At 45.8% G+C, this 69,156-nt stretch overlaps 1 protein-coding gene across 4 annotated transcripts; it reads left to right on the forward strand.

Annotated features, from left to right (window-relative positions):
• The first annotated feature begins 31,424 nt into the window (after positions 1-31,424).
• Positions 31,425-60,587, forward strand: CASP2 (caspase 2). Of its 4 annotated transcripts, none has more exons than XM_038404524.2 (11): positions 31,425-31,582; positions 32,277-32,427; positions 35,191-35,358; positions 36,270-36,351; positions 41,543-41,637; positions 42,337-42,513; positions 44,547-44,675; positions 44,942-45,032; positions 58,767-58,916; positions 59,099-59,208; positions 59,877-60,587. In XM_038404524.2, the coding sequence occupies exons 1-11, from the start codon at positions 31,425-31,427 to the stop codon at positions 60,009-60,011; spliced, it is 1,446 nt and encodes a 481-aa protein (XP_038260452.1). In that variant the 3' UTR covers positions 60,012-60,587. The 4 variants fall into 4 exon arrangements, with proteins under 4 accessions (XP_038260452.1, XP_038260477.1, XP_038260458.1 ...); XM_038404530.2 differs by having other exon boundaries at positions 31,448-31,671; XM_043513300.1 differs by lacking the exon at positions 31,425-31,582 and adding an exon at positions 31,747-32,161 and having other exon boundaries at positions 59,877-60,482.
• Positions 60,588-69,156: the final 8,569 nt, after the last annotated feature.

The raw sequence follows: 69,156 nt of genomic DNA on the forward strand, positions 1-69,156 counted from the left end.
GGCATGCAGCGGAGGCTTCTGAGAACTCGGCCAGAGTGAGAGGCAGCTCTAGCTGGTCTCAGTCACCCGCGCTGACCGTAGGGAGTTCGTCCCAGAGCACTCTGCAAGCGTTAGGATCGGTCGGATCCGGGGAGAAAAGGCTTGCGTAGAAGGCCCTGGCCCTCCCGCACATCTCCACCGAACAAGTGAGGGGGGTGCCGTTCTCTGCCATAAGAAAAGTGACGTACTTCTTTGCCCCCCTCCTTTTCTCCAGGGCATAGAAGAAGTGGGAGCCACGATCCATCTCCCGAAGGAGATGGATGTGGGATCGAACAAAGGTGCCTGGGGCCCAATGGTCTTTGAGGGCCCGGAGCTCCTCCCACTTCTCCCGGCACACTCTGCAGAGGGATGGATCCTCGGAGCTGGCGGTCAGATGCCTCTCTAGCTCTAAGACCTCCTGTTCCAACTGCTCTATCGCCGCATCCCTCCATCAGCTGGCGGCCCGGGTGTAGTTATGGCAGAAGAGCCGGGCTCGCACCTTCCCCAGGTCCCACCACCGCCGTGCCAGGGGAAAGGCACGCTGCTGCCCTTGCCAAGCCAGCCAGAACTCCTGGAAGGACACCATGAAGCCCACATCCTCCAACAAGCTATTGCTGAAATGCCAATAGGCCGGCCCCGGCCTCTCTGCACACTGAGAGGCCGTCACGGTGGCTAAATGATGATCAGAGAATGGGGCCGGCTGGATGGTGGAGGAGTGGGCCTGTGAAAGGTGAAAATGTGATAAATAGATGCGGTCCGACTGGGAATGGTGCGACCAATGGGCCTTCACCCGGACAAAGGTGAACGTTGAGATGTCATCCAGGTGGTGGTCGTGCCAGACATCCACCAGGGAGTCAAATTTGAGTATCTCCCAGAGGACGTCTGCGGTGGTTGGGCACTGCTCGGTCCCCGAGCAGTCTCACTCCTCGAGGGTGATGTTAAAGCCCCCACCCTGGATGAGGCACTCATGAGGATCCAAGGTGCCGAGGAAGGCAGACACCTGCTGATAGAAACGCAGCTGCTCCGGGCCCGATGTCAGGGCATAGACATTGACGAGATTGATCACGAGCCCCTCCATACAGACCCAGAGGTGCAGGAAACCCAGCGCAGCCTTGGCAACCCCCAGCACCTTGGGCTGTAGGTCGGGGGAGAACAGGGTCGCCACTCCAGCCAAACGAACTGTGAGATGGCTAAAGTACACCCTGTCCCCCCATTCCAGCTGCCAGCTGTCTTCAGCGGCCGAATCCATATGGGTCTTCTGCAGAAAAACCACAGAGTACCCCAACTCCCGAAGGAAGGAGCTCCTGCGGAAACCCATCCTACAGCCCCGGGTGTTCAATGTTACAAAGATGATAGGTGCCATGAGGAGGGCTCGGGGGGATCCTCACCAGCAGAATCACTCACGGCCCCTGTCGGGCTGCGTATCAAACCGTGACCTACCCCATAGGTGAGTAAGGAGTCATGGAAGAGGCGGACCCGCTGGTAGGCCGCGGCGGCCTGCTTCCCGGTCCTTTTACCCTCCCCTATGAGGGCCTTTGCGGCTCGGAGGATTTGATGAATCCTGGGGGCCGGGGGAGGGGCATCCGCAGAGCTGGTGGAGGGAGCAGAGGGGAGGGCAGCTGTGGGGCAGTCACTGCCATGGAGGGACTGGTCTTTTTGGTGGATGCTGGAGGAGTGAGCCTGTGAAAGGTGAAAATGTGATAAATAGATGCGGTCCAACTGGGAATGGCGCGACCGATGGACCTTCACCCGGACAAAGGTGAACGTCGAGATGTCATCCAGGTGGTGGTCGCGCCAGACATCCACCAGGGAGTGAAGTTTGATTATCTCCCAGAGGACATCTGCGGTGGCTGGGCACTTCTTTCCCCTTCTTCTTACCTTGGCCCTTCGTGCTGGCTGGGGGAGCTCTCCCAGAATCTGAGGGGGCAAGGGACGTGGCAGCAGCAGTGGTCACCCTGTTGCCTGCCGACGCCCCAGCAGGGGAAGTAGCACGTGGTTTGGCAGCGGCGGTTGAGGTAGAGGCTTGGGGGGTTGACGGAGGGGCAGGTGGGTGAGAAGCAGCTGGGTCTGCTGGAGGGGTCCCACCCATCAGACGAAGGTTTTTAACCATCAGAGGAGTGAAGTTTTGGAATAGCCTTCCAAGGGAAGCAGTGGGGGCAAAAGATCTATCTGGCTTTAAGGTTCTACTCGATAAGTTTATGGAGGAGATGGTATGATGGGATAATGGGATTTTGGTAAGTAATTGATCTTTAAATATTCAGGGTAAATAGGCCAAATCCCCTGAGATGGGATATTAGATGGATGGGATCCGAGTTACCCAGGAAAGACTTTTCTGTAGTATCTGGCTGGTGAATTTTGCCTATATGCTCAGGGTTTAGCTGATTGCCATATTTGGGGTCGGGAAGGAATTTTCCTCCAGGGCAGATTGGAGAGGCCCTGGAGGTTTTTCGCCTTCCTCTGTAGCATGGGGCATGGTTGACTTGAGGGAGGCTTCTCTGCTCCTTGAAGTCTTTGAACCATGATTTAAGGACTTCAATAGCTCAGACATGGGTGAGGTTTTTCATAGGAGTGGGTGGGTGAGATTCTGTGGCCTGCGCTGTGCAGGAGGTCGGACTAGATGATCAGAATGGTCCCTTCTGACCTTAGTATCTATGAATCTTGTTCTCTGCAATAATGAGCAGGGCGGGAGGGGAAACACACCAGAGAAAGGAGGGGAAAGGGGAAGGCAATCAACCACTCCTCCCTGCTAAGCTGCAGGCAGGGGAGGAGGGCGCCAAAACGGGTGGGTTGGACGGGGGGGGGGGCAATCAAGGACTAGGGGTCAGTTACTGACACAGGGTGGGATTCTGGCTCCTCTAGCTGCACTAGGGGAGGGGGGAATACAACAGCATTGGGGGATGTAGTGAAAGGGTTCAAACTCCTTCCTGAAGTCCTTAGTCCTGTCCAAGTAGAATGCTAATGTCCTTCTAATATCTAGCATATGCACAATTGTCTCCCAGTTGTCACAATGTGGTTTTGGGAAAAAACAAGGAGATGGATCTGTTGATTCATATGGAAAGCGTAGAGAAAGTAGGGAGAAACTTGGGATATGGCCTTAGAGTTACTTTGTCTTTAAAAAGGGGCCGTGAACGGTGGGTATGCCAACAGGGCTGCTATTTCTCCTATGTGCCTAGCTGCGGTAATGGCAATTAGAAATGCTGTCTTCATGGATAGGTGTAAGAGAGAACAAGTTGCCCAGGACTTGGAGGGAGATCTAGTCAAAGCTCTGAGAACTAGGTTAAAGTCCCAGGCTGGAGAGGGTGGTGTCACATGCGGGAAGAGATTCCCAATGCTCTTAAAGAATCTACGCCTTAGTGGGTGAGGAAACACCAAGTGGGAAGCTATTTTTGCTGCGAGATGTAAGGTTGCTGAGTGAGAGTTTAAAATGTAGTGCAAAATCAGAGGGAGGAAAGATGAGATTGGGTCTGTGTGTTTGGAATGACACAAATTTGGAGTCGTTTCCATTTTGTAGGTAAGTATGTCGAGTGGTCAACTTTTGGTTGTGTTGCAACACATCTTTCAGCTTGTGAGAGCATTCTGCCTCTAAGCCTTGGAACTAAGAAGGAGCCAAGACTGGAGGCAGAGGACCCACAGGTTGGAGTAAAGGGTCAGCCCACTGTCTTGAGAAAGCGGATGAAGAATAGGTTGAAGAGAAACAGGAGGGCATATTGCCATCTGTGTCAGGTAAGAGAGCCAGACTTGTCATGGTCAAGAGGGGCAATCAGAATAACTCTTGCTTCGTCTCGTTGAATTTTCAATAGAATCTTGGATAGAGTAGGAAACTGGGAAAAGACATACAAGTGGGCCCTGTCCATGGGAAGATGAGGGTAACTGCCAGTGAATGTTTTCCCAGGCCGGCATGGAGCAGTAACAAAGGCCTTTCTTGTTCCCTTAAGTAGCGAAGAGATCCATAGTCAGGGTTCCCCAAAGAGCGGATATATCTTGAAGCACCTCTGAATTCAGTACACACTCATTGTCGTGAGAAAATTCCAAATGAGACTGTCGGCTGTCACATTCTGTATCCCTGGTAGATAGCTGAGATGGGCACATTGGAATTGATGAACACATCACAAAGTTTGAGTGCTGTCTTGTAGAGGGAGAGAGAGCTGGCAGCCTCTTGGCGGTTTATACAAACGATACAGGTCACATTATGTCCATCATGACCTTTGTGTGTTGCTGAAAGTGTGCACAGGCACTCCTGACAGCCCTTAGCCCCAAAAGAGTGATATGGAAGATCATTTCTGTGGAAGGCCATTTGTCCTGAACCTTGTGGTTGTGTAGGTGAGCTCCCCAGTGTATGAGGGAGATGTGTCCCAGGGTGGTGAATGTGGGTAGCGAGAGGAACGCTGTCACTTATACTTCATCAAGGTTGGTGCTGATAAAGTCCAGTCACTGTACCGGGGTTAGTATGCTGCTACAATGAAGAGAACCTTGGAGAATACCCTGTGTGGAGCAGTCTGTACTAATAATGATCCTGTCCCAAAGGTAAGCAGTAGGAAATCTCCTGTACGATGGTTGTATTGAGATATGGAAGTAGGCACTGTCAAGGTTCCTTCTCCACTCTGAACTCTAGGGTACAGATGTGGGGACCCGCATGAAAGGCCCCCTAAGCTTATTCTTACCAGCTTAGGTTAAAAACTTCCCCAAGGTACAAACTTTGCCTTGTCCTTGAACAGTATGCTGCCACCACCAAGCGTTTTAAACAAAAAACAGGGAGAGAGACCATTGGAGACGTCTTCCCCCAAAATATCCCCCCAAGCCCTACACACCCCCTTTCCTGGGGAGGCTTGAGAATAATATCCTAACCAATTTGTTACAAAATCATCAAAGACCCAAACCCCTGGATCTTGGAACAATGGAAAAATCAGTCAGGTTCCTAAAAGAAGGATTTTATTAAAAAAAAGAAAGGTAAAAATCATCTCTGTAAAATCAGGATGGAAAATACTTTACAGGGTATTCAGATTCAAAACACAGAGGATCCCCCTCTGGGCAAAACCTTAAAGTTACAGAAAACCGGAATAAACCTCTCTCATAACACAGGGAAAAATCACATAAAACAAAAGATAAACTAATCTGCCTTGCCTGGCTTACCTATACTGGTTGCAATATTGGAGACTTGGATTAGGATGGGTTGGAGAAGATGGATTTCTGTCTGACCTCTCTCAGTCCCAAAAGAGAACCACCACGTAAACAAAGAGCACAACAAAAGCATCCCCCCACCCATGCAAAATTTGAAAATATCGTGTCCCCTTATTGGTCCTTTGGGTCAGGTGCCAGCCAGGTTAGTGGAGCTTCTTAACCCTTTACAGGTGACAGGATGTTGCCTCTGGCCAGGAGGGACTTTATAGCACTTTATAAAGGTGGTTACCCTTCCCTTTATATTTATGACAGGCACCCTGTAGGTTCAGGGCTAGAAATCAATCTCCTTGCTCTAGAGCTGGTCTTAACTGCTGTGAAGTAGGGCAAGGTGATTTCTGAGTGGCGTGACAGGTGTATAGATGGCAGCTGATGTTGTAAGGTATCATTGTTCAGGCCCTTGACCAGCTCATCAAATGTGCTTATAAGAGGCAGTTTGAGAGGACATGGACTGGGGTGCAGACTGTTCCCACTTTTGAACCCTGTTCCTCTTACACTGTGGCTCATAACAGCACTGAGATGGTGGGTATTGAGAAGATTGTGACCTGTGGTGTGGCTGAGAAGTATATCTTCTCTTCTGTCCCACAATGTAGATTCCTAAGGAGTGTAATGTGGTCCGAGAATCCTTCAGGATCTGGAAAGAAAACCTGTCTTCTACGCAAAGAGTTTGGCCCTTCAAACTGGAATTCTGTAGCTCTTTGGGCAATCTAGAGAGGTGTAGCCAAAAAAACCCCAACAAAAAACAAAAACACAACCTGCCTCAGTACCACTGTCTTGAAGACTGGGCAGGCAGCTGTAACAGCTACATCCAGTGCTGTCTCTAGGACCAGTGTGGCTATTAACTGACCGTCTCTAAGAATGGTCTGAATCTGTTCTTTTGTGTTTCCAGTAATGTTCCAGAAACACACTGGGTTTCCCATAATTAGTAAAATTGTATTTGGCCATGAGAGTTTGGTAATTCATGACTCTAAACAGTAATTTTGTTGATGAATATGCCATCTTGCCAAGTCTGATCGTATGGAGTTGTGTTGGCATTATATTGCTTGCTTCGTGCATTAACCACATCCATTATGATGGAGTTGGGGTGCAGATGTTGAAAACAAGATCTGCCTCTTTGAGTAGTGATGTAGGGTGGATTTTTTTTAACCACTCAGTTGTTGGTGGTGCTATGGAGGTTGGTGTCTGCCAGATGACTTTGGGAGGATCTAGAATCGCCTCATTAATCTGAAGGACAATTCTAGAGGAGAAGGTGGTGTGCAGAATTTCCACCAACTTGTGATGTGTATCTGCCACCTCCTGTAGGGGAATCTGCAGCTCGTCTGCCACCCTCTTGGTAAAATCAAGAAAGTTCTTAAAATCTTCATCTAGTTATGAGGGTTGGGCAGCACAGCTTTATCTGGTAGAGATTAGGAGAAGTGTGCTGTAGGGGTAGCTTCCTCTTCAGGTCCTTTTTTCCAGTTCTGAAAAAGCTCTCTTGCCCTGGCTCAGGTGCTCTGGACAGCCAGGTTGTAGCAAACCATCTGGTGAACTCTTCCTGAGAGACACCAGGGATGGTCACGACATGAGTGTGTAAGTCACCCAAGAGTTACAATATGGTCTTGGGGGGGAGGAGAGGGAGGAAGGCGGGCATGGGAGGTGGGCTTACCTCAGGGGGCCTGCACTGCGGTTGTAGGTTGGCTTGATGGAATTGGGGAGGACCCTTGTAGTGTGACGGTGGGCCACGATGAGGGGCCAGGGAAATGATCTCCTCCTGGCCAGTGTCAGATTCTTCAGTGGGTAAGAGTGGCACTGACTGGGGTATTGGCAGCATACAGCCCAGTGCTAAGAGCGATTCTGGATGCTGGAATGTGCTCGATGCTGGGGTCCTGGTGTCAGTAATGGGAATTGCGGTTCTTCCCCAACCATCAGGTCTCCAGGGTACTAGAGCTCATGCAGTACCATGGGCTCATTTGGTACCACAGTGGAGTGTCCGTGGTACATTGTCAGTACCAATAGTTGGGCAGAGAACTCCCTAAATGAGAGTTTTGTTGTGCCCAGTACAGAAAGTTTGTTGGTACCACTATTTTAGAGATGGTACGGTAATTGTCTTTCCCTGGGTAATCATAGAATCATAGAATATCAGGGTTGGAAGGGACCCCAGAAGGTCATCTAGTCCAACCCCCTGCTCAAAGCAGGACCAAGTCCCAGTTAAATCATCCCAGCTAGGGCTTTGTCAAGCCTGACCTTAAAAACCTCTAAGGAAGGAGATTCTACCACCTCCCTAGGTAACGCATTCCAGTGTTTCACCACCCTCTTAGTGAAAAAGTTTTTCCTAATATCCAATCTAAACCTCCCCCATTGCAACTTGAGACCATTACTCCTCGTTCTGTCATCTGCTACCATTGAGAACAGTCTAGAGCCATCCTCTTTGAAACCCCCTTTCAGGTAGTTGAAAGCAGCTATCAAATCCCCCCTCATTCTTCTCTTCTGCAGACTAAACAATCCCAGCTCCCTCAGCCTCTCCTCATAAGTCATGTGCTCTAGACCCCTAATCATTTTTGTTGCCCTTCGTTGTACTCTTTCCAATTTATCCACATCCTTCCTGTAGTGTGGGGCCCAAAACTGGACACAGTACTCCAGATGAGGCCTCACCAGTGTCGAATAGAGGGGAACGATCACGTCCCTCGATCTGCTCGCTATGCCCCTACTTATACAACCCAAAATGCCATTGGCCTTCTTGGCAACAAGGGCACACTGCTGACTCATATCCAGCTTCTCGTCCACTGTCACCCCTAGGTCCTTTTCCGCAGAACTGCTGCCGAGCCATTCGGTCCCTAGTCTGTAGCGGTGCATTGGATTCTTCCATCCTAAGTGCAGGACCCTGCATTTATCCTTATTGAACCTCATTAGATTTCTTTTGGCCCAATCCTCCAATTTGTCTAGGTCCTTCTGTATCCTATCCCTCCCCTCCAGCGTATCTACCACTCCTCCCAGTTTAGTATCATCCGCAAATTTGCTGAGAGTGCAATCCACACCATCCTCCAGATCATTTATGAAGATATTGAACAAAACGGGCCCCAGGACCGACCCCTGGGGCACTCCACTTGACACCGGCTGCCAACTAGACATGGAGCCATTGATCACTACCCGTTGAGCCCGACAATCTAGCCAGCTTTCTACCCACCTTATAGTGCATTCATCCAGCCCATACTTCCTTAACTTGCTGACAAGAATGCTGTGGGAGACCGTGTCAAAAGCTTTGCTAAAGTCAAGAAACAATACATCCACTGCTTTCCCTTCATCCACAGAACCAGTAATCTCATCATAAAAGGCGATTAGATTAGTCAGGCATGACCTTCCCTTGGTGAATCCATGCTGACTGTTCCTGATCACTTTCCTCTCCTCTAAGTGCTTCAGGATTGATTCTTTGAGGACCTGCTCCATGATTTTTCCAGGGACTGAGGTTAGGCTGACCGGCCTGTAGTTCCCAGGATCCTCCTTCTTCCCTTTTTTAAAGATGGGCACTACATTAGCCTTTTTCCAGTCATCCGGGACTTCCCCCGTTCGCCACGAGTTTTCAAAGATAATGGCCAAGGGCTCTGCAATCACAGCCGCCAATTCCTTCAGCACTCTCGGATGCAATTCGTCCGGCCCCATGGACTTGTGCACGTCCAGCTTTTCTAAATAGTCCCTAACCACCTCTATCTCTACAGAGGGCTGGCCATCTCTTCCCCATTTTGTGTTGCCCAGCACAGCAGTCTGGGAGCTGACCTTGTTAGTGAAAACAGAGGCAAAAAAAGCATTGAGTACATTAGCTTTTTCCACATCCTCTGTCACTAGCTTGCCTCCCTCATTCAGTAAGGGGCCCACACTTTCCTTGGCTTTCTTCTTGTTGCCAACATACCTGAAGAAACCCTTCTTGTTACTCTTGACATCTCTTGCTAGCTGCAGCTCCAGGTGCGATTTGGCCCTCCTGATATCTTTCCTACATGCCCGAGCAATATTTTTATACTCTTCCCTGGTCATATGTCCAAGCTTCCACTTCTTGTAAGCTTCTTTTTTATGTTTAAGATCCGCTAGGATTTCACCATTAAGCCAAGCTGGTCGCCTGCCATATTTACTATTCTTTCGACTCAATGAGTCCACAGGTCTCCAGAGTACCAGAGCACATGTGTTACCATGGGCTCACATGGTACCACAGAGCAGTGTCTGTAGTATGTTGTCAGTATCAATGGTTGGGAAGGTGAAGAACGCTTCCTAGATGGGAGTTTTGTTGCACTTGGTACCAAAGGGTTTTTCTGTGCTGCTCTTTCAGAGATGGTACGGTAACTGTCCCCTCTCCTTAGGGGGCGGTACTGTTGCCTCAGAGCCTGACTGCAGAAGGCTTCTCGGTGGGGGAGGGTGCCGCAAAGCAGAGCTCACAGCAGGGGGCCTCCTCTGGGTGCCCGTGATGCAGAGCTTGGAGGCCCCTTCTCGGTGCCGTGCTTCAGAGCTGCTGGTGTTGTCCGACGGAGGTGGCTGCTCTGGGGAGCCCCACTGGCTGGCCAGCTACTCGGAAAAGATAGTTACTCACCTTTGTAACTGTTGTTCTTCGAGATGTGTTGCTCATATCCATTCCAATTAGGTGTGCGCGTGCTGCGTGCACAGCCATCGGAGAATTTTTACCCAAGCAACACCCGGTGGGTTGGCTGTGGAGCCCCCTGGAGTGGCGCCTTCATGGCATTGGATATATACCCCAGCCAACACAGCGCCCCTCAGTTCCTTCTTGCTGGCTACTCCGACAGAGGGGAAGGAGGGCAGGTTTGAAATGGATATGAGCAACACATCTCGAAGAACAACTGCTACAAAGGTGAGTAACCACCTTTTCTTCTTCTTTTCTTCATATCGATTCCAATTAGGTGACTCCCAAGCCTTACGTAGGCGGTGGGGTTGGAGTGAAGTACTGTAGATTGTAGGACTGCTCTACCAAATGCTGCATCATCTCTGGCTTGCTGGACAATGGCATAGTGAGAGGCAAAAGTATGTACTAAAGACCAAGTAGCAGCACTACAGATCTCCTGGATTGGAACCTGGGCCAGGAAAGCTGCCGAGGAGGCCTAAGCCCTTGTAGAGTGAGCGGTGGGGTTGGAACACCAGCAGATCATAGCAAGCATGGATACAGGATGTGATCCAAGAGGAGATCCGCTGGGAGGAGACTGGGAGGTCCTTCATCCGGTCTGCCACCGTGACGAAGAGCTGGGTCGTTTTCCTGAACGGCTTCATATGCTCAATGTAGACGGCAAGGGCCCTACGAACATCGAGGGAGTATAGCTGTTGTTCCTGACAAGTAGCATGCGGTTTTAGATAAAAAACCATGAGGAAAATGTCCTGGTTGATATGAAAGGTTGATACTACCTTGGGAAGAAAGGCCGGGTGAGATCGTAGCTGCATCTTGTACTAACGGAAGATCGTGTATGGTGGTTCCGAGATAAGAGCTTTGAGCTCGGATACATGCCTCACCAACATGATAGTGACGAATGCTGTTTTCCAAGAAAGGTATAGGAGGGAACAAGTGGCCAACAGCTTGAACGGGGCCCCCATATGCCTGGAGAGGACCAGATTAAGGTCCCACGTGGGGACTGGCTGCCATACCTGCGAGTAGAGACGGTCCAAGCCCTTAAAGAACCTACCAACCATGGGGTTGGCGAAGACAGACCAGCCATTCGCTCCCGGGTGGAAAGCTGAAATGGCCACTTGGTGGACCCTGATGGATGATATGGCTAGGCCCTGCTGTTTCAGGCTCAGGAAATAGTCCAAAATGAGAGGCATGGATGCTTGGAGGCGGGGCATGCCATGGTGAGTGTACCAGCATGAGAATCGCTTCCATTTAGCCATATATGTGGCCCGAGTGGAAGCTTTCCTGCTACCCAACAAAACCTGATGCACCAAGTGAGAACAGAGGAGCTCTGAGTGGCTCAGCCATGCAGCATCCATGCCGTGAAGTGGAGGGATTGTAGGTCGGGATGACAGAGGCAACTGTGATCCTGAGTGATCAGGTCCGGAAAGAGGCCGTGGAACTGGGGCATCCACCGAGATCTCCAACAGTGTGGTGTACCAATGTTGCCTGGGCCACGCCAGGGTGACCAGAATCAGCCATGTTCTATCTCTGTGCACCTTGATCAGGACCTTGTGTACAAGGGGAAAATGGCGGGAAGGCGTAAAACAATCGGCTCATCCATGGGAGTAGGAAGGTGTCTGTGAGAGAGCCTGGGGAGCGGCCTCGAAAGGAGCAAAACGCCAGGCACTTCTGACTGCTGCATGAGGCAAACAGGTCAACCTGAGGAACCCCCCCACTTTAGGAAGATGGAGTGGATGACATTGGGATGGAGAGACTGCTCGTGGGATTGGAAGGACCTGCTGAGGTGGTCCGCCAACGTGTTCTGGATCACTGGGAGAAAAGATGCTACCAGGTGAATGGAGTGGGCTATGCAGAACTCCCACAGTCGAGTGGCCTCCTGACAAAGGAGGGAGGAACAGGCCCCCCCTTGCTTGTTGATGTGGAACATGGCCGTGCTGTTGTCTGTGAGGATCGCCACACAGTGACCATGCAACCATTCCTGAAAGGCTTGACACACAAGACGCATCACCATCAGCTCCCGCACGTTGATATGGAGAGAGAGCTCAGACGGGGCCCATAGACCCTGCATCTGGATGTCCCCAAGATGTGCACCCCATCCCAGGACTGACGCATCTGTGACGAGGGACAAGGAGGACTGAGGGGTGGGGTCTAGCCACCAGCAGAGAGAGACCAGGACCTTTTCCAGGTCTGTGACCACCAGGTTCAGGCTGTCTCAACCTGGACGATAGACTGATGCCAGCCAGGCTTGAAGCGGGCAGAACTGTAATCTGGTATGCCTGGTCACGTATGTGCAGGAAGCCGTGTGCCCTACAAAACTCAAGCACGTTCTTGCCGTCGAGGTTGGGAAGCTTTGAAAGCTCTGGTTGAGGCCCGACAAAGCTTGGAAACAAGTGTCTGGCAGGAGAGCTCCATGAAGATGTCAATCCAGCGGGCTCCACAGCCAACCCACCTAGTGTTGCTAGGGTAAAAAGTCTCTGACGGCTGTGCACGCAGCGCACACGCACCTAATTGGAATCGATATGAGCAAGCACTCGAAGAAAGACCCATGTGTTTGGATAGGTGCCGAGATGGCCGCACTGGGGAAGCCCTCTGGCTAGCCAGTGGCTCGGAGGAGCCTCGGAGGACAGTCTGCTGGTGGCTTGTTTGTTTATTTTTCTTCTCCTCTCCTCTTCACGACTCGACCCCTTTTGAAGTGAAGACTCTGGAGCTGATCCAGGGTCAGCACCCACCAGAGTCCCCTGCAGACTGAAGTGTTTTTTTTCACAGGGAGGAGTTTTAACTTCAGCTCCCAGCTTCTGTGAGGCTGCGGTTTTAGCTGTGGCAGGTAAAGCACTTCTGTGAGGTTCTCCCAGGCACAGTGAGAGTGTCTAGCCATTACAGGAACTAACTCCTGGCAGGAGAGGCACTGCTTGGAGCAGAGGGAGCCAGGCATGCACCTAGGCAGCGGGTTGTCATCATCTAGCAGTGAAGAATGCAGAAGAATGGTCTTCTTTACTTTTTTTTTTTGTTTGTTAAAAAAAAAAAGTATGAGTCTAGCTGATGCCTGGGAATGCTCCCAGACACGGGAGGAAAATTGAAATTCTGTTCCTTTCTCTCTCTTTCTCTCTCCTTTTTTTTTTAACCCCAAGGAATAGAATAGACTAGACTGGAATAAAATAAAATAAAGAAGCACTAGCCTAACTACTTTTAAGGAGAACAAAGGTAACAAAACAAACACTAATTATACTAATGCAGGGCTGTCCCACAACATTTTGGCACCTGAGGTGGGGAGCTCAAATAGCACCCCCGTGCACCCTCGTTTGGGCCAAAATTTGGAAAGGCTCAATTCTGCCTTATTCCTGTTCTACTCCTCTCATGGTACTGCTCTGCTACCTACCCCAATAAAATGCCTTGTTAAAAAATTTTAAGTAACTCTTAACTTTCAAAAGCCTGAACAGCAAATGTAACTTTTCTTGTCTGTGTAGCAAACACTGGCATTTTTATCTGTTTGAATAATCAAAGTGGTGCTTTCCATGCCTTCTTGGTTGCAAAGAGCTGAACAGCTTCCTACCGAAAGTCCACAGTCTGGGCCAGCTCATGCTCTATTGAGATGGTTGCAAGGCTGACCAGCCTCTTCTGTGTCATTGTGGAGCGTAGATGTGTTTTTATTAACTTCAGCTTGGAGAAGCTGCGTTCTCCAGTGGCAACTGTTACAGGAAGTGTTAGAAGTATGTGCAGAGCAACAAAAGCATTGGAAAGAGGGTGGTCATCTTATTTGTGCACATATATTCCAGAACAGCTTTGGAGTTGATCCTGCTGAAATGTATCTTGAAAGGGCTTTCAAGTTCATCACCTAAATCACTCACACCAACATCGTGCATGTCATCATGAGTCAACACTGTCTCTAGTGCCCTGCATTGCTGGTGTAGGTCTTCTTTAGGTATAGTGAGGAGTTTTGGAATATCATACAACATCCCAAATATACTGCTGTGTTCCTTGGGCTGCATAAAACGTTCAACTGACTGTATTGCACAATCTAGCACTTGGTTAAAGAATTCAATTTAGAATTATTGTTTGGGGTCTGTTGTGGGATTATTCCGTTCCTCATAATCACAATGTCTTCTTCTTTGGTGACTCTTGTATTCTTGAATGGATGGGAAAATAGCTTCAGTGTGAAGTTCCTCTGCCAACTTTTGTGCACTCTTCAAAACATATTGAAATCCCTCATCTGACCAGTAAGACTGTAGATATGACTTTGCTTTGTCCAGTTGTTCCATTGCTCCAGATATATCAAGGTCAACACCTTGGAGTCTCTTGCTTACAACATTTATTTCAAACAGTATGTCATGCCAAAACACTAAGCCATAGAGAAATTTGAAGTTATGTATGTTTCTGGTGATTCCATTTCCCTCTGCCACTGTTCTCCCACGAACAGTTCCTGTCATGGCATTATCCTCCATAATGGCAACTATGGCATCATCTATCTTCACAATTTGGTGTTTGATAAGCTTTATCGCCTCCACTCAACTTTCCCATCGTGTGGCACTCAGTGGTTTCAGTGTCAGAGAGGATATTCCCAGATGGTTGCTTCAAAATTTGCCATTGATGAGTTGATGCAAAGAAAAATACATAGATGCTTTGAATTACATTAAAAAAATTCAGCAGCCTCACTAGAAGCTGATGCTGCATCACCAAGTTCAATGAATGAGAACTGCATGAATGGGACAAAAAAAGAAACACATTTATCATACCAGCTCGCGTAATATCATCAATGTCAATAAATTCTAGAAAATGCTCTCTGACAGTCACCATTGCAGGGACATTTTCACTAGGTTCTATTGTTACAAAACACACCATTAAAGTCATTTGTTCCGTATGGCTGACGTTAGGTGTGCAGTCCAGATTAACAGAGTAATATCTTGCTGACTTCAGATTTGCCACAATCTTCTGTTTGACTTTTGTTGCCAGTAACTGTATCATCTCATTTTGAATTGTTTTCCCAAGGCCGGGGTGTGTGTACATTTCTTGGGTGGTGACGCTTCTTAGTTGCTCCTGAAGTACAGCATCAAACTCAGCCATCAGCGCCACATTTTTCAGGAAGTTTCCATTGTTTGGCACATGCAGCTGATCTGAAGTGCCACGCAGTGCTAGGTTTTGGGTAGCAAGCATTCTCACAATGGCAATGAGTCTTTTCAGAACATTTTGCCAGTAAAGAGACTCTGATGCAATCTTCTCTTGATGCTGATCATCTATGGTGGCCTTTAACCTTAGTCTCACCTCAAACTCTTTCCACCTATGGAATGCTCTCTGGTGATTTGCTGCCTTCTCATGGCATGCCAGATTTCTAGCCAGATTTTTCCAGTCCTTTGTTCACCTAGAACCCAATGTGGCTGGAACATTAGACTGGAAGAGTTTGCAACAAAAACAGAATGCAGCATTCTGGGTTTTTGAGTACATAAGCCATGGCCTCTCCACTTTGTCACCATTGGGGATTTCACGCCAGTAACGTGTTGGAGGAAAACTTCTATTTTCAGTGTCTTTGGGGAACATGAAGCTTTTCACTTGCTGTGGCGCATGCAGTACAAGGAAGTCCCTCAGGCTACTGCTCAAGTGGGTCCACAGTCCTGGATCATCTAGACTTAAGGAACCAAACTCAGCAGCAGCTGTTTCTTATGCCTCTACCACACTCTTCTCTGATCTACACTTTTCTTCAGGAATGTGCATGGTTACATCCATTTGAGATGGAGATATGGATGCTGCAGTAACTGCCAAGTCACCTGCACTCTGACTAACTGGAAGATCAGGCATCTCCTCACCACTCACATCCTCAGTGGGGCCGGAAGGCTCAGCATGAACATTTGTTTCTATGTATCTCAGGAGAGCTCCTTCCTGCTTAGCTAGAAAAGCTTCCTTTGCTTTCTTTCTTTTCCTGAATGCTGCCCCAGAGGGGCGTTTTCTTCTTTCACTCACAACTGCTGTTCTGTGCCAGCTATAGTGGCTCTCAACACTCAGTTGAAGGGGAAAAACAAGCAGGCTGGTAGCAGGGCCTGAGTGAGGGAAGATATCAGCGTCTTAAGGTCCTAACTGGCTCCTACTACTTCATTTGTCTGCCTGTTCTTCTCAAGTGGGTTCAGGGAAGCAACGGGAAGCTCCCTGAGAAGCTGTTAATCAGTCCAGGCTCCTGGGGATGCTAGAGAGGTACATAAGAGGCTCCTCCTCCTCACTCTCCTTGCAGCTCCTGCTGCTTTCTGTTATTCCCTCTCACCTTTTCTCCTGCCTGCCTGTAATGTTTCTTGTGCCCTCCTTCCTCCAGCACAGCACTCCACCATCTCTGTGCATCTAAAGCAGAGAAAATACATATACACCAGCAGCAGACACAATTTTCTACACTCTGGGTCCTAGTGGCACCCCCCACAGTCTGGCACCTGAGGCAGCCGCCTGAGTTCGCCTCATGGTAAGGCCAGCCCTGTGCTAATGACACAGATAAGGAAGGGATGACTGCTCAAGGCGGTACAGAAGGAAGTGAGGGGTGTTCATCCGTGCAGTGCTAAATAGCCTCGAGGCAGACCATGAGGGAGGGAGGGCACATGCGTGGGCTCAACGGCTACTGCTATCAAAAATCTCTGATTAGAGGCACAGGGGCGCACATACACCTACAGTGGAGCACCCATAGGGATACTACTTGAAGAACATGGAATTCATAAGATGGCAAAATGAAAAACCAGATTGACCACATATGATGGGGTTCCTGAGGTGCAACCTGGACTGTGGGATCACTGAGCCCTCTGTCCCACCAATCTAGGATATCCCTCTTGCACTGTGATGTTATTTTTAAGCCACAAGCCTTGGGCAGGTACTGCACTTACAGACATTCACAGGCAGGGACACACCCAACTGAGTTATATGAATGGTTGGCCAGCCACTCATGAATCAACAATAGAGAGGCTCCAGCCAATTCCCCAGCCTTGCACTCCACAACTGTACCATCTTGCCCTGGTTAGAAGCCTGAACAATGTAACTTCATTACCCAGTCCGCCCCTCCCTCGATGTGGAGAGGACAAGTATTAGCCTTTGTAAACTGAGCAGAGATTTCCCAAACACTTCAACCAAAACACTGTTTTAGGTAAAACATAAAAAAAGTTATTAAGTAGAGAAAGGTAGATTGTAAGTGATTATAAGTAGCATATATAGAAATCAGAGTTGGTTACTTAAGAAACAAAAATAATTCAGTCTCAGTTTGACAAACTAAGCAGTATTTGAATCAAGCAGTGTCTCAACCCGACAAATGGTACAAGCATGTTACAGATCCTCACTACACGGGGACTCTTTTCCAGCCTGAGACCACCCTTCCTAGTTCAAAATCTTTGTCCTCCATGTTTCTTCCAGGTGTTGAGTTGGGTGGGGAGAGAGGCTAAGTGATGATGTCACTTCCCCTCTTTTATAGTTTCTTCCAGCTTGCTGGAAAGATCTATGTTTGTGACATGGGGGTCCACCACCATTGGTCAAGCAGTCTCTATTGTCTGTGTTTTCTCTCTGAGACGTCTCCATTGTATACAGTTCCTGGAATAGTGGATTCTCTCCTTGATAGGTGTTGATGAGCCATTAACCACTATCTGGCTACTCCATTATTGTACCTGAAAGGCTGATTGTAGGTGTTCCCAACCTCACAACATATTGCAGTAACACACATATAGCACAAGTTCATAACTCCACATACAATCCAACAGACTATTAATGTTCAACAGATCAAGACTTTTAAAATGCCTCACAAGGCATACTTTGTACAAAACATATCATAATTATATGACAGCGGTGAATATGAGAATTCCAGGGTGGTGCAGACTGCTATGCATTTGTGGTGGAGGGTCCACGTGGGGGGCTGCTGGGCATAGGAGTTCTGGGGGACGCTGGGCATAGGGAGTCGGGGGCCGTATGGCATGGCATGGGCCCACCCCCGAGGGGAAGGGGCACGCTGGCAGCACAGGGCTGGGCAGGCCAGTGTGCATCTGGAAATTGTCAGTTTGTATACACTGCCCTTGCACTGGGCTGAGTGGAGTGGGGCTGGTCGCACCATGTTATGCCCCATTGCCCCTGGCTGGCCCCTTGCTCTGGGGACCGACCTCCCCATGCCATGCTCCTTTGCCCCCATGGGGGCTAACAAATATGTTTGGCACCAGGCCCACAAAAGATTAATCTGGCCCTGCAGAGACATTTTTCCATTTTGATCACACACCTCTATATGACTATATGCATTGCCATACACAGCTCCCTCAGCCCCCAGTTTTTCTCATTGAGCAGTACATCCTTGTGGGTTTACCAGTGTCCACAGTGAGTACAACTTTCATAGTGATCAGGGAAACTCCCCACAGATTTATCTCCTTCCTCATTCAGACCTTCTATAGCCATGTCTCCAGTACCACCCCATTTCACCAGTCACAGTGTGTGGTCCTAGTTTCAGCTCAAAGTTCTAAAGCCAGCAGATACTCGATCAATTCTGACAAATACCTCCCTCAGCACCCTTCCTGCCATTTGAGCAAGCCACTTGCAAACACCATTTCCCTAAGTGAGGACTTAGCCCTTGGGAATCGGAAGACACCAGTCTTTCTCCCTCTGCCCCATCTACATGCTAGTCTACTAACTGATCACCATCACCTCTCCCCATGCTTGTTTCCTTTCTACTTTGGACAGGCTCCCCAACCAGCTGGAGCTATTGTCCCGCTGCAAGACTGACCTGCTTCCCCTTGATCTGCTTCCCTTGACATTCCTTTTCTACTGGTGACCTCTGTTCCTTGAGGTTAATTCCAGTTTCTTTATCTGCTCTAGCTTATTGGCCCCCAGTAGTCACAGAGCCATCCTGCAGCTTCTCTCACTATAGCCATGGGGCCAATTGTCAGAGGCTGGCCTTTGACAACTGCAACTACTAGTCAAGGGAGGGGTGGCTAAGCATGCTTGACCCTTGCAACAGCAGCACTAGGGACTTTAAATCCTCAGCACTGGCCCTAGGCAGTTGCAGACTGCAGTTAAGCGCTTTCCTCCTCTAGGCTGTGTCTTTAAGTACCTGAGATGCCCATCACCTACAGCAGAGGCCACCAATTCCCATGCACCCCTCAGCTAGCACAGAGTCGTGCAGAAAGTGCAGCCTGAATGATTTTGGAGGCTGGGGTGCCAGGAGGTTCCCATTCCCGAGCAGCAGCTCTGCAACAAGCTCACATGGCCCCCCCTCTGCTGTGGGACCAGGACCCTGTGAAGACAGTGGAGTTACCCTGTGTAGACCAGTTCTGTCCAAAGCCTCTTGAAGTCAGTGGAAGTCTTTTCATTATCTCTAATGGGCTGTATATACAAGCAAAGGAGCCCATTCTAGACTTTAGGAACAAAGTGCATTCTATTCTGCAAAGGTTTACTATTGTAACAGGAAGGTCTCACATTACCTAGTGAATAAGCAACAGCTCCCACAGCACCTAACTTTTTCTGAGAGGCTTCCCACCCAATTACTAAATGTAAACCTGCTTCTCGTACAAGGGCTGAAAATATCAGGTAGTATGGTCACAAAAGCAAGGCACTTCTGAATTCAGTAGGAATTTTGGATGTGCACAGAACACAGACAGGACTGGTTCCCGCATGGTTACAGAACTGCAGTAAAGTGGAACAATTTTCAGCTTGTGTGACCGGAGGATATTTGGATCCATATTATAAGACTGTCCTACATAAATGAGGAAAAGCTGAGTTGCCTTTATTATTCTTTTGTTCCACTCTTCGTTTCTATGGGGAATTTGCCAATACAATATTACTGTCTTCCTTTAAAACAAACAAAACTAAAAAAATGGTAATGGCTGTTGAAAATAGCAATTCCAGTCCTAGTGAGCGCTGCGGAGATGCCACCATTTGTTGCTCAATTTTATCCTACTTTTTCTAGAGCAAGTTACAGTGGATCAGCATATTTGATTTGGGAGAAATGAAGTAACAGCAGCCTAAATTGAGCTTGAACACTCCTGAATTTTGGGAGTGTTCAAATCTGGAAGGCAGGTGCTAAGATTCCCTTTCTGAATATTAGATAAATCTGGAAAGGAAAAACCAATTTCTGCTTCCATGGCTCAAATGTGGAAATCCTCCTACGTGCCTGGTACTGTATCTAAAGCTGCCCAGGTCCTCTAGTAGAGCTTTCCCTCCCTTACTTATCATTTTAACTTATGGTGGGATCCACATACCTCCCTTGCTAGGCTTCAGATAGAGAGGTGCACTGTCCATTTAGTCCACCCAATTCCTTCTTTGGGGGCTGCCAGGCGAGGTCACACCAGCATCCCTAATCCAGTCTGCTGAAGTCTTCTGAGGGTGATATCTGGGTCAAAGCCTTCTATTCCTTGTTTATACTTGTTCCCCCTTCTAACTGCCAGCTCTCCATTCACAGCAAGCTGCAGTGCCTGGGAATGCTGGGAAATGTAGTTCCTTCCCTGCTCCAGGGACTCTATAGGCAGGGAGCTGGACAAGCCCCTTGCGTTCTCAGCTCCCATACTGGATCCCTGCTGCTCCGAGGCTCATGCTTAGGTCCTCCGCATCGGCAGTGCTGGGAGAGGGGAGGAAGTGAGCGTTATGGGCCCCCTTCTGAGCTTGGGCCTGATGCTATGGAGCCATTCGTGCCATGGTATATCCAGTACTGTGTGAAGGCTGTCAAATGCCTTTTGAACATCAATGAAATTGATGAGAGAGCCTGCCATTCTATACATTCTTCTATAATGGTCCTTAATATGACTATCTGATCTATACAGGATCTCTTGGGCCTGAATCCAGCCTGTTCTTGTCTAAACTTTGCATCCACTGCCTAGATTCATAGATTTCAAGACCAGAAGGGATCCTGTGATCATCTAATCTAATCTGACCTCCTGTATAAAACAGGCCATAGAACTTTACTCCTGGGGGAATTCTGCACCAAAAAATTAAGAAGTCTACACACAATATTTTATAATTCTGCAAATTTTATTTGTCAAAAATAACACAAAATAACACCCAGTTTCCATTATTTTGGTAATTTATTTCAAAGTACCTGTCAGCAAGTATGTCGGTCACAATATAGATATATACAAAAATTCCTACAGGAGTAGAGAGTTAAACCCCTATGACAACCCAGTTCCTGTTTCTCTGCCCCCTACGCACACACCCGAGGGCTCAGCCGGGAGGCCAGACACTCATGCTCACTACCCCCCCAGAGGCACGCTGCAACTCCCCACAGCTGAGACACTCACCCCCCCCCAGAGGTCAGCCTTGAGGACCCCCGGCCCAGACACTCACATCCCCTACCACCAAAAGGAGCCTGCCTGGCCCAGATACTTACACCCAGTCTCTCCCAGAGCCCAGCCGCACCCTCCCAGCCCAGACAGTCACACCCTCTACTCCCCAGAGCCCAAGGATCTGGAGGGAGAAATAGCCTGATGCTGGTTCCCAGGGTTGCAGAGTTTTCTGTGCACCGCAGCCTCCTTCCCAGTGGCGCAGCCAGGTGGAAAAAACAGGGGGAGCGGAGATAAAAAAAAAGGCGCCACCCCCTGGTATTCACCCGATGGCGCTCCGGTCTTTGGCACTGAAGGACCCCCCCCGCCCCCCCAATGCCACTGAAGACCAGAGCGAGGGAAAGACCCGAAGCAGAAGTGCTGCTGAAGACCCGGAGCGCTGCTGGGTGAGTACCAGGGGATGGCACCTTTTTTTTATCTCCACTCCCCCTGACCCGCCGCCAAAGACCCAGAGCACCGCTGGGTGAGTAAAAATTTAAAAGGCGTCAAGTAATTAAAAAGGCGCCACTTCTGCTCAGTGAGGGAGCAGCAGCTGCCCCGCTCCCCTCATAGCTATGCTACTGCTTCTTCCTTCAGGGCCTGCTGGGAACCCTTCAGTTCCTTTCCCCTGCCCCTGGCCTTGTCTTCTATTTGTGAGCTGGGCTCTGCTGGGTCTAGCGGCCTCTAGTGGTGGCCAATATTTCTGCAGCCCAGTTCGGAGGGGGAGGGAGGAGGAGGAAAGGAAGTTCTGCACACACATTAATTTCTGCAAAATTCTGCGTTGCACAGTGATGCAGAATTACCCCAGGAGTAGAACTTGCCCAAAATAATTCCTAGAGCATATTTTTTAGAAAAACATTTGATCTTCATGTAAAAATTTCAGCTGGATAATCCGCCATGACCCAGGTAAACTGTGCCAATGGTAATTACCTTCACTGTTAAAAATAAAAGGAGTACTTGTGGCACCTTAGAGACTAACAAATTTATTAGAGCATAAGCTTTCGTGAGCTACAGCTCACTTCATCGGATGCATTTGGTGGAAAAAACCAAATTTTCCACCAAATGCATCCGATGAAGTGAGCTGTAGCTCACGAAAGCTTATGCTCTAATAAATTTGTTAGTCTCTAAGGTGTCACAAGTTCTCCTTTTCTTTTTGCGAATACAGACTAACACGGCTGCTACTCTGAAAACTGTTAAAAATATACACCTTATTTTCAGTCTGAATTTATCTAGCTTCAACTTTCAGCCATTGGATCATGTTATACATTTCTGTGCTAGATTGAACAGTCCATTATTAAATATATGTTCATCATGTAGGTACTTATAGACTGTAATCAAGTCACCTCTTAATCTTCTGTTTGTTAAACTAAATAGACAGAGTAAAGTAACACTATAAGACATGTTTACCAATCCTACCTCTTTCATTCTGTGTAGTACCAGACTGCAGAAGGCTTTCCCCATAACAAAGTAGAGTTAACTTCTTTCCAGTCAATAAGATCACTCATTTGTATTCTCACAATGATTCCATGTTACTACTGGTCGGGGTGTCTCTTTTTCCTCAGACTTTAGGGTTATGGAAAGTGATTTTAGCATTTCTGCTGTGATTTGATCACCTCCTGCCATTTTGTTGTTTTTCAGCTTCTTAATTACAGCCTGTACTCCTGACATCTCTATTGGACCAATGCTAATGTCAAGTTGATCAAGTTTGCCTGTTTCATTGAAATCTGCTGCTGAGGTGGGGCTGGCTCTGTTGAGGACTTCTTTGAAATGCTCTGCCAATGTGGTTTTCTGTTCTACCTCAGTTGATATGGAGGCACATAATGTGTTTGGTGTCCTCTATGCTGCCAGACAGTTTAAGAACTAACTCAGTTGTAAACATTTTTCCATCTTTGCTTTTTAAATTTTTGAAATTTCCACACTGAATTTTAGTTACATGGTAAATGGCTGTGTGTACTCTTTTGTTTCCAGTTTTGTATTATTGATTTCTTTACAACTTTCTGTTTAAAGCTGATCTTTTTCTATTTTAATTTCAGTTTAGCAATGCAAAGATTGTGGTGACTACCGACATCTCGTGCTTGATAAGTCTTTGCCTATCGAACAGATGACCTGAAGCTTGAGCTGACATAGATGTGGTGTAACACTCTACCACCCCTGCCCAGCACCCCCCCGCCACAGTCACACTGCCCAATGCACTTCCCCACAGTGCACCACCACAACTACACATCACCTCACTCAGACCCGCCACTGCCCAGCATCCCAACACACAGACCTCCCCCACTGCCCCCCAACAGACCCCCACTGGCCAGCAGCCCCCCCACACCTCCAGAGACCCTCCCCCTCACACCCTGCCCCCTGGCCACACTCACTGGCCCTACTGGAAGGTGACAGCATCTGCCAGGCTGAGCTGGCAGCGCGGCTGGGGCCGGCCCAGTGCCAAGGTGGGGAATCACTCCAGCCTTTTGGGAGTGGCGCGATTAGCCAGGCCAGGGTCTGCTCCTGCCCTGGCCAGACTCACTCAGGACCCACTTGCCTGGTAGGATGACCATACGTCCCCGTTTGGCCAGGACAGTTCCCTTTTTAAGTTTTGTCCCGGCCATCCTGACTTTTTTTTGACAAAAACAGGCATTTATCCTGTTTGCTCTTGCCAACTGATCAGTTGGCAAGAGCAAATGAACAAATGCCCAGTTTACAAAAAAAAGTCCGGTGTGTCCCCCAGCGGTGTGTGGAGGAATGTGTGTGTGTGGGGTGGGTGACGTGAGGTGTCAGGCAGCAGGGCTTGGGGGGGTCAGCCCCAACCCCAGATAGAATGGAGCTTGCGGGGGCGGGGGTGGTTAGGAGCCAGCCCCAGCCTCTGGCAGCGATGTGGGGAAGGTGTCAGCCTCAGTTCCTAACAGTGGTGCAGGGAACTGGGGCGAGGGAGGGATCAGCCCCTGTCCTGGAAGCGGCATGTGGAGCTTGGCGGGAGGGTGGGGGTGGTCAGCCCCTGGCTGCGGCATGGGGAGCTGTGGCGGATTTAGAGTTAGTGGGACTCTGTGCTCAGCTTCATTTTTGGGGCCTTCTCCTTAGGACCCAGCCAAGAAAAAGAACATTCTCTCTTATCTCCCTCCCGTCCCCGTTTTTCATTCTTTTTTTCTTCATCCTCCTCCCATAATAGCAAGTAAATGAAAATAAAGTGAAGTACCTTGATTGTTTTTGTAGTCTAACTTATTATTCCACAGACCACTTGAAAATCGCTGGGAGTCTCGGCGGACCACTTAATGATCTTTTCAAATATTGTTTGTACTGTTAGCTAACTATTGTAAAGCGCTTTGGGTAACAGTGCTTTATAAAAAAAATGTAAAAAAAAACATTGAGGTGCGGGGTCCGGTCAGGACTTAGGGTGTGGGAGGGGGCTCAGGGCTGGGAGGGAGTTAGGGTGCAGGAGCAAGCTGGGGGTTGGGATGCAGGGTCTGGCCAGGAGTTATGGTGAGGGAGGGGGCTCAGGGTTGGGGTAGGAGGTTGAGGTACAGAGCACCTACCTGGGGCAGCTCCCATTTGGTGTCAGGGGTGCAGGTGGGGATGGGGAGAGGGTGCAGGAGTCAGGGAGAGCAGGGGGCCAGGAGTGTGGGGGGTAGGGGATGTGGGGAGGTCAGGTGGCTGGAGGTGTGTGAAGGAGGTGCAGGAGTCGGGACTGGGTGTGTGTGGGGGGTGCAGGAGTCAGGGAGGGCTGGGTATGTGTGAGGGGGGTACAAGATTCAGGGATGGGGGTGCAGGGTCTGGTCAGGAGTTAGGATTCAGGAGGGAGCTCAGGGTTGGGGCAGGAGGTTTGGGTGTGGAGCACTTACCTGGGGCAGCTCCTGTTTGGTGCGAGGGGTGCAGGAGCTCCCATTTGGTGCTCAGGGTGGGGATGTGGAGGGGGCGGTGCAGGAGTCAGGGCATGGGGTGTGAGGGGGCTGGGTATGTGTGGGGGTGCAGGAGTCAGGGCTGGAGTCGTGACAGTGTGCGAGGGGGATGCAGGAGTCAGGGCAGGGTGCTGGGGTCGTGGGGGGGCTCTGTGCTCCCAGCCCCCTTCCCCTGCCCCCTGCCCTGAGGGGTATGTGTAGGGGGAATGCGGGGCTCCACCTTTGCTCTGCCCTACCCTGATTCCACCCCCTTCCCTAAGGCCCCTGCCTCTTCTCCGCCTCCTCCTCCAAGCCCACTGTAGCCCTGCTCCTCCCGCTCCCTCCAGGGGCGCCAGCAAACAGCTGTTCAGCAGCGGGGGAAGCGTTGGGAGGGAGGAGAGGGAACACGGCATGCTAGGTAGGAGGCGGAGGGGGGAGCTTGGCGGCTGGTGGGTACAGGACAGAGGCGGGGGGCGGAGAAGACCTGGCGGGGCTGCAGCCCAAGCAGAGCAGGCTGGCCCGGGCCGTGGCCCCTTTGGAGCCTGGGCCCAGCGCCATGGCACCATTGTAAACCTGGTACTGTGTCTCAGAGATTTAGTACCAGGTATACTATGGCGCCAATGGCACTGCCACACCAGGCCCACACTTGGAGCCCACAAATATGTTTGGCGCCAGGGCCCACAAAAGGTTAATCAGGCCCTGCGGACACAGACAAACATTATGGAATATTCTCATCTTATGGAACCCCAGCTAAAGCTGACATCATCATCAAGGCCAGGCATAAAGATGCACTCTGCTCTGTAAAAGCGAACAAACAGACAACGCAGTGATTCAATATGGACACTGGCGTAAAACACGGCTGCACTTTATAGAATCACAGAACTGGAAGGGACCTTGAGAGGTCATCTAGTCCAGTCCCTTGCACTCATGACAGGACTAAGTATCTAGACCTTCCCTGACAGGTGTTTGTCTAACCTGCTCTTAAAAATCTCCAATGATGGAGATTCCACAATCTCCCTGGGCAATTTATTCCAGTGCTTAACCACCATGACAGCTAGGAAGTTTTTCCTAATATCCAACCTAAACCTCCCTTGCTGCAATTTAAGCCCTTTGCTTCTTGTCCCATCCTCAGAGGTTTACAAGAACAATTTTTCTCCCTTCTTCTTGTAACAACCTTTTATGTACTTGAAAAGTATTATCATGTCCCCTCCCAGTCTTCTCTTTTCCAAACTAAACAAACCCAATTTTTTCAATCTTCCTTCATAAGGCATGTTTTCTGGTCCAGTGGTTCTTAAACGTTTTTTTTCGCGGATCACTTGAAAACTGCTAAGGGTCTTTCCAAATGTTGTTTGTACTGTTAGCTAACTATTGTAAAGAGTTTTGCATAGAAGCGCTATATAATAAAAACTTAATAATAATTAACTTTTTTTGTTCTACAAATAAAAGCACACAACTCATATTTTAATATCAGTAGTCTTACCTTTCTAATGAGATGGATGTGCCCTCTCTCCCCTGCTGAGGCTGGGAAGGAGGGGAGTTTCTTCCCCGCTACAGCAGTCGCAGAGCTGAGACTGGGAAGGAGAGCCATGTCTCCCGGCAGCCACAGACCTGGAGCTGGTGAAAGTCACCTCTTTCTCTGGCCACTGCAACCCTGCACATCCCAAATTCCTCCCACCCCTTCTTCTCACCCCACTTCCCCCTCCCACCTACCCCTTATTCCCCCAAGGCCACCACCTCACCTTACATGTGGGTCTTCTCCAGGGTCCAGGCACTTAATTAGTGGAGCTATGCCTGCACGGCTCCACTAATTAGGTGTATGGTCCTTCATTCTTCTGTATGCGGCCGCCCAGGCATGCACCTTAGAGGGAACTAGCCTCTGTTCTAGACCTTTAATAATTTTTGTTGCTCTTCTCTGGACTTTCTCCAATTTGTCCACATCTTTCCTGAAATGTGGTGCCCAGAACTGGACACAATACTCCAAATTAAGGCCTAATCAGCATGAAGTACAGTGGAAGAACTACTTCTCATGTCTTGCTTACAACATTCTTGCTAGTACATCCCAGACTGATGTTAGCTTTTTTTCAACACTATTACACTATTGACTCATATTTAACTTGTGGTCCACTATGACCCCCCCCCCCGATCTCTCCCCGCAGTACTCCTTCCTAGGTAGTCATTTCCCATTTTGTACATATGCAACTCATTGTTCCTTTCTAAGTGGAGTACTTTGCATTTATCCTTATTGAATTTCATCCTCTTTACTTCAGTTCATTTCTCCAGTTTGTCCAGATCATTTTGAATTATAATCCTATCCTCCAAAGCACTTGCAAGCCCTCCAAGCTTGGTATCATCCACAAACTTTATAAATGTACTCTCTATGCCATTATCTAAATAATTGATATATCTACTGTTGTTTGGCATTGCCATAGACTGGAGAGTGAAGAAGTGTACGAGCAACACAAACTCTGGTATGGCATGGATATATGGCAAATGCCTAGAACTTTGCTGACAATATTGTGCTACTGAGTGATATACCTTCCAAAAAGCTACAAATTAAGACAACTTGGTAAAAACAGGAGGCCAAACAGAGCTCAGAATCAGTTATGCTAAAAGAAACTCCTTGAAACCCTGACATCAGGCAACATCATCATATTAGAAGGCAAAAATATCAAAAAAGTATAACAGTTCACATACCCTATAAGTCAATGGCCATCTCAAGAAGAAAGGGACACCAAAGATAGAAGAAGCATCCACAGCATTTGCTAAACTTAACAAAGCATGGAAATCAAAAAGATACACAATACCAGAACAAAACTGAGAACTGTCAACTTGAACATAATCTCAGTGCTAACCTATGGCTATGAGAGCTGGAGATTCACCAAAACAATAGACAGAAAACTAGACACGTTAAAAAATAAGTGTCTGTGAAAGATTTTGGGCATTGGTTGGAGAGACTTTCACCAACAAACAGATCTGAAAAATCTTCACCAGAATCAGAAGAAAGTGCTGGACACATTTAGAGCAAGTACACAGGGACTCCCACATGAAGCCATCAAGTGGGAACCAACTGGTGTGAGGAAATGAGTATGTCCAAGATAAACCTTAAGAAAAACTCGTAGCAGGGAGGACAGAACAGTTAACGTCAGCACCACAGAGCAGACAGAAGCAGCAGTAAATGTCAGAGTGGAGCAGAAGAGAGTACTTTCCATCCTAAGCACCAACACTGGCACAAGAGTAATATTATATATATATATATACACACACACACTAAAAAAATTGCCAACCACAAGTATCAAAAATCATGAGTCAGGCTCCAAAAAATAAAATAAATAAAAAAATAAAAATCATGATTGGCTTAAAAATGAGCTATTTTTAAAATGACTTTGGGTTCTTTCTAATTTGTCTTCTGGTGTCATAGTCTTTGTGGGACACAATTTCAAGTTTTTCTTTGCAATCAGGAAGGCTGAAACCTTTTTTTTCCCCACACATAATCCCAGGACTCCAGGAACTGAGGCTTTCAGAAAAGCAACAACTATCCCAAGACTGCTGATAAAATCATGCAAATTGGCAGCTCTGCCCCAACTATGGGAGCAAAGCAGAGTGGAGGGAGTGGCAGGGGTGGGGATCCCGTCTGCCTGGGTGCATTTTAGGGTTGCTAGGTGCCTTGTTTTCAACTGGAAAGCCTGGACAAAAACGGACTGGTACCATGTCTGGTTACCATGAATGGGAGAGGAGGGAGAAGGTGTCAGCATCTCATGGGCCGACAGGCTCCGCATCAAGGTTGTGAGCTGTAGTTCACGAAAGCTTATGCCCAAATAAATTTGTTAGTCTCTAAGATGCCACAAGTACTCCTTTTCTTTTTGCATCAGGGGCTGTAGCTCGCATCCCAGCCCCAGAACAGAGGGCCCCCAGCTGGTGGTGGAGTGGGGGGAAACGGAGAAGATCAAAAAGAAAAGGAGTACTTGTGGCACCTTAGAGACTAACAAATTTATTAGAGCATAAGCTTTCGTGAGCTACAGCTCACTTCATCGGATGCATTTGGTGGAAAAAACAGAGGAGAGATTTATATACACACACACAGAGAACATGAAACAATGGGTTTATCATACACACTGTAAGGAGAGTGATCACTTAAGATAAGTCATCACCAGCAGCAGGGGGGGGAAAGGAGGAAAACCTTTCATGGTGACAAGCAAGGTAGGCTAATTTCAGCAGTTAACAAGAATATCAGAGGAACAGTGGGGAGTGGGGTGGGGGGGGGGAGAAATACCATGGGGAAATAATGACAGGTTTCAGAGTAGCAGCCGTGTTAGTCTGTATTCGCAAAAAGAAAAGGAGTACTTGTGGCACCTTAGAGACTAACAAATTTATTAGAGCATAAGCTTTTGTGAGCTACATGAAAGGTTTATAAATCTCTCCTCTGTTTTTTCCACCAAATGCATCCGATGAAGTGAGCTGTAGCTCACGAAAGCTTATGCTCTAATAAATTTGTTAGTCTCTAAGGTGCCACAAGTACTCCTTTTCTTCATGGGGAAATAGTTTTACTTTGTGTAATGACTCATCCATTCCCAGTCTCTATTCAAGCCTAAGTTAATTGTATCCAGTTTGCAAATTAATTCCAATTCAGCAGTCTCTCGTTGGAGTCTGTTTTTGAAGCTTTTTTGTTGAAGGATAGCCACTCTTAGGTCTGTGATCAAGTGACCAGAGAGATTGAAGTGTTCTCCAACTGGTTTTTGAATGTTATAATTCTTGACGTCTGATTTGTGTCCATTCATTCTTTTACGTAGAGACCGTCCAGTTTGGCCAATGTACATGGCAGAGGGGCATTGCTGGCACATGATGGCATATATCACATTGGTAGATGCGCAGGTGAACGAGCCTCTGATAGCGTGGCTGATGTGATTAGGCCCTATGATGGTGTCCCCTGAATAGATATGTGGACAGAGTTGGCAATGGGCTTTGTTGCAAGGATAGGTTCCTGGGTTAGTGGTTCTGTTGTGTGGTTGCTGGTGAGTATTTGCTTCAGATTGGGGGGCTGTCTGTAAGCAAGGACTGGCCTGTCTCCCAAGATCTGTGAGAGTGATGGGTCATCCTTCAGGATAGGTTGTAGATCCTTGATGATGCGTTGGAGAGGTTTTAGTTGGGGGCTGAAGGTGATGGCTAGTGGCGTTCTGTTATTTTCTTTGTTGGGCCTGTCCTGTAGTAGGTGACTTCTGGGTACTCTTCTGGCTCTGTCAATCTGTTTCTTTACTTCAGTAGGTGGGTATTGTAGTTGTAGGAATGCATGATAGAGATCTTGTAGGTGTTTGTCTCTGTCTGAGGGGTTGGAGCAAATGCGGTTATATCGTAGCGCTTGGCTGTAGACAATGGATCGAGTGGTATGATCTGGATGAAAGCTAGAGGCATATAGGTAGGAATAGCGGTCAGTAGGTTTCCGATATAGGGTGGTGTTTATGTGACCATCGCTTATTAGCACCGTAGTGTCCAGGAAGTGGATCTCTTGTGTGGACTGGTCCAGGCTGAGGTTGATGGTGGGCTGGAAATTGTTGAAATCATGGTGGAATTCCTCAAGAGCTTCTTTTCCATGGGTCCAGATGATGAAGATGTCATCAATGTAGCGCAAGTAGAGTAGGGGCATTAGGGGACGAGAGCTGAGGAAGCGTTGTTCTAAGTCAGCCATAAAAATGTTGGCATACTGGAGAAGATCCAGTAACCTGGAAGGGGGAAGGACAGAAGCGCAGTGAGCAAGGAGCCACAGGGGATGGGAGGAGAGAGAGGAGCAAGCAGGGAGAGGAACCCTGAGAGAACAGATAGGGTGCGAAGCTGGGATCTAGGGGAGAGCCGGGGCAGGGGATCCAATTAGAAATTTGGCTAACGTAGTCCCACGCGGCCCCCGCCCCCAAGGGCAGGGTGGAGGAAGAGGAGCCCTCAGCCAGCGAGTAGGCCAGCCCGAGAGCAAGGGTCAACAACATGTCCCTAGATGGACACAAGTATCCATGGTAAAAATGTTGAGGTCTGTGGTAATTTTTCAAAAAAACTGAGTGACATACCCCCGCCCCCCACAACGTCCGTCACGAAGTTCGTTAATTTTGTCAGGCACGCACCGGGCAATATGGTGGTCCCGACCACTGCCCGAGAGGAGCGACCAGGGGGCGGGGAGCGGCCGGGGAGCGTGGTCATGGGGTGGAGAGAAGCCAGCGACGCAGGGCCCGCAGCGGCAGCGTAAGTCTAGCAGGCCCGGCGCCATGGCGCCACTGTAAACCCGGTACTGCCCGGAATAGGGGTCCGGCTGCCCTGCCACGTGGGCAGTAAACACCAAGGGGGCTCGCGGGGCCACGGCAAAGCTGTCACCGAGACCCCCGGCTCTCCCGAGACCGGCACACGCGCACAGCCCCCTTGCCTGCCCAGGCCACGCCCCTCTCCTGTCCGTGAAGGAACCTAAGCGCATGTGCGGAAACTCCACAAGGCTGAACGTCCCTCGGCCGCAGGCCCCACTTGCACATCCGCTGGAGGGAGAGGGAGGTGACGGCGCGGCGCATGCGCATATGGGTAGTGCCCAATTTTGTTCAGGTGCTCGGGGCCGTTGAGGCTATCCCGGAGGGAGGGGTTTCCGCACAGGAGCTCGGCTCATGTGATCCAGAGGCGCGGGTGCCTTATTTGAAGCGGGCGCGCGCTGTGGCGCGCGGGAGGAGCCGGTGAGTGATCCGTGCAACGGACCCAGCGCGAGGGGACGGAAGTGGAGCAGCCTCAGCGCCTCTTGCGCGGGGAGGGGGGAGAACAGTCAGTAAGTCACCCCTGGCGGTTTCCCGCCGCGAACAGCCTAGGAGCGCGGGGGCCTGGGCCTCGGCCTGGGCCACGGCCACCCGTGCAGCAGGTCTGGGGAGCGGAGGCAGCCTGGCTAGTAGCGGGTGCGTCGGGGCCAATGTGCCCTGGGAGAGCAGGGGCCATGCCCCACCCTGGCTGCCAGTGCCCCATAGCCCCGCCTAGGGAGAGTGATGCCAACCCACGTAGGGGAGCAGAGCCCCCTGCGGATGGGCAGGGGAGGCGAGTGGCAGCCTGTCACGATGCCCCATGGGGCAGGGAGGAGACATCCTGGGGACATGGAGGTAGAATGCCAAGCGTTAGCTGGGGTATACCAGCGCCTGGGCGGAAACGCTCAGGAGGTGAAATCGCACTCAGCCAGTTGTCCCTGCCCAGTGATGGCCTATGGTGGGGTGGGACTGCTGGCTGGGCTGTCTCGGTGCCAGCTGGATGGGCGAGGGTGTTCTTTATAGGTTTGTTATTAACGCTCTCTTTCCACCCCCCCCACCCCTGCCTGCTGTGTGGGGAGAACTGGTGACCCTCATGCTGGGACTTGTGTGTTTTCTTTCCCCTTTTCTCCTCTGACAGGATGCTGGGTACATGTGGCATGCAACGATGTCACCAAGAGGTGCTAAAGAAGAACCGGGTGTCACTGGCAAAGCAGCTGGTGTTGATGGAATTGCTGGAGCATCTGATAGAGAAGGATGTTATCACCATAGAAATGATGGAAGCTATACAGGTGTTCCTCACACTCCTGTTTGGCCTAAGCAGTTTATATAATTTTGTCTTCTGTGAAATAGTGACATCACCAAACCTGTGTTCATATTAATTTCAGGTTTGCAGTCTGAGCTGGTCTGTGTCCTCCCCTCCCCCCAGTACTTTGAAAACTCTGGCTATGTTTTCTCTTAAGGAAAAGCATTGTGTCCTAAAATAGTTTAACTAATAGGTTAAACTTGAGTTAGCATGTAGCATAGGCAAGAACAAGTCATATTTTAATAGGTGTTAGTTGGTTGAGGTCACCTGTAGGACCCTGTCAGTGATGAGAGGCAGCTGTGTAGAAGCTTAACCAAACAAATGTATATAAGGAGAGAGAGAACAGAATGCTATTTGCAGCTGCTTGCCATGTAAATAGCACTAATGTCAGCAGTGGGTGGAGCATAAGTCCTCTTAGGTTTTTCTGTGAGGGCATGGGGTCAGAGCCTCTATTTTTAATAGGTTCTGATGAAAGCAGTGGTTTTGACAAAAATAAGTAAAACAAAAGTAGATCTTCATGGAGCATGAATCTCATAAATTGAAAAGGTAACTCAAGAAAGGTTTGCAGGTTATTTTTAAAACACAGGTCTGATAGTCATTGGTGTGATATCATTGTAATCATATCTCTGTTATAGATGTACAGTGTTATCTTTGCAAGTAACTTACCCTAGGGAAACTGAGTTGAGGTGAACATCTGCCTTCAAAAGGGTGCTATAATGCTGAAATACATTCATGTCTTTAATTATACGTTATGTGCTTGTACAGTGGGGCCAATCCTGATTGTGGCCATTAATTGCTTCTCCAATAAAATTATTTAAAAAAAAAAAAAAACAAACCCCAACAATGTTGTGTAAACTGCTTTAAGAAGGTTGGATAGCAAGTGGTCTAATGATTGCAGATAGGTACTAAGAAGAGCAAGGTGCTATTATTATCCTAGCTAGAGCAGTAGGGACTGATCAGTTGGGACAATCATCTCTTATAAGTAGGGCTGTCAAGCGATTAAAAAAATTAATTGTGATTAATCACACTGGTAAACAGTAACAGAATACCATTTAAATATTGGATGTTTTCTAAATTTTCAAATATATTGATTTCAATCATAACACAGAATACAAATTATACAGTGCTCCCTTTATTTTTGATTACAAATACTTGCACTGTGAAAAAACAGAAGAAATAGTATTTTTCAATTCACCTAATACATATACTGTAGTGCAATCTCTTTATCATGAAAGTGGAACTTACAAATATAGAATAATGTACAAAAAATAACTGCATTTAAAAATAAAGCAATGTAAAACTTTAGAGCCTACAAGTGCACTCAGTTCTATTTCTTGTTCAGCCAATTGCTCAGACAAACAAATTCATTTACATTTGCAAGAGATAATGCTGCCCGCTTCTTGTTTACAATGTCACCTGAAAGTGAGAAAAGGCATTCTCATGTCACTATTGCAGCCAGAGTTGCAAGATATTTACGTGCCAGATGTGCTAAAGATTCATATGTCCTTTAATGCTTCAGCCACTATTCAAGAAGATATGCTTCCATGCTGATGATGGGTTCTGCTTGATATCAGTCCAAAGCAGTGCGGACCGATGCATGTTCATTTTCATCATCCGAGTCAGGTGCCACTAGCAGACGATTGATTTTCTTTTTTGGTGATTCGGATTCTGTAGTTTCTGCATCAGAGTGTTGCTCTTTTAAGACTTATGAAACCATGCTCCATACCTCTCAGATTTTGGAAGACACTTCAGATTCTTAAACCTTTGGTCAAATACCATAGCTATCTTTAGAAATTTCACATTTGTACCGTCTTTGCATTTTGTCAAGTCTGCAGTGAAAGTGTTCTTAAAATGAACATGTGCTGTGTCATCATCTGAGACTACTATAACATGAAATATGTCAGAATGCAGGTAAAATAGAGACGGAGACATAAAATTCTCCCCAAAAGGAGGTCAGTCACAAATTTAATTAATGCATTTTTTTTTTTAACGAGCATCTTCAGCATGTTCTCTAGAATGGTGGCCGAAGCATGAAGGGACATATGAATGTTGAGGCTGAGGTGCACATATGTGTATAGCTAATTTACCTGAACGGTGTAAAAAAATGTAGTGAAGTGCACAGAGTCCTTTGGGTATCATTCATAAGGTATGTGGCATAGACATTCTCCATGACATGAAAGTCTTTCTTTCTTAAACCCTAAGAAATTTCATCCAAAAAACTGTTAATGCTCATACAAATGTTTAATGTTCCTTATTACATTTGTCTTTAATTATGCAATCTTGTATTAGTTCTTCTTTTCCTACCAGTTTAGATACTTATATATAGCATCTTGTAAGATTTTTCGTATTTAACAAGGAAACATTATGCTTATACTAACACATTTTCTGATGGATTTGTATATAAATATATGGGACCTGGAACTGAGTGGTTGGGATATGATGGAAATTGTGTTAGAATGCAGAGTGTGGAATAAAGGAGGAACAGGATAGATACTGTACAGGGAAGTGGTGGTAAGAATCATGTAGAGGAAAAATATGAAAGATACACAACCTAGAGGGCATGATGATGGAGCATATGAGCAGGGGGTTGGACTAGATGACCTCCTGAGGTCCCTTCCAACCCTGATATTCTATGATTCTGTGATCTCAGATGAGGGAACAGGATTTGAAACTCATTTTGAGGTGTAATTAAAATTAATTCTAGAGGGGTTTTTTGTTCTGGTTTTAATTTTCTTATCTGTGGATCCAGGCTAAGGCTGGGAGCTTCAGCCAAAATGTAGAGTTACTCAATCTGCTGCCCAAGAGGGGCCCCACAGCCTTCTCAGCCTTCTGTGAAGCTCTGCGAGAAACCAAACAGCAGCACCTGGAGGAAATGCTCTTGAACGCCATACCCAGCCTGAGCAATGGGATTTCAAAGGTAAGAGAGGGCTACAAAATCAGAAGAATGGAACGTATTTGGGAATAGATGTGATCATGACGGGCGGGTGTACCTTGAATGTAAACAAAAGAAATTTTTGGCTATTGGGGGAGAACCTGAGTGTAATAAGTGATAAGCAAAGGGTTGTGGGGATAATATACTGTGAATTGGGCTCATATATTGTGAAGAAGCATAAAGGCCTGAAAAGGTTTGATGTGGTGGTTTTTTACATTAAAATGTCTAGGGTGGAAGATTCTGACTAGAGCGCTGGTGAAAGTGAGTTGTTAAGAGGGGAAAGGATTTTGTTCTTGCTCTTTTATTTACAGTGGCTAATGTTTGAATAAAGGAAGCCTTTGTTAAAGATTCAATACCATTACCATATTAACTATGGTGATAAGATCTCTCAATAAGCACTTTATACCTGGGAAAGACCAGATTTTACAATCCTGATTGATACAAACAAGTTGAAAAATCCTTTTGGTAAAAATATACTTCCCAGGCATTCTTTATATGTCATAAAGAGGCAAGGGCTGTGGGAAGCACCAACACAATTTTAAAAAAAACCCTTTTGAAAGTAGCCTAAAAGAGGGGGAGGAGGAGATTGAGTGGGGCATATAGCTGAGAATAAAGACTAATCCAGAGAGGGTACCCTGAATGTGAGGAGGGGGAACTCTACAGGGGGATTCAGATGGGATTAGGTGAGCATGGAGAGGAAGAGATCTTGAGTTTAAAGAAAACATAGCCTAATCCTCTTGAGCCACACATTCCTTGTGACTGAGATCTGGATCAGAGTTGGTGATCTAAAGGTTTAAAGTTTTATATTCAATTCCTCAATCCCTACAGTTCTGTACTGGACAGATTAACAGGAATCTTCGACTGGTGACTTCATGGATTTCTATAATCTCTTGCAGTTGGGCCAAGGTTATGAGTCAAGTGTCCCGTTCCCAGTTCGTGAGTCCTGCTTCTCACCAAAGAGACCACGCCGGATTCATGGTGAATAATCCAAGACATAGTGAAGGTTGAATTGGCCATTTCTTCCAGGGGGAAAATAGATTACTACTTGCTCTCCTTCCCCGAAATACTGCACACCATTTTGCTTAGCCCAGAAATCTGGAAGTTCCAGTGGTAAAACACACTTTCAGTTTCTAATTAGCTTTCATCATGGTTCATACAATCATAAAAGTAACTCCATTATGTAAGCAAAATGTGTCAACTGTAAAATTCTGAGTTTTAAAATTCTTTTTAAGTTTAAGATGTATGAGAATGAGAGCTTGAGTTATTTAGTTAGCACTAGAGATTCTGAGAGGATTATATTGTTATCTTAACAGCACCCACAAGAACGGTGAGTGCTTTTACAAATCAAAAGAAGGCACAGCCACACAGTCCCAATGAATTTACAATCTAATTTTAGATGTGATTTGACATTTGGGGTTAGCAAACAGTAGGGGGAGGAAGGAAGGATTACGTCAGTAAAGTAAAAGTTACAAATTTATGGCATGTGCATGTTTTACTGATTCGGTTCTGTGGATCATGTAATAATGAGTTTTATGTTCTAATTTAAAAAAAAAAGGCAGCAAATGACAATTTTAAATAATTACTAAGACAGAGTTAAATCACCAAAAAACTTGTGATACTAACAAGAAATGTGATCCCTTTAGTCCCCTTGCTTTAATCCCCACCCTCTCTTTCTTTATTACCTACATATGCCCCATCCCGACTGGATCTCTGTTACTCTTCCATTCTGGGACTTCTCATCCAACCTAAGTGTTCTTGCCTCCACTGGATCCTTGTCCCAGCCAGCATAGGAGAGAGAGACAGAAAAGGGACAATGATGGGAGTAAAAGTTGGGGAAACGAGTCACACGTCCACCCAAATTAGGCCTAATCAATTTTTGCCTTTATTCAACAATTTCAGACAGAATTATTGTCACTTATAATGTCTGGACATACCTTTATGACAAACAGATAATAGACAAGACAGAATTAGTAAATGGCCCAAATTACCACATTCTGGGGCACTGGGAAGTTCTTCCACCTTCCATGATAGAAATTGCTTTCTCTGATCCCTTGGTCCCATTCTTCAGTTTCTGGTCCAGTGTTTTTCCACTTTAGGTCCATGTTCACTATACATTTCTACATTACAGATTACTTTAATCTTTATCCAGTCGGCTTTTAGCACACTCCTCTTTGGATTTTAAGTAACCCAGACATTACTCATGTGTAAGCTTCAATTACCCAACTTCTACATTTTTCCTGCTTGTTTTACAGTTTTTGGATCATGTCCTGAGTCTTTTCAGAAAAAAAAAAAAGGGGGGGGGGGGGCTTATTTATCATTACATGTTTGTGTATCTCTTACTTCATCTTTCAACACACTACCTTTTTTTTTTTTCTATAAGCAATATCAAGTTAAGCAGATTAGCAATCCTATGTAAAGGAAGAATTGGCAAAATCACACTTATGCTAGCAAGGACTTGGTCTAATCATTTACCTCATCTGTGTTCATTCACTATATAGAATTACAAACTATGAAAAATATAGGTATCAATACTCTTAATCTTACCATTAACAATTTTTCATTTTGTATTTCATTGTTACTCATCAGTATGTGATTCTGTGCTCCCCTTAATCTATTGGGAAGGGAGAGTTATGAAAAACAGGATGATTCTTTAATGTCAGTATTTCTTAACTTTTTTAAATGTAAAGTCCAGTTTTGTTTGTGAATCATTGCAAAGAAACTTCATTAGAATTTTTTCTGTGAGTGCAGTTTTAGGGCCTGGATATGTAGTTGCTTTTAATGGTACCCCAACAGACAGGTTCCCTGCTTTCACTTCTGGTGCCCAGCTCCACCTTAGCATGGACCAGTGGCGGGTCCGGGCTACCCCTCCCCTGGCCATGCAGTGTGACAGGTTGGACCCCTTAGGATGCTACCTGATGTGTTGAGATACCACTGAGCCCATCTGTTATGCCAGCCTGAGGCCCTTTTTACCTGGCCTGCTGAGCCAAGCCATTAAGCCTCCTCCAGCAAACACACAGGCAGGGCCACACCCCACTGCAGAACAAAACAGACACTGAGATCAGATCTGGGAAGGCTCAGCTTAAGGGACTTGTCCAAGCACTCAGGTGTCCACCTCCCTTTGAGTGCAGACCCAAAGGTATATTAGGAAATCCACCTCCTCTCTCAATGTGGAGGAAAGTATGCACGTCTCTTCGCCTCTCCCCCCCCCGCCCCATTAGAAACTGGGTTTAATAAGAAACAAAATAAATTTTATTAACTATAAAAGGCAGATTTTTGAGTGGTTAAAGCGATAGCAAACAGAACAAAGCAGATTACTAAGGAAATAAAACCAAACACTTAAACTAAGTTTGTTTCATTAAAGAAATTGGTTACAAATAGTAATTTCTCACCCTAGATATTGTTGCAGGCAGATTACAGAAAGTCTTGAAAGGCAGATGCTCTGGTCTCCATCTGGAAACCTCAGTTAGTATTACTCACAAGCTAGATACCCTTCCAGCTTAGGCTCAATACTTCTCTCTCCAGTTCAGTTCTTGCTTTCAGGTCTTTTGCAGTGTTTCTTAGGCTGGGGAGGCAGAGGAGACTCCTACTGATGTCACTCCCTGCCTTATGTAGCTCTTGTGTAAGGTGGGAACTCTATCTTCTAGTGGAAAACCATTGGCATTCCAAAAGGGGAGGAGGAGTATCCAGTACCAGGTGATTCAGACCCATAACTCTGCATGGCTGTGGCAGGCATTGCCTGTAGGCTGTCTCCAGGGTCCACAAGAAGACTAATCTCTTTCACCAGTCCATTGTCTCTGCTAATGGCCAATTAGCCCTGTCTGGCTTTTTCCATTGTTATACCTAAAGGGCTGGTTGGGGATGACACCCAAAGTCACACATTTGAAATAGATACATAGTTAATATTCCTAACTTCAGATACAGAAATGATACAGGCATAAAAATTGGATAATCACATTCGGTAAATCATAACCTTTCCAATGATATGTCACATGAGCCATCTTGCATAGAGTATATATCAATTATGTCCTATTAAAATCATAAACATATTTTCATAAAGAATATGGAGTGAAACATCATGGGCAGGTCTGGGGTTGAGTGGGTGCCCCCATAGACTCTGACTCTGTGGATGTTCCAGGGCTGGAGCACCCATAGAGAGAAATTAGCAGGTGCTGCTGAGCAGCACCAACTGGCAGCTAAGCTCCCTCCTCGCCCAGCGCCTCTCACCTGCCACAAACAGAGTGTTTTGCAGAGTGTAGGAAGCTCTGGGAGGGAGAAGTGGGGATGGGGCATGCTCTGGGGAAGAGGTGGGGCAGGGAAGGCAGAGTGTGGGCAGGGACTTGGGGAAGGGGTCGGGGGGGGTCAAGCACTCCCCGGCGAGTGGCAAGTCTCAGCTAGGCGGGTTCCCCCAGCGCCTGCGTAGTGCTAAATAGGCTGCTGTATAGCCGCACAGCTTACAGGGAACTTGGCACATAATCTCTTTTTATCCCTTGCTTAAATGTAAGAATTAAGAACTTTTAATTAAAAAAAATAAAATCTTCCTTTACTTTGCTGAAATTCTAATTGACGCACTGCCATCCTGTGTATATCACACGGAATGTCAAAACAAACTGTACCGCAGTTTTGCCTTAAAAGGTGCAGATTTTTTTCAATGATAATAAAAAGTAAGTTTAAAAAACCCCCAAAACTGGAATTGTTTAAATCACTTAAGTGCCGTTTTTAGAACTTTGATACCTAAATAACTTGAATGGTGTGTATCAGGATTACTGTTGCTTTTTGAAAAAAATTTTAACAAAAAAACTGCTCACAGAACTGACGGCAAGCTGGTACAACAGTGACAACATAGGTGCCAAGCACCCATGGAGAAAAATTTGTTGGTGCTTAGCACCCACCAACAGTCAAGCTCCCCTCCCTCCACCCCACTCCTGCCCACCGCAGGTCCCTGCTCATCAGTTCCTCCCTCTCTCTCCTGCATGCAGCAGAACAGCTGTTCAGGGGGCATGAGGCACTGGGAGGGAGTGGAAAGAATGGGGTGGGGTGGGGCAGGAAGAGATGGGGCCTTGGGGGAAGGAGTGGAGTGGGGGCAGGGCCTGGGGCTGAGTGGAGATTGAGCACCCTTGGGGAAAATTAGAAACTGGCGCCTGTGAGTGACAGTATGTGACATCAAAGAACAACAAAACCTGTGAGTGTGATTCTCTGACCAGACTTGAGCCGGTGTACTACACCGGATTCGGGGCAAGGGAGATAAACATATATAGGAGGAGAGGCTCATACAAAATATTTAGCAATTTCCTGAATAGGCTACTTTTGGTAAACTGATGAGAGATTTAGTGTTTTCCTGCAAATTACCACAGTCTGTGTGGTGGGTTTTTTTTTTCTTTTCTTTTGCCCACCCAACCCCGCTTGCAACAAAATACATTTTACCTGTTCTTGCTATTATGGCAACTGGTTCTGCTATATTATGGGATCCCAGTCCCATTGCAGGTGACTGAAAAGTGACTAAAAATTATCTTTTAGAAAACTGCTTCCTATGTGTATTATTCAGTTGTGTATACTCATTTTAATAACTACAAAGATTCTACTGCTTTTTTTTCTTCTGCTGCAAAAACAGCATAGCTCAGAAGGAGTGATCTAGGTTCCCTTTCCTGTTGTGCAGTTCAAATTCATTGCAGTGATACAAAAGCCAATAAAAACACTGGGATTGCATGAGTGTACTGAAGGAATAATTGGTGATGATGAATACAGAGGAGAAAGCCCAGTTTGATAAATCAAACTGTCACTTGTCCCAATCCAGTTTCTTTTAATGGGTTTGCATGGATGTAACTGATTTGGAACTTGGTAAACAATTCTGTTAATGCACAAGAAGCAATAGGCACCAGTTCCTTTCTCTGAGAAGTATTGTTTGTGCAGGGCAAACAGCAGTAATAACTTCTCATTCACGTCACAGAGCTGACCCCAAATAGCCCCAAGGGGCTGACCTACTGGGTGAAAGATGACTGGAAATGTCTTACAGTAGAACCACACTTTAACATTAGCTAGTTAACATTTGTGCAGTGCTTTCAGTATGTGAAGCACTGTATACTATGTCTAAGTAACTGTTTCATATTAAATATGTTTTGCAGCCAGATCTTTCGTTTGTTCATTGCTGACTTTTTTTGTATCTCTCAAATAGAGCTGATGGAGCATTCCTTGGATAATGGAGATGGTCCTCCTTACATTCCGGTGAAGCCATGCACCCCAGAATTCTATTATGCTCACCAGCGCTTGGTGAGTATTTGATGGGGAAGGAACTGAGGTGGGATGGTTGGATGAGCTGAAGAAAGAGCACTCCACAAGCAGGCTGGGTGAAGAAAAATGCATTTTTGGGCTGTAAATATTTTTTATATATAATGACACACATGTAACTCAAAGGTGTTACCAGTCATAGTCCACCTCATGTGACTCCCACCAGCAAGAGTCAGAGAACCCTAGATCAGTGTCATAATCCTGTGCTACAGACCCATGCCTTCTTGAGACAGCTATTCCAGTCTGTCACTCTTTGTGCCAACATTCACAACTACATGTGCCTGTCAGTCCGTGCACACATTTGTTTCATCTGTGTTCGGGCTGACAAACTCTGCTGCTTTCATTTTGTCTCAGCTGGAAAGGGAGGAGTTGCTCCCTAGGCTCACAGGAACTAGATGAGTATTCTGTGCAAATCCTATGGGAGAAGCACGTAATCCTCCACGGTGGTCTGTATGTCTCAGTACCTGTTACAAATGATGGAGCCTTCACCCCATGTAGGAAGCAAAGTAGAGCATTTCTAGCCCAAGATGGTTTCTCTATCTGTACCTTTGCATCTCTTGTGTCCCAAAGGTCTTGCACACCTTATCACAATAATGGAGTGGATGTGTAGTATCCTGTAACTTTATTTCTTTTCCCAAATAGCTGGGTTTACCTATTTCTGCCCTTCTCTGTTGTTAACAGTCATATAAGTTGATATCACAGCCCCGGGGCCTGGCACTTGTGCTCAGCAACATGCACTTCAGCAGTGAGAAGGACCTGGAGTTCCGTTCAGGTGGAGATGTGGATTACACAGCTCTGGAAATGCTCTTCAAGCACCTTGGCTACAGGGTGACTGTCCTGCACGATCAAACTGTGCCGGTGAGGAGGTTCCTTTGCTGCCTAGAGAGTGGAGTTGGGGACTTGTAGCTATTGCATTGGTGTCTTGGGGACAAGCTGAGAGTAAATGGAAGGGAAGGATGGGGCAGGGTAATGGTAATGTCCATGAGACTCTCTCTATTAGGATATGGTCGACAATATGAAAGTGTTTGAGAGCCCCTGTATGGAAGGTCTCAGATTAATGTTTCCATATAAATATTTGTGTTAGAGAATATATGGTCTGTGAAGGATTCAGATCTTTAGGGATGTTACCTTATTACTGTCATATTCTTCAGTTTGTAAAGGTGTGGGTTTAACTGCAGCTGTAATATTTTTTCCTAACATTTGTTACACCAACAAGCTTAACTTAATGTTAACAAAGGGCGGGATTGTTTTTTTTGTTTTTGTTTTGGTTCTGGTTTAAATAATCAGCATTTCTCTATTCCATTCTGAGGATCTTGTAGAACCTCACAAATATTCATTGATTAAGCCTCACAGTGAGAGTGTAAAGTATTAACCCATTTTGTAGATGGTGAAACTGAAGTGACTTGCACAAAGTCTTGTGGAAATTAAGGTTAGAGGTTCTCTTAAAACCCAGGTCTTTTGACTTCCGGGCCTGTGGTCTTGCCAGTAGACATCTGTCTCCTCAGCAAACTTGTTCTTCATTTGCTAGTTCAGTAGGAGTGTTCTTCCCTCTGAGTTGGTACTAAACCAAGTGATGCACACTAAGGGGTGCTGTGCTGCTCCAGAAGCCATTTTCTGGATAACAGATCAAACCCAAGGATCTGTCTATTCATTAAAGATCCATCAATTGTAAACAGTTCTACCATAACAACAACGAGGAGACCGGTGGCACCTTACAGACTAACAGATTTATTTGGGCATAAGCTTTTATGTGTAAAAAAACCCACACTTCTTCAGATGCATGGAGTGAAAATTACAGACACAGTCATAAATATATTGGCACACATCTGTAATTTTCACTCCATGCATCTGAAAAAGCAGGGTTTTTTTTTTTTACACATGAAAGCTTATGCTCAAATAAATGTTAGTCTCTAAGGTGCCACAAGTACTCCTTTTCTTTTTGCGAATACAGACTAACACGGCTACTACTCTGAAACATGTCATAAAGAAATAAGGGCATTTTGCTTCTGTTTAAAAGCATTGGAATATTCCTTCCTCTCTGTCCTCCCCCTTTATATTAGGTTTATAGTTCACTTTACTCCTGGGGGAATTCTACACCAAAAAATTAAATTCTGTGCAAATAACTTTAAAATTCTGCATATTTTATTTGTGAAAACAACACTATATAACCATACAGTTTCAATTATTTTGGTAATTTATTTCAAAATACCTATCAGCAGCTATGTCTGTAACAGTACACAAAAAAATTCCTCTAGGAATAAAGTTAAGGAAACCGCTATGACACCCCAGTTCCTGTTTCTCTGCTTCCTCCCCCCCAGAGCCCAGTAGGGGAGTTAGACACCCACACTCCATTGCCCCACCAGAGCCCAGCTGTGGGGTGTGTCCCCCAGGCCAGACATTCATATGCATCCCCTAATACCTACCCCTCAGAGCCCAGTTGTGGTACACCCTTAGACCAGACACCCACATCCCCTTCCCGTGAGACCCTAACTGTTGGCTCTCCCCCCCAGCCCAGACACTTGCACCCCCCCCCCCTCAGAGCCCAGAGATTGAGAGAGAGAAAAGGCCTGATGCTGGATTTCGGGCTTGTGTGGAGTTTCCTGCATGTCACATCCTTCTTTCAGGGTGTGCTGAAAACTGCAGCTGCTGGGAACCCTCCAGCTCTCTCCCTCTTCCCCTGACAGTGTCTTTTACTTTCAAGTTGTGCTCTGCTGGGTCCAGCGGCTCCTAGTAGTAGCCCGCAGTTCATTTCTATGGAGGGCAAGAAAACATTAATTTCTGTGTAAATTCTGCCTGCGCAGTGGCACAAAATTCCCCCAGGAGTATCACTTGACTCCTTCCACTTGTTTCCCTTTCTGAAGGGACCACTGAGTGTGTTTCTCTCCCTCCAGGAGATGCAGGAGGCATTGCAGATGTTCTCTCAGCTGCCAGCTCACCGAGATGTGGATTCCTGCATTGTGGCCCTACTCTCGCATGGCATCGAGGGTGGGATCTATGGAGTTGATGGCAAGTTACTGCAGGTACCTTCCGACATACTAATCCCTTCCATAGCTTTATGAAGCGGGTAATGGGGAGGAGGGATATTGGCAGGTTGGATATTGGGGAGGCTGGAAGCACATGTGGAGTGGTTGGGAACTTGTGGGGAACTCAATGTAATACTGAGAAGATCGCATGTAAGAAGCGTAAAGGGAAATTATGGGAAATTGGGAGGTAATGGAGAGGCACATATGGAAGGAAGGGGGAAGTACCATGGGGATGTGCTTAGCTGTCTTCTTTCTTCTCACAGTTGCAGGAGATTTTCAGGCTCTTTGATAATGCAAACTGCCCAAATCTCCAGAACAAGCCCAAAATGTTCTTCATTCAGGCCTGTCGTGGAGGTAAGTGATGCCAGGGATCATGAGGGTCAGGTACTTGGTACAGCATTAAAGCTGGAGTCTGGATTACACACACGCACACATCCTCCCATCCAATTTGCTGTCAACTCTCCTCTTTGCTTCTCTCAGGTGTAAGCGGAACCCACATTCACCTCCCTGCTGCCACAGCCTCTGTTGCTCTGTAAGTGCCTCTCACTCTGCATGGGGTGTGTGCATTGAATCACAGACCCCACAGCACCCTGGGAATGAGAAGTTTCATCATGGCATTTCTACTTGGGGCTTTCTCTTGCTGTGCCTGCATGGGGGAGTAGGGGCATATAATGATACCAGTATTGAGTGATGCATCTATACTCTCGAGTCTTGTTTGAAATCCTTCTCTCTCGCTCTCTTTCTTTCCCCCCCACCCCACACAAGGTCCTGGAGCTGTTGTCTCCTCTTTCCCTATCCTGAGCTCCCAGAACTGGGCTCTCCTAATGTCAGAGCCCTTTCTTCTTATCCACCTTCTGGTCCCCAAACCAGTGTTCTCTCTAATTTTTTTACATCCATGTGTGGAATGAATTTATGTGCAACAATATGGAGGTGATGAGGGGTGGGGCTGAGGAATTTGGAGTGGGAGGGGGCAGAGGGTTGGGGTGCAGGGGGATGAGGATTCTGGCTGGGGGTGTGGGATCTGGGGGGGCAGGGATGAGGGGTTGGGGGTGCAGGAGGGTGCTCAGGCTGAAGCAGAGGGTTGGGGTGCAGGCTCTGGGATGGGGCTGAGGATGAGGGGTTTAGGGTGCAGGCTGCCCTGGGGTTGTGGCGGGGAGAGAGGACCCTCTCTTCCCCCCCCCCCCCCCCCGGCCCTCTCTTGCCACAGCAGCTCGGGGCTAGGAGAGAGCTGCCTCTCTGTGGCAGCTCTGGTGGGGCTGGACTGGGCCGGGGGAGTGACTCCTTGTTCTGGTGGGCCTGGCCTGGGCTGGGCTGGGGGAGGGGCTCCTGTCTTCGGCTGTGGCAGTTCTGGTGGGCCTGGGCTGGGCCGGACCGGGGGAGAGGCTCCTCTTTCTAGCTGCGGCAGTTCTGGCTGGGCTGGGGGAGCGGCTCCTCTGTCCAGCAGCTCTGGGCATTTTACAGGAATTTAGCCCCAAACCCTTGTCCATGTCTCTTCCCACCTCTTTCTATCCTTCTGTTCCTGAAGTTCTTTCTCTTCTCCATCCATGTGCTATGTCTACTCTTATGGCAGTATGTAGAGTATATACACTGCACACACCCCTAGCATGCCTGTAAATAGAGTAGTTGATATTGCACTGCTTAGGTGAGTAGATACCTGCCTGAACCTTAAGATGTATACCCTGTGTGGCTTTCTAAGCACCCGAGCAATGCCTCCCAGTTTTAGGAGTGTAGTGTCCCACTGCTGGAGCCTTTTCCCCACCATTGTGAAAGGCTGAAGCAGCAGGGAAAGGCTTATGCAATGGGGAGGCAGCTGGGAAAGGCTCTGGCAGGTGGAGCTGCTGGAGCCTTTCTCTGTTGCCTTTCATTGCCAGATGTAGCTACACACCACAGCCTGCTTTTCATAGCTGCATGTCATTACTCCCAAAGGAATTCATGCATAGCACAGAATTCATGTTATGTGTAGAATTTTTCTCTGCAAGAAATACTTTCTGCCCCAGAAGTGCTGCATTTCTACCTTTCACCCACCAGAGGCCGCTGTGGCACCAGAACAGCCAGCAGCATGAATGCATCTGGCTGTTCTAGCACCACGGTGGCCTCTGGTGGGGAAAAATGCAGTACTGCAGCACTTCTGGGGCCGAACATATTTTCTTTTGGGGTGGGGGGGGGGGGGGAAGTCTGTGTATGCACATTTGGCACAGAATTACCCCAGGAGTAGAAGTTCATCACAGCACTCTGCCCATGGAACCAGGTTAGGACAGAGTGGGGCACATGGAGCTGCTGGGGGTGTGTGTGCGTGAGACAGACTGGGGTTCAGAATGGCTAGTGTGGCTGGGTGGGGGACAGACTGGGGCATAGGTTCAGGAGCTAGTGGGGTGACAGCCTTGAGCCAGGGGCTGAAGGGGAGTGCAGGTGCAAGACCACATGGGGAGGGGACTGCAGGGACACATGGGGGGTGTGGGGAGGTGCCAGGACAGGGGCAGATGTGCCTGACTCAATGGGAGAGGCTTGGTATCAGCCAGGTCTGCATGAGGGAGGCTCCCCAAATTCCTAACAATCTCCCCGAAAACCCGAAAAACTGTTCTATACTTATGCCACCCACACCCAACAACCCTCCAGGTTCACTTCAGGATCCTACCCTCTCCCTTAGCTCCTCCATTACCTCTGACTCCCCCAAGCCTTTTCACTGCTTCTGACAGGTGAAGGAAATTCTGTATTGTAATTTAAATGAATTACTCGAAGTTCTGTATTAATATGCCTAGTAAGGAATCTATTTGTGTGATTTTAAAAAAAAAAAACAAAAAAACCCAGAATTTTTTTTTTTTTTTTTTTTTTGGTCTGTATTGTTATAGACATGCTTGCTGACAGATATTTGAAATAAATTACCAAAATAATTGAAACTGGCATGATTATATTGTGGTGTTTTTGACAAAATATACAGAACTTAAAAATATTGTGTGTAGACTTTCTTTAATTTTTTGGCTTGGAAGTTTTTCAGGAATAATATATGTACCCCACATGCTGTCACCAGTGTCAACAAGGCCATAGTCTCCTACTGGCCTCATTGCCCCTTTTCCAATCTCCTTTTCTCTACTGTGCTGTCCCCATCACACTTACCTCTTCTCCGTGCTTCTTACTTCTTGGTTCCTTCGTAACTCTAACATGGCCTTACAGCATGCAACCCTTCCCTAGTGATATCCTCCTTTTAGCCCTGCTGCTATGATACAATCCAACACAGCCTCTCTTCAGAGCATCTGTTGTACAAGCTGTCTTTCTGTCTGTCGGTGGCAGTGAAGTCTGAAGATGACTGTTGAAGTCTCTACCCCTCTTCATAGTTGCTTGCAACTGCCTTACAAATTTTCCTTTTGGGCTGAAAGTTCATATCTGGAGGTGGGGGTGTTTTAAGCAAAATTAAGTCCACCATTTGAGTTTGGTAAATTTTAAATTCGGACTTGGAAAATCTCCCAAATCTCTCAAATAAAAATTTCTAACTGGACCTCAATAGAAATGTTTGGGCAAAAAGGTGTTCAAGTTATTATGATATTTTAAAAAAAGATCTGAAGTTATGCTGTAGTACATGTAGAAATTACATACAGTAAGATTTTAGTGTGATTATAACATTTTCCTGTGTTGTGCCAGATGCTCTCTTGTACATAAGTGAAAATGCATCTGAGTTACCTGCAAATGTGGTTGTTGTTTTTTTTATTGTAAAGGAGCTTGTACTTTTTTTTTAATTCTTTCCGATGTAAAGAAGTTCTGAAAGGTTCTTTTTATTTGAAAGCATCTCCTCCAGCCCCTCTCCTCCTTCACTTATTTTTCCATTAGAAATATCTACTCTCATCTACCCTGTTCTTGCAGGAGGTCTTTGGTCTTTATAGATGACTAGAGAGCTAGTGGTATTTAGGGTATGACCATACAAAGACTGAAACCTGAGCAACTGAGAAGAGGACAGCTTTTTTTGTCAATTTAAAATTCTTTATTTTTCTGGTTTTTGTTAATATCTGCTTAATGTAAATGTCTAATAATTGGGAGAAAACAAGCTAGGGGAATGGATAACATAATGGCAAATGAAATGCAGTGTTGATGAATGCTAACTAATGCACATTAGAGGGAAAAATTTGAACTACTTGTATGCCTTGTAGGGTTCTAAATTAATTGTCAATTCAGGAAAGGGACCTAGGCAGCATTATAGACATCTCAGTGTGCAGTTTTGGTTTTAAAAAACAAACAAACAAGATGCTATATGATGCATAAAGAATGGATTTGACTCTATTTATGGATTTTTACATAAAAGTGCATTCTTGTTGGTTGGTATAACCTTAATAAATATTCTTCGCAACTCAGATGTAGGTTTCATTTTTAGAAGGTACATACTATGCATTTTTAAGTGATTTATTTTGAAAACTTTTCGATTAGTTTTACAGCTATATCAGAAAATTAATGATTGATTGGTTATTTCATTTACCAAAAGCAATTGAAGCAGATAGATCACCTCCCAATGACTTCATAAATATCTCCAGTTCAACAGGTTAATCATTAATATTTGGAGGATTTTCTTGCCGTACTGTATTAGGAGGTGAACATCACCAGACAGACATTTACATTTCTATTTAACTAAAACTAACTCGGATGTCTTCGCCTTCATTTTCCTGTTTGTTCAGAATCTGAAAAAGAAAAACAAGCTTTCCTGCTTTTTCAGGTCCCAAATGATTTCTCAATTTGGAATGAATTAGTCCAAAGTAAGAAAATATTCTTTCTATACTGGCAGAAGAAGCTACTGCTGTTAAAAATGAGATGATCACTTCAACAGTCTCTGAATCCAAGTGCTTAAGTGACTTCTACCTGTTCACTGGTGTGATTTTTTTTCTTTAAAACATCATCAGCAAACATATATTTCTTGAATGGTTTCACCCTTAGCTCTGAAGTTTATTATAGTTGGCATTATGGAGGGATGATTGCTGGATGTCCATGTCATAGCCAACTCCTCCTCTTCAGCTGTTAAGGTTTGACCCTGGTACCAAGTATTGAGAATATTTGCAAGAAAATATGCTGGTGATAGTGCTTGTCCTTCGTTTTTTTTAATGCTTGCAATTCAACTGTCATTGCATATTTCTTTTTTATTTTTTTAAATAAGATCTCATTCAGTTCCTTCCCGCTTTCAACAGCATCAGCAATAAAACAGCTGTTTCCCTGCATTTTGTTTAAGGCTACAGAAATAGGCTTCAGGGTACTCGGCATGTGTTCAACATTTCTCTTAAACCCCATGTTGAGAACTTTGGCTATCTATTTTTTCATAATTTTGTTCACAAACTGCCATCAGATTAGGCCAGTTCTTGATATAGTGCTCAAAACAGTCCACTTCTGAGTTCCATCGCACGTCTTGTGGGAGAGTTAGCTTGGTTCCTCCCACTTTTTTTTCAGAGCAGCTGCTTCAAAGTGGTTGTTACAGAATTTAGTTTGCAATTTCAACAACATTAGCCTTTTTTTCTGGAACACTGAAGTCTTTGGCTAGGAGGTGCATCAAATGAGTACTGCAACCATATGTTGTTAGCCTGGGCCTCTCTTCTAAATAATTTCTTCTCATCTTGGATACGTTTGCAGCATTGTCTGTGACCAAGCTGCGTACTAGACATTTGAATTTTTTTTCCACAGTTATAGCTTTTATTGCTGCTACTTATAAGTATTCTGCTGTGTGTGCATTTCCTGATGTATCAATAGTTTCTATAAGGAAAATATTCCCTTCTTCTGTTGTCACACAAGCACATACAACAGGATCATTGTGGATATTGCTCCACCCATCAAGACTCAGGTTAATAATTTTACCCTCTAGACCGGGGTAGGCAACCTATGGCACACGTGCCAAAGGTGGCATGTGAGCTGATTTTCAGTGGCACTCACATGGCCCAGGTCCTGGCCACCGGTCCTCGGGGCTTCGCAGGTGGCCTGCAGTACCGACCCCCTGCCAGCTGGGGTTCCATCAGTCGGACCCGCTCAGCCCACTGCCAGCCCTGGGTCCCAGCCACCGGTCTGGGGGGCTTTGCTGCCACCCTGGGGTCCCAGCCGCTGGCCCGGGCTCTGCAGCTGCCCGCAGCTGTGGTCCACTGGCCCCAGCCTGGGGCAGTGAGGGGTGCAGACAGGGGTGAGAGGGAGCGCAGCTCAGCACCCCCACCTTAAAAATTGTTCCAGGGCCACTGTAGTGGGATATTTTAAAGTCCTGATTTGCTGCTTGCATAACTATCACACCATGTGGAACAGTGCACTGTGTTTGACATTGAGATTAGAACGTACATGCAAGAACTGGAATCAAAATTTTCTGGCAGCTTTCAAGATTTCCAGTGATTTGGCCCAATGCTTTCTTTCCTAATTAAACTTGAAAAGTTCAAGAAACGTGACTTGGATTCGTCTGTATTTCAGTGAATGTGTGTCGAAGATTTTGAAATGCAGGTCATTCAATTAAAAAGCTCAGAATTTTGGAGATCTGCGGAATGCACTTGAAGCGACCGAGAGAGATCATGGGGCCTCTATTCTGACCTGCTGGATATCCCTGCTAGTGAAATTTAACTGAAGAAAATTGCGTTTGCAGTGCTTTCAGCATTTGGATCCACATACCTGTGTGAACAGGTATTTTCACACATGAAATCTGTCCTCTGTCCTTCTCGGAATAGGTTAACAACTGATCACTCAGAAGCCTGTGTGCAGCTTAAAGTATTCAAATACGTTCCAGGCATTGAAAAACTCAGCAAGGAAAAGCATGGGCAAGGATCGCACTAAACTGATAAGATCTACATTTTAATTTAATTTTAAATGAAGCTTCTTAAACATTTTAAAAACCTTATTTACTTTACATACAACAATAGTTTAGTTATACATTACAGACTTGCAGAAAGAGACCTTCTAAAAATGTTAAAATGTATTACTGGCACACACAAACTTAAATTAGAGTGAAAAATAAATGAAGACTTGGCACACCACTTCTGAAAGGTTGCCGACCCATGCTCTACCTTTTGCACACTGCTCAATTTCTCTTTCATACGCTTTATCCAGCAATTTGCCTGTGACATCTGCTCTGTTGGGTGGACTCTATCCTGGTCTTAATGACTGAGTTACATTATTGAAATGTGGGTTCTCAATCATACGGAAAGGAGAGTTTGTTGCATAAGAAAACCGGGCATTTTTTGGATCAATTGCCTTTTTTGTAATCGGCTGGTTCTTATCACAGACTTATCTATGGTGGTTTCTGGATGATTTTTTTTTTTTCATTTTGCTGCAGGTGATATACTGTACATACATAATGTGACAAACACTATCATTGGCAGATGACTCTCTGAAACAATAGAAAATGATGGTGATCTTGAAGGTGGATAGTCTTCAGAATCCTGTATGTTGAGGATGGATTTTCCTAAACAAAATAAGTCAGTGCAGTTATTTAATTATTATTACCATACTGCTCATTTAGTATTATTCCATTGCATTCACTGACACTCAGTACTACTTTAAAGGTGAAATTGTAAAAGGAAGATCTACCTATTTCAGCTATTTTTTATCACAACTGCATCTAAAATGATAGTACCATAGAGTAACAACTATATTTTTTTGTTCAAATATGAGAATTCAAGAATAGTTAAGAAGTAAGACAGGCAGTCCTTAAGAAAAGTATGAAATAGAAAAGTTTACCAACCTGAAGATATTGCATGTTCAGACATGTTCCTTTCATCATCTTCAACACAGCTTCCTCTTGAGAAGGAACATTTCTCATGATGTTGTTTCATTCTTGCACTGTTTGCATTTTGCACGCATGCCTGTCTTACCCACAGGAAGAGGAACTTCATTAAAATATTCCCAAACTGGGTCTCTCTTACGGCCTGTTGCCATTATAGGTTTTCCCTTCTAGTGAGAGAACGGTATGGTAGATCTCAAATCAATGAAGGCTACACTCAAAAGACCTCAAGATTTCTGGAATATGCTGCTCAAACAGTTTCACTCTTGTTTCTACAGCCTGTCCCTCCCTTCTCACGCTTATCTCCAAGCTTCTTCTTGTCTAGATTTATTCTGCCCCCAACAATCTTCTATTCATTGAACTTTTTGAAACTTTGCACTTTTAGAGAGAGGTAAGGGATTGACTGTGTACACAAATTTGCAGAGGGACAGTAGGATTGAGATCTTTGTTTTTATTTATTAACACTTTTGCTGTTAACAAGCATGTTGTCTCTGGAGACACACATCCACATATTGAGAACTGCAAAACTAAGCATCTTTGATGGTATCCTCTAGAGCAGGGGTCTCAAACACGCGCCATGCGGCCCCACAGTTATTTCCTGTGGCCCGCCATAGGCACTGACTCTGTGGGTGCTCTGGAGCACCCACAGGGGAAAAATTAGTGTGTTCTGCACCCACCAGCAGCCAAGCTCCCCTTCTCCCCCCAGCGCACCCCATCCCCACTCCTTGGACTACCTCCCAGCGCTTCCTGCTGCCAAACAGCTATTCTCCACCCTAGAGCAATCCCTAGAGGCCATTTCAGATTATCCCAGAAATCCCAGGCAGGATTTTCCCTACCTCAATCCAGATGAAGAAACAGGCTGTGAGAATCCTCTACCTCTCTTGACCCTAATGCAAGACTTAACCAATGTGCTTCCCGCAGGACATTGAAAGGTAAATTCTAGCCTGGAGATTTGCAGGTTTCCCTGAAAGAGATCCGAGCTGCTCCCCCACCTATCTATCTATGCCATTTTTCATAGACGTTTGCTGGTACACCCCCACCTCCAGGGGGACTGTCCCCTTTTCCTTGGTGGTTCTGCTGCCAGTGGGGAAAAACCCTGCTTGGAGTAGTAATCATGTGAAGGGCCAGGCCCTCTTGGGGAATGCTTCCTCTTTTGCTGGATCATTATTTAAGATTCCTTTAGCAAATGTACTGGTCTGATCTGTACTCTCTGTCGTATTGGCTCAGCTCCCTGGGAGTTTAGGATCAGGTTACTGCAAGAGCGATAGTAGCTCCGAAGTAGAGAAATAGGGGGTAAAAGTCAGAGGAATACAATTATATTAAAAACATCTATTCTCTAATCCCAGGGGTGCAACAGGGGGAAGAGAAAAGCTGAAGCTGCTGAACATTCACCTACAGCACAATCAGAGCAGGATTTGTCTGTAGGCAAATTGCATCTCGTATTCAGTCGCTGTTTAGAAGAAATCTTAATCCAGGCACAGTAGTGAGGGAAAGAATTGAAAGGAACACAAACAACACAGGGATTTTACCAGGGCTTCTAACCTTCCTTCACAGCCCTTAAGACGGGTTGATGCAAAATGCTGCCAGCTAAGTGGCCAAAAATGAAATGACTGTCAAAATTAGCCTGACTTTTCACATTGGTTTTTAAAAAGTTAATTGACTTTTAATAGCATACTATATTACTCTTCTTTTTTTTTTTTTTTTTTTTTTTTTTTTTTTTTTTTCATTTTTGGTTATACTTTTGTATTGTATGAAAAGGTTTCAGTGATGCGACCCTCAGGCCAATGTACTAGTTCTCATGTGGCCCTCGTGGTGATTTGAGTTTGAGATCCCTGTTCTAGACTGAGCACTGAGTCCCATTGGGTAGATAATTAATCTAAAGCTTTCTATACAGAAGCCCCTGGAACCCCATAAGATTGAGTCCCTAATCCATGAACTACTGGAACTCATTTACAAACCTTTTTTTAAACATTTACATGAAAATATTGTCTCCTACTATAGAATTAAAATTTATAATCCCTATTCCATGATGAGATATCTTTGAGCTATAATGTATCTTTATCTTTAGATAGGCTTTTTCCTCAAAAAAAATTCCGATTTTAAATTAAAAAAATCAGATTTTTATTTAATCATTAATTTTTATCCACCCTGAATGGGATGTAGAATGATACAGAGACTATTATAATGCTTCTATAGAAATCACTGACGCGGCCTCATATGGTTGCTGTCTGTGTTCAGCATTGATCAGCCCATCTCCAAATGGATATTGCAGCATTAGAGGGGTTCAGAGAAGAGAGGAGAATTATCAAGGGCCTGGAAAAACTCTTGTATTAGGAGACTGAAATGATTGGGATTGTTTCCTTAAAAATGAGACAACAAGGCACATAAATCTGCAGTGACTGGTCTGCAAAAGGTAGAGCGAGCAATTGTGTTCTCCTGTCTCATAACAAAAGGATAAAGGGAAAGTCAATTGCATTAAAAAGTGTGAAATTTCACACAATAAAGAGATACTTTTTGGATTGTGGAACTCTGTCACTGGCAGTCATTTTGGCCAAGATCCAAAAGGAGACTGGATATCATAGAACTGGAAGGGACTTCGAGAGGTCATCTGGTCCAGTCCCCTGAACTCAAGGCAGGACTAAGTATTATCTAGACCATCCCTGGCAGGTGTTTGTCTAACCTGCTCTTAAAAATCCCCAATGATGGAGATTCCACAACCTCCCTAGGCAATTTATACCAGTGCTTAACCACTCTGACAGTTAGGAAGTTTTCCTAATGTCCAACCTAAACCTCCCTTGCTTCAATTTAAACCCATTGCTGCTTGTCCTATTGTTAAAGGTTAAGAAGAACAATTTTTCTCCCTCCTCCTTGTAACAATCTTTTATGTACTTGAAAACTGTTATCGAGTCCCCTCTCAGTCCTCTCTTATCCAGACTAAACAAACCCAATTTTTTCAGCCTTCCCTCATGTTTTCTAGTCCTTCAGTCATTTTTGTTGCTCTTTTCTGGACTTTCTCCAATGTGTCCACATCTTTCCTGAAATGTGGCCCCCAGAACTGGACACAATAATCCAGTTGAGGCCTAATCAGCGCGGAGTAGAGCGACTCAATTACTTCTGTCTTGCTTACAATACTGCTGCTAATACATCCCAGAATGATGATTGCGCTTTTTTTTTTTTTTTTTTTTTTTTTTTTTTTTTTTTTTTTTTTTGCAACAGTGTTACCCTGTTGACTCATATTTAGCTTGTGATCCACTATGACCCCCAGATCCCTTTCTGCAGTAGTCCTTCCTAGGCAGTCATTTCCCATTTTGTATGTATGCAACTGATTTTGTTCCTTTCCAAGTGGAGTACTTTGCATTTGTCCTTATTGAATTTCATCCTATTTACTTCAGACCATTTCTCCAGTTTGTTCAGATCATTTTGAATTTTAATCCTATCCTCCAACGCACTTGCAGCCCCTCCTAGGTTGGTATCATCCACAAACTTTACAAGTGTACTCTCTCTAGGCCATTATATAAATAATTGATGAGGATATTGAACAGAATCTATCCCTGCGGGACCCCACTCGTTATGCCCTTCCAGCATGACTGTGAACCATGATGATTACTCTCTGGGAACGATTTTCCAACCAGTTATGTACCCACCTTATAGTAGCTCCATCTAGGTTGTATTTCCCTAGTTTGTTTATGAGAAGGTCATGAGAGTATCAAAAGCCTTACTAAAGTCAAGATATACCATGTCTACCATCCCCCCGTCCCCCACCAAGGTTTGTTACCCTGTCAAAGAAAGCTATCAGGTTGGTTTGACATGATTTTGTTCTTGACAGATCCACGTTGACTGTTATTTGTCACCTTATTATCTTCTAGGTGTTTGTAAATTGATAGCTTAATTATTTTCTCTATCTTTCTGGGTACAGAAGTTAAACTGACTGGTCAGTAATTCCCCGAGTTGTCCTTATTTCCCTTTTTATAGATGGGCACTATATTTGCCCTTTTCCAGTCTTTTGGAATTTCTCCTGTCTTCCATGACTTTTTAAAGATAATTGCTAATGGCTCATATCTCCTCAGTGAGCTCCTTGAGTATTCTAGGATGCATTTCATCAGGCCCTGGTAATTTCATGACATCTAACTCGTCTAAGTAATTTTTGACTTGTTCTTTCTCTATTTTAGATTTTGATCCTACCTCATTTTCACTGGCATTCACTATGTTAGACGTCCAATCGCCACCAACCTTCTTTGTGAAAACCAAAACAAAAGTCCTTAAGCACCTCTGCCATTTCCACACTTTCTGTTATTGTCTTTCCACCGTCATTGAGTAACGGGTCTACTCTGTCCTTGGTATTCCTCTTGTTTCTATGTATTTGTAGAATGTTTTCTTGTTTCCTTTTATGTCCCTACTAGCCCCTTGTTTTGTGCCTTGGCTTTTCTAATTTTTTCTAATTTTGTCCCTACATACTTGTTTGTTTATATTCACGCTTTGTAATTTGACCAAGTTTCTACTTTTTGTAGGACTCTTTTTTGAGTTTTAGATCATTGAAGATCTCCTGGTTAAGCCAGGATGGTCTCTTGCCATACTTCCTGTCTTTCCTATGCAGTGAGATAGTTTGCTCTTGTGCCCTTAATAATGTCTCTTTGGAAAAACTGCCAACTATCTTCAGTTGTTTTTCCCCTTAGACTTGCTTCCCATGGGATTTTACCTACCAACTCCCTGAGTTTGCCTGTGCCTCCCCAAACAGCCAGGCATGACCTGGCCCCGGCCCCCTATCTGATCCCTCCTGCTTCTTGCTCCCTGCACCCCATTCAACCCCCCTGTTCCCTGCTCTTGGACCACCCCAACCCCTGCCCACTGACCACCACCCCAAACTGCCCTGCCCTCTATTCAACCTCCCCACCGCTCCCTTACCACGCTGCCTGGAGCGCTGGTGGCTGGCGGTGCTACAGCTGCCCCACCCAGAGCACCAGGACAGGCAGCCACTCTGCCCGGCTGGAGCCAGCCATGCCACCGCGCAGCACAGAGCACCGGGTCAGGCCACGCTCTGCAGCTGTGCTGCCCCAGGAGCTCACAGCCCTGCTGCCCAGAGCATTGCGCCAGTGGCACAGTGAGTTGAGGCTACAAGGGAGGAGGGGCCGGTACAGGGGCTAGCCTCCCGGTCCGGGAGCTCAGGGGCTGAGTAAGAGGGTCCCATAGGCTGGATGTGGCCCGTGGGCCATAGTTTGCCCACCTCTGGACTAGAGAATCATAATGGTACCTTCTGACCTTAAAGTCTGTGATTCTGTGAAATAGATCTCGAGTTTGATTCACTGTGGCAATCTCTGTTCACATGCTCCCCTTTAGGCCTTTTCATTTAAGGACTGAGAGAGCTTGCAGTTCAGAACTGAGTCTTCCAAAGAGCACTTAGCAAAAAGCACTGAAGACACAAGGCTTTATATCCTTGAAATGTCTAAGGTAGAAAACATGCAGGAGGGAAAAAACACATTAAAAAGAAAACCAAAATCCCTTCGGTCTTCATATGTTATAAAGAACTAAAAAAGAACCACTATTTTTTCTTTGCAGGTCCCCTTTAGATGTGTAGGGGGTAGAGGGAAATGCAGAACTCAGATCATCCCTGGTCTGGTCAGACTGAGTCAGTTCATTGCAGCGAGCTGAACGCTAGCACTTTTTGGTATCCCCAGCCATTCATGCAGTATCAAGGCTCTAATTTTTAAATAGTGTTTCTAGTCTTCGTGGCTGTATAGAGAATCTGTCCAAAAGTGCAACCAGTGCAGGGATTCCTGATTTCATCTACAGATCGAGAAAACTAATAGGTTTAAATGGGTTCTGTTGGAACTGTTGACATTGTGAACTGCTATTTTAGCAGAAACATCCTGCTATCCTGGGATTGAGGGGAAGATTTGGAGTTGTGTCCAGGGTTTAAAGAGAGTGCTGCAACTTCTCAACACACCCAAATTCTCAGTGATTATAGAGATATGCTACTGTAATATATAGACATTGAATAAGAGCTAGTGATGCTGCAGCAGTGATACTAAATTAACTACAGTAGTAGTGTGGGCTTAGTCAGCACAATATTAACAGAGTTACTATTGCTGCCAGTAATCACAGAAGACCAAATGTAGAAGGAAAAAGGAGTTTAAATGTTATAGGCAAGGGAAAAGAGATTTTCTGTTGAAATTTGAGAAGAGACAGATACAGATATGCAGGAGTTGTGGAGAAGGTTCTTGTGCTAACAGCTGTGGCATTGGGTCCTGGACAAAGAAAGCCAGCACTATACAAGTAGATAGGGCTCAGTGACTGGGGGAATATGAGGAGACTGCACAACAGGTTTTGGAGTAACTTGTTGCTGGTTTTTTTTTTTTTTTTCCCCCCCAACCCCTCAGATGATACAGACCGGGGAGTGGATCAGAGGGATGGGAAAGAGCGCTCTGACTCTCCAGGCTGCGAGGAGAGTGATGCCAACAAAGAGGAGAATCCCAGGCTGCGTTTGCCCACACGTTCTGATATGATCTGTGGCTATGCCTGTCTGAAAGGTATCAGGGAGGGTCCCGGGGAGGTGTCTGTCTCCCTGTCTGTGAGGGTGTTAAAGGTGGTAGCCCTCCTCTGAGCTTCAGCAGTTCCCCTGTGTGTGTGTCCCCTAGAGACTTCCTTCTCTGGATCTCCCTGTGTTTGTCTCTTTTTTCACCGTGGGCTGATGCACTTTTTATGTTTTCAGGCACAGCTGCCATGCGAAATACCAAGCGTGGATCCTGGTATATTGAGGCTCTGACCTCTGTGTTTGCTGAGGATTCTCAAAACATGCATGTGGCTGACATGTTGGTGAAGGTAAGCTGAGACACCCCTCTCCTACATTTGCCTGGTTCTTGCAGTGTCTTATGCTTCAAGTTGTTAGGCCTGAGCTGCCCTCAGAAGAGTGCTCCTGCCCCACACTCTACAGCAGAGGTTCTCAAACTGGGGGGCATGCTCCCCTGATAGGGGTGCAGAATGTATTCTGAGGGGACATGAGAAGCTTTAGGAGAGCAGCGGCTGCTGGCTGGGCACCCAGCTCTGAAGGCAGCGCCATCGCCAGCAGCAGCGGAGGGTGGCAATGCCTGACCAGAAGCTGCCGTTCTCCACGCTGCCTTCAGAGCTGGGCAGCGGTATATACTTTGGTGGGGGGGGGGCATAAACAACTACAAACACACAGAAGGGGACTGCAATCAAATAAGTTGGAGGAAAAACTGCTCTGTGGTACCTCCTGCTGTGAATAGCCATGGCAGAGCCTCCTACATCTATTGCTCCTGCACCATTATCTATAGAGCCTCCTGCTAGGAGGAACTGAGACAGTTCCCTAGAACTAATTCTCTGTGGTGCCTCTACCTGAGAGCTTTGGACTGGAGTAACTAGCTGATCTGTTTGTTGGGGCTTGTTTCACTTATATCCCAGTAATAAAGTTTTCCTTAGCTCTGTTTGTCTTGTTTCTCAAACCACCTCCTGTTTCTTTCCTCTTTCAGGTGAATAGACTGATCAAGCAGCGAGAAGGCTATGCCCCTGGCACAGAGTTCCACCGATGTAAGGAGATGTCAGAGTACTGTAGCACACTCTGCCAAGACCTTTATCTGTTCCCTGGCTATGTTCCTAGGAACTAACCCTGCTGTTCTTGCTCTGATGGATGTTCTGACAAAGCTTTAATGTGGACAGCCACACTTCTACTGCTGTCAGTCTGGGCATCTGACCGTGCAGCCCACAACAGGAAGTGTCCCTTCAAGATTGGGTGTTCTTCCTGCTTGTGTGACTCTTACTAACTCCTCTCTGTCTGGGAGAATCTCACAACTGTTAGTGACCCCCAACTCAGTTCAAGGTTTAAAATCTTAATGTTCCACTGGATTGTCTCATTTTTAGCTGCTGGGCCAGGTGGAATCAGTGGGGGAATCAGGGCAGTGATGGCAGCACTTTTTGAATGAAAGGATACCTTTGGGCATTGGTAGCCAGGAATGTGAAATCAGAATCAGCCTTTCCTTTTTAAATTTTGGAAAACTTGGATCTGTTTCTGTCAGGGTTCCCTCCCCACTCTGAATGTGGAACTCCAAGTGGTGCTTTCCCTGATTCTTTGTTAAATCACTTGGTGGTGGCAGTATACCCTCCAAGGGCAAAGAATTTGTGCCTTGGGGAAGTTTTAACCTAAACTGGTAGAAATAAGCTTAGGGGGTCTCTTATTTCTACCAGCTTAGGTTAAAACTTCCCCAAGGCACAAATCCTTTCCTTGTCCTTGGACGGTATTGCTGCCACCACCAAGTGATTTAGCCAAAGATTCAGGAAAAGGGCCACTTGGAGACCGTTTTCCCCCAAAATATTCCCCTAAGCCCCTTCACCCGCTTTGCTGGGGAGGCTTGAGAATAATATCCTCACCAATTGGTACAATGTGAGCATAGACCCAAACCCCTTAGGTTTTAGGACACTGAAAATCAATCAGGTTCTTAAAAGAAGAATTTTATTTTATTTTTTTAAAGTAAAAGAATCACACCTGCAAAAATCAGGATGGAAGGTACTTTTTTACAGGGTAATAAAAAGATTTAAAACACAGAGGATTCCCCTTTAGGATCAGCTTCAAAGTTACAAAAAACCAGGAATAAAACTCACTGTTAGCATAGGGAAAATTCACAAGCTAAAACAAAAGAAAATTTAACGCATTTTCTTGCCATTACATACAGTTTTTGTAATCTTAGATGCTCATTTCAGGTATGTTTTTAGGAGATATATTTCCTACCTGGTCTCTCTCTCCCCGTCCAGAGAGGAAACAAAACAGAGCACAAACAAACCCTCTTTCTCCCCCACCCCCCAGATTTGAAAGTATCTTCTTTTCTCATTGGTCCTTTTGGCCAGGTGCCAACTAGGTTATTTGAGCTTCTTACCCCTTACAGGTAAAGATTCAGTGTAGCTACCCAGGAGGGATTTTATGCTACCCTTAGCTGTATGTTTTATGACAATTTCTAAAGAAAACAAGTTCTACATCATTTTTATAATTGCTGTTTCATTTTTTTTTTTATACCGCTTAACTTGTTTTGACTTTTTAAAAAGTTCTCTGCCTGGTTTCCCAAGCAGCAGGGTCTACAGCTATGAAGGATAGGAAGGGATGCCCCTCCCTGAAGTCAGGAGAGACCTTCTTCCCAGTAAAACAGAATCTTTCACCACTGAAAGTCCATGGTGAAGGTTTTCTCCATTTCCAGTACATACCCAAGTTTGACACACTCATCTGCTTTGGTTTGGTTTTTGTGTTTTTTTTTTTTTTTTTTTTTTTTAAAGTTGATATTTTGCCTGTGTTTTCTGTAGCCATAGGAGAATTTCAGATTAGCTGGAAAAGACATTGTGTTGAGATTTAGCTCTGAAAGCAAAGGTATGTTTTTTTTATTTTAGAAGTCTAATTCTGTCTTGGAAATATTTTGAATCTGCAAACTCCAGGCTTGTTTCCCTCATGAGTTCCAAATGTGAGTTAGTACACAGTTTTTGTAACATCCACATCTAGTTGCTATGGTTTTCTGACCATTTAAATACTTGCAGGCTTCTGATGAGTCTAAACTGTACCAGGCTTGTGGATTCCTTGTCTTTTTTTTTGTTTTTGTTTAAGAAATGTATAAATCTTTTTCCTTGCAAAGAGCCTGTCACTGTTTCTTCATCACAGTGATTTTCTTTCCTTTTAAAGTTTCTTAAAAAAAAAAAAAGGGGGGGTTTGCAGAATTCAGCTTCACTCCCCCCTTCCCCCATAACTTTTGTTCCCCCCAACTATGGGCAGATAGAGATCTTTGCTTGTCCACTGTTCAGTGCCACCACACAGGGCCAGTCAGAGAGACGAGATGGAGTAGACACTCAATCTGTTGGAATTTATCTATGCATTCTCTTTTCCAGTACTGTAATTGTCTCCCACTTCAGGACTTGCCTTGAGGTGTGATCAGGGAGATAGAGGGCCATTCTGCACCTTCCCTTTGTTGTCCTCTTGTGTGTGTCATGGCAGCCAAAGCCCAGGAGTGCTGGATTAAGGTCTGAATTCCTGAGCCTACTTTTTCCCTACTCCATGGCAGTATGTTAGCAGCCCTCTCACTTGGATTACTCTGTGTGTCTCCTTTTCCCAGGATCTTTCTTATTTTAAAAAAATATTGTAGGATTTTTTTATAGTTTTGGAGGAAGGTCAGAAGCCTAGGTGTCTGCTTCCTTCTTGCCCTGCCCAGCAGATATGAAGGTCATATTCTTCCAGTTAAAAGGTGTGCTGCATGGTTCTACGTCCTACATACAGCAACTGAGGAGCAGAATACCAGTGACCATGTCCACCAGCTGGCACCTTATCCTGGAGCTCAAGATAGCAACTCAGTGGGTATTTCCTCTCTAGATGAGAAGTTTTCCTCTGAGTGCTCCTTCCTCAGCAGTAATGCAGTGTTGTGCAATGAATGCATGTCAATGTGGCGTCTCCTCTCTGTTTGGTAAAGGGAACTCCAGTAGAGCTGCACCAGGTCTCAATGTCACTGCCACTTTCATATATACTTTTTTTTTTTATATGCCTGTATGTACTGCCTCTGGATGCCAAAATACAGAATTCATGTTTGGTTATATCTGTGCCTTGTTTCCTGTCTAGAACACTGCTCCTTCCTTTTTAAAAACCCCCATAATGGAACTTTGTGTATGGAGAGAATTTTGAATGAGCGTTCGTGCAGCAGTGCCCAGGGACTCTCCTTGGGGGGTTGTGTTCTTGTGCTATTGCCCAGGCATTCTGGTGTAGGGAGTGTGGCCAACTGAGAAATAGTTGGGCTGTGGTATGAGGCAGACTTCCTTACAGCAGTGATCAGCCTGAGTGTGGGTGTGCCTAGTAGGTTGTGAATAGAATCAGGTCCTGGACTCCCACAAGGGTGAGGGTTTGTTCAGAGCACCTGCCATTAAATTTGTGAGTCCGTTTATAAGAATTAGCCACACTGAGGAAAGAATATAGCAGAGGGTTTTTTAATAATCTCTTTCCCCGTGACCACCCACTCCATCCAATTTCACAGAAATGGGCATCATAAAGGTTTCCCTGAATGACATCTTCCTGTCTCTTACGTCTAGTGTTTTTGCAACCCACATAAGGGTGCAAAAGTGCAGTACCAATGGGAAACCACATGGTGGCTGCAGAGATGCAGGCATAGAAGGCTGAAGGGGATAAAACCCAGTCTCATTACTAGTGAAAGAGAATACAATCTTCTATAGAGTCATTTCTGTGACTAAGCCCTAAAGAGTTTTTATAAATGAACTGTAGATAAGTCAAGGAGCCATTTCCTCCCATCTCTCATAAAAACACCCATCTCTGTCTCCTCTGCTGTCTGTGCCCCTCATTGTACTTCCTTTCCTCATTTTGCAGAAATTGCAAAGAAGTCTGAGTGAAGTACAGTACAATGGAAGGAAGAATTATTAAAATCTAGCAGTGTAGAAAGTAACTGGAGAATTGTAGAAGATGTAGCAGTAAGCACCCATTGCTATATTCCTCTGGCTGTTCCTGTTGCTTTTTCAAAGTTCCTTAATAAGCAACTGTTAAGATTTGATTTAAAAACAAACAAACAAAAACAACCCTAAAAGGATCAGTTAAAGCTTTCCGGGAGAAGAAGACGCACAAGAAAAGTTAATGCTAGCCAAAGGGGTTCCTATAAATAAGCCTTTTATAAATCTATCAGTTGAAAAGAATTGTAGAGTGAAAGTAATTGTTAGTGAGTGAATATGGAGTTTAAGTTAATAAAGACATGAAAATTGTGAAGATACTAAACTTTTTTCCATCTCTATAAAGATTAATAGAGATTCTGGTGATTGGGAAGAAAGGGAGCTTTTGTAAAAATAATGACAGGTTTCAGAGTAGCAGCCATGTTAGTCTGTATTCGCAAAAAGAAAAGGAGTACCCGTGGCACCTTAGAGACTAACAAATTTTAAAATTTGTAAAATTGTAAAAATAGTTACTGATAGAAGAAAAAAGGGGGAAACAATGAGTGTACTAAATACTAATGATGGACTATGTTTTATGGAGTGTAGGAGGAATTAGTTAATGAGCTTTCCAAACCACTTATTTAAAAAAAACAAAAATCATAGAGAAGCAAGCACTCATCCAGGCTGCAATGTGTTGCTATAACTGAGGCATTTATCTGCAAGACCTGAGGAGGATTTTTGATCACATTACTAACAATTCCCCAGGCCAGCATGGAGTCGGAGAAGAAAACTGAGTAGCAGTGCTATCAGCAACACATCACCCATACAGTGGATTATCTCCACTGTACTATGGTACATAGTCTGAGATCATCCCTACAGAACTCATTTCTTCAAGTAAAGGAAAAAAATGGGAGCAGAACCCTCAGCATACATATCAGCTGCTGCTGTAGTATCAGGCTCCTGGATTTCACCAGGCACAAGCAGTAGGGTGCATAGGTTACCTTTGCTACTCAGCCTATCATCTTGTGTGCTGCTGCTGTCTCCTCTCTGTTGTGCACTGTCAGTGTTGTCTTGTTCCTGGGTAGTTTTTGTCCATCTGTGCTGCTGCCTATCCTTTAAAGCAATCTCGAGCTGCACTTTTTCACAAACTACTGCTGGTGCCTGAATGCACAGGACTTTAGGGGGACACTGCAATGTATGCAGTTCATTATCATCTGCCCAGGGGTCAAAGAATATATTGCCTGCTTACTTCTCCACTGCAGCACAATAGGTAGTGAATGGGATAATGGGGGCTACTGTTAAGGAAAATATTTACCATTTTCTTCTGTTTCTCCCAGAAACTCTGATCTTAATTTGGAAAATGAATTAAATTCAGCTTGGATAGCAACATTTGCTTGCGTTGAAATCTGGCAGAAGAACAAAGGACATGCTGCACTGGGAAAGTATCTAGGGGTGGGTCTCTGTTCTTATTTATGATCTTTGGTAATAATCTGGAAGAGAAGACAAGCCGTATGTTAATGATATTCACAGATGAGGCTAAACTGGAAGGAGTTACAGTCAGCACTGAGGACATGGAAATAATTAAAGCTACCTATAGAGATTAGAAAAATAGGCAGGATAAAAATGTTTTAACTTGGAAAAATTCAATCCAGGCAATAATACAATTATTTAACAGTAGGAAGAAACCTGGGAAACACTGAGCCTGTGGAGCATTTGGTGTGATAGAGAACAGCAACTTGATTAGACATCTTCAAAATGGGAAATGGTAGGACAAAAAGGCATCTGAGGTTTGGGGCCATACATGAAGAGCTATCAAATCACATAGCAGGGAGATAGTTTTTCAAAAGATAGCAGGGGTGAGATCAGATCTAGAGCATACTTTCCATTCTGGGCACCTATTTACCAAAGTGCAGGGTTTTCAGAACCACAAAACTGATTGGGGAGCTGGAGGATATGACTATTCATTATTATTTCTGTGCACCCAAAATTGTGGGAGGTGCCTTAACAAAACGGGACCCAGAGGAGTCTGCCATCTAAATTTGATAAGAAACAAGCATGGGGCTCCTAACAGACATGGCAGAGAGGAAGGCACATGGGTGACAATAGTAAGGTTGCATAATAAGGCATTTACATTTCCGGATGGTTTCATTAAATTAGTTTATCTACAATGAGTTATAAAAGTTTCTTCTTGTGGATATCATGAAAGAATTGGTTTTCAGAAGAAAGAAGGAAATGAGAAATACAAGAGCTGTAGTAAACCTAGACTAAATGATGGGTATGGAGGTGATAGTGTGGAATGATTACTGGCTACAAGAGTGTAAACATCAAGCAGGGAGAACAAATGCAGTGGGTGAGTGGGCGGAGGGATAGAACCAGGAGTAATAGAACATAATTTAAAAAAACAAAAAACCCAACCAAACAAAAACCTATATTGAATGTGAGGGCATCTATGTGCACAGTGAGATTTGAATGTAGAGTACTCTCCCAGGGGTTGCTGTAGAAATCTTGTCATCTGGGACATTTTAAAATGCACAGAGCTGTACTATAGTATTCTTGCCAGCAAGTTAAAGAAGTATGGGCTGGATGAATGGACTATAAGGTGGATAGAAAGCTGGCTAGATTGTCTGGCTCAACGGGTACATACTAGGGACTGAATGGCTAGGCAGCAGTTCTGCAGAAAAGGATCTAGGGGTTACAGTGGACGAGAAGCTGGGTATGAGTCAACAGTGCCCTTGTTGCCAAGAAGGCAATGGCATTTTGGGATGTATAAGTTGAGGGATTTGCCAGTAGATCGAGGGACGTGATCATTCCCCTCTATTCAATATTGGTGAGGCCTCATTTGGAGTACTGTGTCCGGTTTTGGGCCCCACACTACAAGAAGGATGTGAAAAAATTGGAAAGCATCCAGTGGAGGGCAACAAAAATGGTTAGGGGACTGGAACACGACTTATGAGGAGAGGCTGAGGGAACTGGGATTGTTTAGTCTGTGGAAGAGAAGAATGAGGGGGGATTTGATAGCTGCTTTCAACTACCTGAAAGGGGGTTCCAAAGGTGATGGATCTAAACTGTTCTCAGTGGTAGCAGATGACAGAATGAGGAGTAATGGTGTCAAGTTGCAGTGGGGGGGGAGGGGGGGTTAGATTGGATATTAGGAAAAACTTTTTCACTAGGAGGGTGGTGAAGCACTGGAATGCGTTACCTAGGGAGGTGGTGGAATCTCCTTCCTTTGAGGTTTTTAAGGTCAGGCTTGACACAGCCCTGGCTGGGATGATTTAGTTGGGGACTGGTCCTGATTTGAGCAGGGGCCAGATAACCTCCTGAGGTCCCTTCCAACCCTGATATTCTATGACTAGGAACTGCTGTAGGGAATAATCCTGCACATGCCCCAATAGACGAGGGTCCAGATCCTCAAAGGTATATAGGTTCCTAACTTCCATTTATATCATTGGGAGTTATGTGCATAAATACCTTCAAGCATCTGGGCCTAAATGACTCGAGCTTTTCCCCTATATCTAGTTTGGGTGATTCTTAACTTCCATCCCCTCCAATTTTAATCTTCCTCTCCACCATCCTCCAAGTGCCACCAAGCCCCATTCTGCCCCAAGAACCTGCCATCAACCCCTCACAGTCTCTGGCCTTGGATGGAGAAACAACACCCCCTGAGCAGGGGAGACAGAAATCTTAACGCCTTTTAATTTACTGAGCTGTCCCAGTGCCAGTGCAGCAGGCTGTGTCCCAGTGCCAGTGCAGCAGGGACAGATATTAGAGCAGAGAAGCGGCTGCTGTGTCAGAGTATGGACAGAGTAGGGGGTCTCTGGTTACATTCCCCTCCCCCCCAACTTCACTCTCAGGTTCTCTGGACTCTTAGCTGGAGCACTTTGACTCCCTCCTCTGTTCTTTCCCATTCTGTAATCCTGCAGCGGGGAGGCAGAAGGGAAGAGGCCTCCCCGCATACCTTCCTCTCCCCAGTATTTTTTCATTCTGGATATGATTGGGGACACGCCTCTGAAAAAGGCATTTCAATACCAGCAGACTCTGGTGAGTATGACACCTGCACGACTCCTCTAGTCTTCTTCCATTTCTCTGCCTCCTCCTACCTGGGCCCCCAGATGAACAGCCCTGCAGGAAGCAATCTCTGGTTCCCTACTCCTGGTTAGCTGGATAACATTTTACAAGGCCATGCATGGGAGCCACAGGGAATTTTCAAACTTGCTGCCCCCAAACACCAGTTCTTCCAGAATAGTTCCTCCAGTTCTTTCCTCTCCCCAAATCCCCCTGAAGGAGAACACTGCCAAAGCTCTTTCTAGGAGGGGAGAGGATTGTTTTTTAGGACAATTGCTCCCTCCTGCTTAAATCACCCATTTAACCCCAGCCCCCTTATTCCCCCAAGGAAGAACTTGGTGGGGGGTTTGCCTGGGCCGGTGACCCCAGAAGCATATCCCCTCAGGATCAGGCCACATTCTCTCACAGTGAGGGAGAGGAAAATGGTACTTCCCAATGTGCTGTGAACTGGCATTACTGAAGTTGGAGGAGGATAGGAAGGGAATGCCTGGGAGGTTGGACCAGTGCCTCTAGGGGTGGGTGGCTGCTAGGCCCCAAACTGAGCTCTTGCTCCTCTGGGAGAGCTACAGACTGCCATAGAGGTCAGTGTCCTGTCCTGCCCTGCCCTGTTATACTCATCCTAAGGAGTTAGTGCCCTTCCCTATCCTGCATAATGGGTGTCCTAGGGGGCAACTGCCCTGCATAGTCATTTGTTATGGACACCTTAGAGGGTTATACAGGTGCCTTTGAGTCAGTCATTTGAACTACTGTGTGTTGTGGGCACCTTAGAGGTCAGTGGCCTACATTGCCTAGTGTTATGGGTGCTGCAGGGGTCAGTGTCCTGCAATGCTATGTATTATGGGGCCTGAGGGATCAGTCCCCTGCAGTGCTGTGTGTTAGACTCTAGGCATCAATGTCTAGTAGGAAAACTGGCGTCCCTTGTGCTCCCTGGTCTCTCACTCCCCAGGGCTGTCAGAGGAAGAGGTATTCATCTGCACCGCAGTGGAGAAACCCTGCCTTTGACTATTGAAGGAAGAGGAGTGTCCTCCCATCAAGACTGGCTAGGGAATAATGCAGATGGAATCCTAGCCCTCCTCTGGATGGTGGTGGCTGAGTGGCACTCAGACCCACTGGGTATGTGTTATACAGTACAGTGATAGAAGAGGTGCTGGGCAGAGGCTGTGGCTGAACTACATCAGATCTGATGGGAAAGCACTATTTAATACTTTTCACCTGAGCGCTGCAAGCGAGCACTGCCCTGTCCTGAGGCCCAGTTCCATCCAGGTCAATGAAAAGCTGTGTTAATTCTAGGGTCAGCCA

The sequence above is a fragment of the Dermochelys coriacea genome, chromosome 1, assembly GCF_009764565.3.
Source record: "Dermochelys coriacea isolate rDerCor1 chromosome 1, rDerCor1.pri.v4, whole genome shotgun sequence".
Lineage (NCBI taxonomy): Eukaryota > Metazoa > Chordata > Testudines > Dermochelyidae > Dermochelys > Dermochelys coriacea.

What these genes read in the sequence shown, in the direction of transcription:
- CASP2 (XM_038404524.2), top strand. Translation starts at nt 31,425, where the DNA reads ATGCGCATATGGGTAGTGCCCAATTTTGTTCAGGTGCTCGGGGCCGTT. An exon ending in GTGGCGCGCGGGAGGAGCCG is followed by an intron (nt 31,583 to 32,276) that starts GTGAGTGATCCG and finishes CTCCTCTGACAG; the next exon opens with GATGCTGGGTACATGTGGCA. An exon ending in AAATGATGGAAGCTATACAG is followed by an intron (nt 32,428 to 35,190) that starts GTGTTCCTCACA and finishes CTGTGGATCCAG; the next exon opens with GCTAAGGCTGGGAGCTTCAG.